Source organism: Durotheca rogersii (genome assembly GCF_024521655.1).
Source record: "Durotheca rogersii strain YMJ 92031201 chromosome Unknown GGS23scaffold_77, whole genome shotgun sequence".
NCBI classification, from domain to species: domain Eukaryota; kingdom Fungi; phylum Ascomycota; class Sordariomycetes; order Xylariales; family Xylariaceae; genus Durotheca; species Durotheca rogersii.
The window spans coordinates 90-70,438 of NW_026251308.1; the positions used below are offsets into that span (position 1 = coordinate 90).

The 70,349-nt window shown below is 42.6% G+C and overlaps 14 protein-coding genes across 14 annotated transcripts; 6 read left to right on the plus strand and 8 right to left on the minus strand.

The window, feature by feature from the left end:
- Nucleotides 1-19,381: 19,381 nt before the first annotated feature.
- On the plus strand, nt 19,382-19,971 carry GGS23DRAFT_608373 (cytochrome b-c1 complex subunit 8; the record flags this gene model as incomplete). The annotated part of the gene is made up of 4 exons (XM_051520196.1): nt 19,382-19,385; nt 19,518-19,577; nt 19,662-19,842; nt 19,917-19,971. 4 exons carry the CDS (start codon nt 19,382-19,384, stop codon nt 19,969-19,971), a joined length of 300 nt encoding a protein of 99 aa, XP_051366963.1.
- Nucleotides 19,972-21,403: 1,432 nt separating this feature from the next.
- On the minus strand, nt 21,404-21,748 carry GGS23DRAFT_601724 (uncharacterized protein; the record flags this gene model as incomplete). The annotated part of the gene is made up of 2 exons (XM_051519230.1): nt 21,404-21,427; nt 21,587-21,748. The coding sequence occupies 2 exons, from the start codon at nt 21,746-21,748 to the stop codon at nt 21,404-21,406; spliced, it is 186 nt and encodes a 61-aa protein (XP_051366964.1).
- Nucleotides 21,749-24,039: 2,291 nt separating this feature from the next.
- On the plus strand, nt 24,040-25,805 carry GGS23DRAFT_608374 (kinase-like protein; the record flags this gene model as incomplete). Its single annotated transcript, XM_051520197.1, has 2 exons — nt 24,040-24,774; nt 24,825-25,805. 2 exons carry the CDS (start codon nt 24,040-24,042, stop codon nt 25,803-25,805), a joined length of 1,716 nt encoding a protein of 571 aa, XP_051366965.1.
- Nucleotides 25,806-28,734: 2,929 nt separating this feature from the next.
- Nucleotides 28,735-29,946, minus strand: GGS23DRAFT_504485 (flavoprotein). Its single transcript, XM_051514499.1, has 3 exons — nt 29,792-29,946; nt 29,596-29,718; nt 28,735-29,476 (listed from the first exon to the last, which is right to left on the minus strand). Exons 2-3 carry the CDS (start codon nt 29,702-29,704, stop codon nt 28,848-28,850), a joined length of 738 nt encoding a protein of 245 aa, XP_051366966.1. The 5' UTR covers nt 29,705-29,718; nt 29,792-29,946; the 3' UTR covers nt 28,735-28,847.
- A 161-nt stretch (nt 29,947-30,107) lies between these two features.
- Nucleotides 30,108-30,452, minus strand: GGS23DRAFT_601726 (uncharacterized protein; the record flags this gene model as incomplete). The annotated part of the gene is made up of 3 exons (XM_051519231.1): nt 30,108-30,158; nt 30,218-30,265; nt 30,333-30,452. The coding sequence occupies 3 exons, from the start codon at nt 30,450-30,452 to the stop codon at nt 30,108-30,110; spliced, it is 219 nt and encodes a 72-aa protein (XP_051366967.1).
- A 187-nt stretch (nt 30,453-30,639) lies between these two features.
- On the plus strand, nt 30,640-32,910 carry GGS23DRAFT_620332 (uncharacterized protein; the record flags this gene model as incomplete). Its single annotated transcript, XM_051521093.1, has 8 exons — nt 30,640-31,230; nt 31,303-31,368; nt 31,419-31,465; nt 31,529-31,713; nt 31,772-32,247; nt 32,311-32,442; nt 32,517-32,648; nt 32,722-32,910. Exons 1-8 carry the CDS (start codon nt 31,126-31,128, stop codon nt 32,908-32,910), a joined length of 1,332 nt encoding a protein of 443 aa, XP_051366968.1. The 5' UTR covers nt 30,640-31,125.
- A 600-nt stretch (nt 32,911-33,510) lies between these two features.
- On the minus strand, nt 33,511-34,491 carry GGS23DRAFT_608377 (putative glutathione S transferase; the record flags this gene model as incomplete). The annotated part of the gene is made up of 3 exons (XM_051520198.1): nt 33,511-33,735; nt 33,816-34,351; nt 34,431-34,491. The coding sequence occupies 3 exons, from the start codon at nt 34,489-34,491 to the stop codon at nt 33,511-33,513; spliced, it is 822 nt and encodes a 273-aa protein (XP_051366969.1).
- A 107-nt stretch (nt 34,492-34,598) lies between these two features.
- GGS23DRAFT_504349 (carbon-nitrogen hydrolase) lies at nt 34,599-36,250 on the minus strand. The gene has a single exon (XM_051514498.1). It carries the CDS (start codon nt 35,827-35,829, stop codon nt 34,819-34,821), a length of 1,011 nt encoding a protein of 336 aa, XP_051366970.1. The 5' UTR covers nt 35,830-36,250; the 3' UTR covers nt 34,599-34,818.
- A 605-nt stretch (nt 36,251-36,855) lies between these two features.
- GGS23DRAFT_504254 (uncharacterized protein) lies at nt 36,856-37,457 on the minus strand. The gene has a single exon (XM_051514497.1). The coding sequence runs from the start codon at nt 37,318-37,320 to the stop codon at nt 36,988-36,990; it is 333 nt and encodes a 110-aa protein (XP_051366971.1). The 5' UTR covers nt 37,321-37,457; the 3' UTR covers nt 36,856-36,987.
- A 2,632-nt stretch (nt 37,458-40,089) lies between these two features.
- Nucleotides 40,090-41,857, plus strand: GGS23DRAFT_601730 (uncharacterized protein; the record flags this gene model as incomplete). The annotated part of the gene is made up of 5 exons (XM_051519232.1): nt 40,090-40,323; nt 40,380-40,596; nt 40,656-41,044; nt 41,133-41,524; nt 41,599-41,857. 5 exons carry the CDS (start codon nt 40,090-40,092, stop codon nt 41,855-41,857), a joined length of 1,491 nt encoding a protein of 496 aa, XP_051366972.1.
- On the minus strand, nt 41,838-44,784 carry GGS23DRAFT_620336 (uncharacterized protein; the record flags this gene model as incomplete). The annotated part of the gene is made up of 2 exons (XM_051521094.1): nt 41,838-42,734; nt 44,703-44,784. 2 exons carry the CDS (start codon nt 44,782-44,784, stop codon nt 42,211-42,213), a joined length of 606 nt encoding a protein of 201 aa, XP_051366973.1. The 3' UTR covers nt 41,838-42,210.
- Nucleotides 44,785-45,122: 338 nt separating this feature from the next.
- GGS23DRAFT_620338 (transferase family-domain-containing protein) lies at nt 45,123-46,496 on the plus strand (the record flags this gene model as incomplete). Its single annotated transcript, XM_051521095.1, has 2 exons — nt 45,123-45,630; nt 45,736-46,496. 2 exons carry the CDS (start codon nt 45,123-45,125, stop codon nt 46,494-46,496), a joined length of 1,269 nt encoding a protein of 422 aa, XP_051366974.1.
- Nucleotides 46,497-47,300: 804 nt separating this feature from the next.
- Nucleotides 47,301-48,260, plus strand: GGS23DRAFT_608381 (uncharacterized protein; the record flags this gene model as incomplete). Its single annotated transcript, XM_051520199.1, has 5 exons — nt 47,301-47,349; nt 47,444-47,652; nt 47,715; nt 47,841-47,977; nt 48,042-48,260. 5 exons carry the CDS (start codon nt 47,301-47,303, stop codon nt 48,258-48,260), a joined length of 615 nt encoding a protein of 204 aa, XP_051366975.1.
- Nucleotides 48,261-49,010: 750 nt separating this feature from the next.
- GGS23DRAFT_601735 (cytochrome P450) lies at nt 49,011-50,303 on the minus strand (the record flags this gene model as incomplete). Its single annotated transcript, XM_051519233.1, has 6 exons — nt 49,011-49,171; nt 49,318-49,597; nt 49,640-49,659; nt 49,711-49,818; nt 49,898-49,953; nt 50,020-50,303. The coding sequence occupies 6 exons, from the start codon at nt 50,301-50,303 to the stop codon at nt 49,011-49,013; spliced, it is 909 nt and encodes a 302-aa protein (XP_051366976.1).
- Between the last annotated feature and the right edge of the window lie 20,046 nt (nt 50,304-70,349).

The following is a 70,349-nucleotide window of genomic DNA, read 5'->3' on the forward strand; positions in this document are numbered from 1 at the left end:
TAATTATATAGGTAAATAAAACCTCGACGCGCTTATACGGAATGTCGTTATACGAATTAATATATAAGCGTAAGGTTATTATTCCGATAGAAACCGTTATCCTAACCTAACGTATTATAAACTAAAAGAATATCCCGGACCGAGAATCGCTTTTAACTATACGCGTACGACTAATCGAGAAACGCTAGGAAGATATATTAACCGTAACTAAGGTTCTAGCGATTAAATATAAGGAAGTTACCCGGTATTAGAACGAAAAGAACGCTTACCGGATATAAAAAGAGCCCCTAAAAGCCGACGACCTCGTATTATTATACGATACGTTACGATATATAAATAAATCGATAGCCGTAAAACTAAAGTACTACTAGAAGGGATCGTACTTAATCGCCGAAGATCTAGGCTATAGTTATTATAAGCTTAAAGAACCGGATAAAGTTACGTTATTATACCCGGTTTTAAGCTATAAATTACGGAAATTCATTTAAGATACTAACGGGTTTTAAGAGCTAGAAAACCCGGAGGAAGACGAATAAACCATACGCCTATTACCGATTAAATATAAGGACTAAGAATCGACGACTACTAACGACTCCTAAACTAAAGGAGGCCTAGAGCCTATGCCCTCGGTAATCGACGACGAAGAAGAAGAATAGTTAGCCCCGAACGATAAGGTACGAATTATAATAAAAATACTAAATAGAAAGCTTAAAGGATACGAAGTTATACCTAACGATAAACCCGGATTAAGAAAATCGACCCGACTTAATAAATAACCCTCCTACTATAATACGATAAGGCTATAATATCCTAAAATAACCTACCTATACCGATCGAAGAATAATAAAGCTTAAGAACTTAACATATAATCGCTCTCCTAAGTAAAGGAGGAAAGAAGTTATCCTTATATGGTTATTAAACCGATAGCCTATATATAAAATTAGTACCCTAAATTATAACACTAATAAATACGCCCTCCCTTATTTCTTACCTTAAAAGGAAGTATATTTCCATAGATTATTAACGCCGGTTAACGCGTTCCTATACTTAGATAAGTTATCCCTTACGTTTATCGTTAGGAATCCGGGATACTAATATCTTAATATTACGTAACCGTTATATTTTAATATAGGTATATTTTAGTATTTAAAGGGAAAGTAAGGAAAGTAATTTATATTAATAAAAGTAAAAAAAAAAGGAAAGAAAAGGAATACGCGTCTAAAAATAAGCCAGAAGTAACGTATACCCGCCGATTAATACCTCTCTTTTCCTCTTTGCCTTTTTACCTTATCCTTTACTTATTAGTTATTAAGAAAACCAAAAACTTACTTACTTCCCGACCCCCGGAAAGTAGCGATCTTTAAGTTTATTATAAATAATAACTTTTCCTTCGTTACCCGTATCATAAGCGGGTATAAGGCCTGGCTTAGATCCTTTATTAAAGGAGGGTTACGATCTATCCTTACCTATAGGTAGGTAAACCGTTCGTTACGAAATTCGTAACGTATCCCGTTAATAGAGAAAAGGTAAACGCCGTAGGAGTACCTGAAGATATAATCGGGAGCTAACGATCGGTAGGAAAAGAAGGGCTATATATTTACGTATTTAGCGGTATCGGAAGAGGCGAGCCGGCGCTCGTAGTACTAGTAGGGTACCTCGTTAAATATCCTATACTATTAAACGAATAAACTAGCGACGTAACGAAGGTCCGTTACTAACCGACGGAAATATTTATTAACCGGGCCTTTATTATTAATCTCTATAAATAACGTCCGGCGGCGAAAGGATTAAACGTAACGAACGAGGGATATAACGTAGCTCTAGAGGTAGGTAACCTCTTAAAAATCCTTATTTATAATTTCCTATACGATATACCGGCCGGCCGCCGGCCTACCTAGAAAATAGAACCGAACGTTACGAATTATCTTATTATTAGTTAATATAGCCTTCGATTAATAGATCTTATTAATATTAAGAGTTATATACTTAGCGTTATTAGTTTATTACCCGAATTCCTTTAATATTCCGGAGTTACCGGCCGATAATTACTTTCGGGCTTTGGTTTAACGGGCGGGAATACGGGGCGTACGGTACCTACCAGGGCTTAGGAATTAGCCGATTAACGTCCCGGAACTCCTCGGTAAAAGGTAAGCGGCGAAAGGATTCGTCGGGCTACTTATTTATTAGGTTTACTAGCGGCGGTATCGACTTAATCCGCTAATACGTTACGGCCTTTTTCTTATTCTTCTTAGCTTTCTTAAACGCCCCGGTAATCTCTTCGTTAGTAATCTCCGTAGCCTTTAATTATTCGAGTAGCTTAAGGACGGTCGCCCGGTTTAGTTTAAGGAATTACTTTTAAATGATAGAATTTATCGTATATATATATATAAGAAAGAAAGAGATAAGGACGACGAAATTATAAATCTAGAATTAAAAAAAATCGAAAAACGAATTAAAACGAAAATAAAGGACCTAGGGAAAGGAAGAAAGGAAGTAAATCGGAACCGTAAAATAGCGAGAAATAAGAGGAAAGGTCGGACGAGAACGAGAAAGTCGAATACGTTACTTAGGTCGTAAGTATTATACTTAGAAGAATCTCGATAGTACCTACCTTAGCCTACGTTTAATTACGAGTCTACGAACGTACGTACTTATTACTTTATTAAGAGTATATAATAGGAAGCTATAAGCTAACGCGTCTCCTATTATAGCTTTATACGTATATAAGGGAACGCGCTTTCTTAAAGCGTTAGCCGTAAAGGTATATCTAATTATATCGTTAATACGTTTTCCTTCCTCCCTTTCTTTTTCCTCTTTAGGTATTTTATTTCGAAACCTCCCTTTCCTATAATTATTATATTCTTATTAATCTCTAGCCTACCTTTCTTATTATTAATTTAAATTCTTATTTTTACCTTTAACTTATTATCTTTTCTTCCCCTTCCTTTAATTCTTTTTTTTTTTTTATTTATTATATCTTTCCCCCGCTCCGCCGGAATCCCCTCCTCCTTCTCCCTTCCTTCCGTCTATAGAAACGTACGTCGTACCGATTTAGCCGACTTAATAGAACTCCTACGGGAGATTTATAGTAATAAAAATAACTAGAGTAATATAAAGGAGTATTAACTTAGTACTTTAGATAACTACGATTCGGGGAAGGGTTCGATCGAGCTAAGATCCGATATAGCCTAAGCCTTCCGGTTATTCGCTAATCGATCCCGAACTATAAACTAATAGTTATAAAAGTAAACGAAGGTAGCCCTAGCTAATTCTTTCGTATACCTCGCTTATTACGACTACCTTACTAACGAAGATATCCGCGCCTTTTATACTATAACTAGTTACGACCTTAAAGGCCGAAAGGCGGCCTTCGAAGTAGACCCGTATTAAACGATAAGCTACCGATCGATAGGATCGTTTAACTTCCTAACCCGCTAGTACCTCCTCGATAACCTTACCTTTACTTTAGTCTTTACGATCTATACGGATTTAATAGATCCCGAACGAGTTATTACCGACCCCTTAAAGTTCTCCTAAGTCTATTTCGCCGTAGTATTATACCTTCCTAAGCCCCTAAGATTATTTAGCTTTAATATAATTAAAAACGGCGCCTTCGATCGGGCGGCGTACGCGCTCGGTTAACTACGGCGAGTATAAGAAGACGGTAATTTCGAGCTTAATATAACCCCTTAATCTACTTATTACGTCGCGTTAATAAATTAATAAGATAGCTTTAGTTACGGTTTTTAAAGCGGTATTTTACCGTATCTTATCTTTAAACGACCGATCGAAGTCGCGCGCTAGGCCTAAGAAAATAAAGGCCTCGATTCCTTTAATACTATAAGAAAATACGCCGAGGTAGTAGAATAATTTTATAACGTTCGGGTTTTAAAGGGGGGGGTTAGTATCGTTAAGCGTTTCCGGTAAGCCGTAAATTACTAGAAGCGAATCGACCTTATTAACGCTATAGCCTCGGCGTAAAATACGTCGATCGGCGAGCCCCTTAGCCGTAAATCCTTTATCCGGTTTATCGCGTAAGCCGAAGTCCGTCGTTTCTTTATAGCCTTAATACCTAATCCCCCTTATTCCTTCGTATTAACGGACGTAAACTTCCGTTATAATAACCTCGTTAAGGTTATAACGCGCCTCCTCCTTTCCTCCGGATTAAAAAGGATTAAGGCTTTTTAATCGGGGGAAACCTCTATACCGTATAGGTAAAAGGAAAATACCTAATTAATCCTTAGGACGCGCCCGCTCTCCTACTATCCCCTTAACTAAGAAGGCTAGGCCGAGATTAAGAAGAAGATAGCCGAAATAAAGAAAGAAAACGCCGATCGGGCTAGATCGGTAAGGATAAACCGGGCTAAGTTAGCCGTAAAGTAATAAAAGGGCCCCCTTATTATATTAAACGAAAAGCTAAAAGCCCGGCCTTAATAATTAAATAATATCCGGTAGAATAGAGTTTCGCGGTAGTTTTTAAAGGGAAATATTAATCGGGACTTACCGTATTACCCTTTTTAATTTAATTATCCTTTACGGTATAATTAAACTAAGGAGGCTATAATAATACGGTAAGACATATCCTTTTAATATATTACGTAATACGTTACGATAGGCCTTATATTTATATAAAGTAACCATAACTCCCGTAAGTACGGGATATACTATACTTATTATTTAGTTTATTACCTAGCTAGATTATTATCTTTATTATTTTTACCTTAATTAAAGATTTATTTTTACCATTAGATTCGTCGTTCTCCGATTAATATATTTATCTTAATTATAAGCGCTTAAGTTACTTCGTCGTACCGCTATAGCCGAATAAATAACTTTTACGTTTTATCCCTTTTCTCCCCTTACCTCTTATACCTTCGGGCTAGCGACTACTACATCTCTACGACTAAGGGGCATAGCCGAGATACGATAACTACATTAGATCCCTTGCCTTTCGATTAATATAATAACATTAGTTTTATTTATCTTGGACCATCGTACGTACTATAGTCTTCGATAGAGTATACTTTCAAGTAAACCTATCCGGGTCTCTAGCATCGCGTACGCTTAGCTCCTCCTTAATACCTTCGTAGAGCGAATACTATAATCTTTCTAAAAGACGGTACTACCGAAGAGCTATAATAAAGGTTAGAACGAACCTATATAACATTAAACGATTACTTTCGATATAATACGGAGCATATAAACGCAAGAGATATCCTATATTAAGACTTCCCGAAATACTTCGTATAAAACCGAGCGAGCCGGAAATAAATAAAGCAAAAGATAAACCGATATATAATTAACCGAATATAGTTTACTTACCTAAGTAAAGGCGAGCGTTTCTTCTTACGATTATTATTAATAAAGATTTCGGGCTTAATATCTTTCGAGGACCTTCGTATATTTTAAGGCGTATAATATACGACTTATAAAAAGGCATATAAAGTTCGCGGGCTTCTTCGAGATAACGAGTACTAGGTTAACTTATTTTAAGAAATACGAGATTATTCCCTAGGTAATTAATTACGAAACCTCTTTATTTTTGTACTAATTAAAGGCGAGGTTATAGATTCGGCGTTTCTTTAAGAGCGTTTCCGTAAGGATATATACGAGGACTTACGGTACCGTTTACTTCGGGATAATGCCGTACTAATAAAGATTAAAAATCCGTATTTAGATTTCGGGCTTTACCTAATCGCTTAAGAGCTTATTATACGGAACCGAGAAGAAGCTATATTTAGCCTTCCTCGGTACGAATATAACTAGGACCGTTATTAAAGGAACGGCTTATTACGAGAGGAGCTTAGTTACGATAACGAGGAGGAAAAGCTCGCCGCCGATAAATCGATTAGCTAATTAAATGCTAGGTAGTAGTTAATATTTAATACGATTTTAAGTACTATCGAACGAATATTAACGGAAGCGTAATTTTACTTATAAGGGATAGTAGGAATAGGAAAGACGTTCCTATATAAGACCTTATGTTATTATTATCGTACGTAAAGAAAAGTTATCCTATATATAGCTTCGTCCGGAATCGCTACGTTATTATTACCCGGCGAACGAACTATATACTCGAGGTTTCGGATTCCGTTAATTATCGAGAAGGACTCGGTATACTTTATACGGCATGAAACGTAATTAATAAACCTCTTATAAGAAACTTCGTTAATTATCTAGGACGAGATTACTATATAATACCGGTACGCCTTCGAAGCTATTTACCGTATATTATATAACCTTCGTAAGAATACGTACTTATTCGGCGGAATCCTTACGTTATTAAGTAGAAACTTCGCTTAGATCCTCCTTATTATACGACGTAGTATTAAAGCGTAAATAATAAACGCGTATCTTTAATCCTCCTTTATTTAGCCGTAGCTAAAACGTTTAAAGCTAACCGAAAACATACGGCTTCGTATAATAAACGCTAAAAACCGGGAATTCGTAAAATAACTTTAGTCGTTATTATACGTTACTTATATAAATAGGTTTATTTCCTTACTTAATATTATTATATAAACGGATTAATTAAACGACTTATATTAAAGAGTCTATCTAAAAGAGGTATTATAAACGGTACCGATTAATTTCGATTATTTCCATTTACGAATTCTTATCTCGCCCCTTAATAATACGGTTAGGAATATTAACGAATAGCTTTTAAATAAGATTCCCGGTCCTTTTAATTAGTATTTATTATCCGACGAGGTTATAAAGGCGGAATAATACGATCTAGATATACTTCCGGCCGAATACTTACGAATATTATAATTAAACGGGATACCTCTAGCTATCTTACGTATAAAAGTAGGCGCTTCTATAATACTTTTACGTAACTTAAACGCGTCCTAAGGGCTTTATAACGGGACTCGATTAATTATTACCGCTATACGATAATATAATATCTATACGCGTATTCTCGGTAGTAGTTTCGACGGCTAGGAACGGGTTATTCCGAGGATTAAATTTAACGTTACGAACGACGATTAGCCGATTCCGTAGTCGAGAACGTAATATCCGTTATCGTTATATTTTATAATAACGATAAATAAAGCCTAAGGTTAGTCGTTTAATATTATAGAACTTAATTTATAAGGGTTTATTTTTACGTATAGGTAGTTTTACGTCGCTATATCGAGGGTTATTAACGTACGGAACGTTACGGTATTAGTTCTAAAGAAACGAAGGAGTACGAAGGTATTAAATGTCGTTTACCTAGAGATTCTTCTCCGGTAAAGTTAGCTCTTAACTACTTTTTCTTATACTAGAAAGGGCATTAACTTTTACGTACGTTATAAGTCTTACGAAGATATACGAAATTATATTAAACGTAATTTTAATTCTTATCTTATCACATAGAGAGCCACTTATACATGGCTCCCTACTCCTTCTCGAGTTACTCGCTTACCTAACATAGCTCCTAGCTCGCTTATATAACATAGCTCGTAGCTCCTTATCGTCTATATATAGGTAGCTCGTATCTCCTTTATTAATCTCCTTCCTTCTTAAATGGTTAATTAATTTACCCTCTTCTTTCTACCTTCCGTTACTCCTAAGAAGCAACCTTAATACCTACGTAGCTCTCTTAATCTACGTATTAATTATAAGCCCGGTAGCCCTTCCAAGGAGCTAAATTAACTAAGGTTTTATTATATAAGCTTCCGAATAATTTTATTATTTATCTTTATTTCTTTAATCTCTTAATTAATCGTTTTTCTCTTAAATATCGCTTTCGTCTTCCTCTCGAGTAATATATTTATAGCAATAACGGATACTAGCGGAAACTTCTCCATTAAGAAGCCACCTATTAATATTAACCTACGTAACTTCGACGAATATTTATGATAGTTTATTACTTTCTAAAACTACGCCGAGTAATTCGATATTTAAAAGGATGTTAATCCTAATGCAAACGATTATAAGCTAAGCTCGGCGATACTCTTATCGCTCGAAGAATTCATTACTTAGGAAAAGAAGCGAACGAGGAAGTAATACTTCTAAGCTCTTTACGAATAAGTCGAGAAAGATCCTAAGACTCGTAAGGAGGAGCCGAAAGCTTTAACCGAAAATCCGCGCTACCTCTTTATCGAAGAATATAAGTAATTATTCGAATAAAGTCGCTCTTAAGAATCTTAAGTTATTATCGCCGGTAAAAGCTACCGAGTTCTTTATTATTAAATCATATCCTCGGTTTCTATTAATTATCTCGAGCTCGTCGGTATATAACTTAAAGCTTAAGGACTTAAGCCGAACGTTTAAAATACCGTAAGATTATTCCGCGATTACCTCGCTCCTACTTTTATTATTACGTAAACGCTCGTTCGTTAGGAATACCGCGAGGTCCTATAGAAGGTAAAGGCGGGTACTTTTTACGGAAAGTAATTCTTTATTACTTAGAATAACGCTTATTACCGAGCTCTCGCTTACGATATTAACAAAATCCGAGGCGTATTCGGAGCGAAGGACTTCCTCGAAGCTATTAAAACTAAGATCGCTTTAAATTAAGCTACTCGCGTAATTATTAAATTAACTACGGCGAACCGGCTTAAACGATAGCTACTTTTCCTTATAAAGTTAGGTAAAGTATTCAGAGCTTTCATTTCCGAAGATAAGAAAATAAATAAATCGGGCCTTTATATTTTAGCTACGTATTAAAGAGCTACTTTAGGATATAAAGCCGGAACGACTAGCGTTAATAACTTTAATAACTCTAGTAGCTCGACCGATAACGCTAGAGCTAATAAGTATCTATATAATAAATAATACCGTTAGGTTCCGGAGGCATACGCTAACCTTTAATTCGCTATTACCGGTAAAACGCTACGATAAATCTTATATATACCCGACGACGTAAAACTAATTATTAAATAACGGTATAACTTAAGCGACTTTACCTTATTCCGAGCCCTTATTAAAAGCGATAAATAAAAGGTTACCGCTCTTAATTAAAGTAATTCTTTCGGAATTAACCTACCTCGGAATAAGCGTAATAAAAATAATAAATAATCCGGTAATATTAACGTAACGATAATCGACCTACGCATTATTTATATAACCTCTAGCGTAGGAGTATTTTTTACTATGGATTTAATACGATATCCCCTCTCCGAGAGTATTATTTTCGATAATTACGGAGCTATTTACCTTATTAATAACTAGGATTTATTAATCGAAAGCTCCTTCGCTCCCGCTAAAAACGAGTAGACTATCGAAGCTAGTACTACGAGCTTTCTTATTACCGGTACTAATATACGCGTTATTAAAAACTACCTTTAGGATAAGTCGGGTAAGCTTACGATCGACCTTACGCTTAAAGACGTTATTCTCGTTAAAGATTTCTATATTAATATTATTTCCGAAGTAAAGCTTCTTATTATTAATATCTAGTACTATAATCTTAATTATTCTCTTCGCCGGGGGTCGATTAAAAACGGGTTTATTATAAGAAAGCTCGAACGTTATTATAACCTAATATTCTTTAAATTTAAATAGTTTTCCGTTTATTCGTAAGTTCTTCTTATAATACCGCTACGTACGCTTATAATAATACTATATAACGTAGCATCGCTCGTTATTATTCCGACGATTAAGGGAAGAGAAACCCGATAAAGAAAATCGAAAGATTAAATAAAACCGAGAAAAGGCTCCGAATAATTTTAATACCTTAAAGCTAGGTACCTAGGCCCAGAGGCGCTTAGAGTACTCGTAAAGCATGCCTAGAATATCGAAATTAACGGTATACCTACGCTTAAGTACGAATATTATAAGCTTACGATAAATAAAAGAGTAATCTTACGCCGATTATTATTATATCGCTCGCTACGCCTTTTTTAATGTATATATTAGGATCTATTTAACTTTCCGGAAGAATATAACGGCTTTAAATAAATACTCGTCATTAAAGATAAATATAGCGGAATACTTTAGGTAAAGACCCTTAAGAATAAATAAGGTTACTTAGTTACGAAAATTATTCGATTCTTTAAAAGATAGGTACGACGATAATTCCGCCTCTCGATCTATAAGTTCCGATACGATAACGAACGAATAATAATCGGAATTAAAGGCCTAACCGGATATAAAATCTAGGCTCGGGAAGAAGGCATTAATTTCGAGCTATTACCGGCGAATATTAAAGAGCTAACTAGTAGGGGTAAGAGAGCTAGATAGTTTATTATCGTTAAATCGATTAAAATAAAGATAAGAGTAGGGCTTTTAGAAAAGCTATAGCCTAAATACGTAAAGGCTACGGTATACCTAATAAATATAAGCCCGAGTTATATATATTATCTTCGCTTACCTTATAAATTACTTAATACCTAGTTTACCGTTTACTTTAAATAGTATATACCTACGCTTATAAGGGAGTTAACGAGCAACCTAAGGCTAAACTAATACGGAATTTATACGTACGGGTATCGCGCGTACCCTTTATTAGGAAAACGCGCTTAAGATCTCGATAGAAAAGGGTTTAAAGTTAAACCGAGAGCTTACGTCGGTTATTTAATTAGATATTATATATCTAATCTATACCGAATATAGGTTCTTAAACTAGGGAAAGTAATATTAACTAAAGACGTCGTTTTTAATAAAGAAATATTTTACGATAAATCCGAAGAGCTATAAACCGAAGAGCTCGCTTAAGAGGAGCTAAACTAAATCGACCTTACGAGTAAAGTTATTAATAATATAACGGAAGCTATTATCGAAGCTTTAAATATCTAGGATTCGTAAGCTTCCTTTATTATAAAGTTTATTAACGAATTACCTTAACTTAAGAATAACGAGCTTACTCCGAGCGATAGTTTAAATATAACTTAGTTTATTAACCCGAACTCGGGAATAGGTAAACCTAAACCGAAAAAAGCTCCGGAAGAAGGAGAATCCGTTACTTTAATCCAAAAGAAAGTTAGATTTATAAACGATTAACCTTTAAACGATCGACCGTAAACGCCTTTAAACGCTCCGATTTAATCTATAGAAGAATCCCTAGAACAATTCGATTAAGAAAAAGAGATATAAGAATAATTAAAGGCGGAATCCTAAGCTTTAAAGCTAACGGAGCGGGGGAGTAAGGAGAAATCGGATTAACCTAATAAGCTCTTAAGTCTTAAGTTAATACTAGAGTCTCCTTCGGGACCGTCTAAAGGCCAAAGGGCTCCTACGGGGAGTCCTTCGCGACTAAAGCGAGGTATCGTAACGAAGAATCGCGTAAAAACTAATACCGATCGGATAATATATTATCCTAACGAAGCGACGATTAATAAAAAGCTTAGTATCCCTCGGAATCGAAAGTAATCCGCTTAATCCGAGCTTAACGAATTAATAAATCCATTCTTATTATCTAAAAAAGAACGGAGGAAATATAACCGCAAAGTATATCTCCTAACTACGCGCTATAGCCGGAAGAAGCGAGGAAAAAGTCCCGAAGGAAAGGGCTTAAATAAAGGATAAGCTAATACCGGCGCCTTTATATCGAATATAACTTCGAATAAGTTAATTAACCTATCGAACGACCGTAACTAATACGAATTTACTTTTATATTTTTACCTAATTAATTCGACGGAACGTAAGACGATTAATCTTTTATTACGCTATATTTAATTATTATAACTACCTTTAAATAAGTATAAGCCGAGCGATTAAGCGTAACGCCCGGTAAGATAATAATCTATCGCGATAAACTAACTAAGCTCCTAAAAACGTAAAAGGAGCTTAATAATTATTCCTTAAGAGATCGTTTTAAGGAAAACGCTAGGTCGGAAATAAATACTTTCCTAAGCGTTAGGATTTAAAAAATTATTAATCGCGATTAAGCTTAGATTAAACTAATACCGTTAAAATAAGTTTTCGATTATAAATTCGATAAAGATAACTATCTCGATAAATATAAATCGCGCTTAATTACGCGAGGAGATCTCCTTCCGAAGGGGTTATTCGAATTAACGTATATAGTAATACTCGTAATAAAATCTTTCCGAATAATAATAATAATCGCGGCTTATTTTAATCTTAAGGTAAATTAATTCGATATTAAGAACGCTTTTCTTAACGTAGCTCGACCGGAAGACGACCTAATACTAATCGAGCTATTAAACGAATTTAAATAAAAGGAAAAGTACGCGCTCGCTATAAAAGTAATATACGGATTCCGAAACTTACCTCTACTTTAGTTTAAGGAACTCGAGAGTATCCTTACCCGTTTAAGACTTTAGAGCTCTCCGGAAAAGCTATATATATTTTATATATTAATAAGGGAAGTATTCGTACTAATATACGTCGACGACCTATTACTTATATACGATAAGAGTAACGATTTTATGGCTTAGAAGATAACTTAAGGGTTAAAAACTCCCTATATAATAAAAGAGCTAAGGCTAGTAAGTTAGTATTTAGGAATTCGGGTAATACGTAATCGCAAAAACCGGACGATAACCTTAATATACGACGCCTACGTCGAAAAGATCGTAGGTCGCTTTAACTTAACGGATAATAATTAATTCCCTATAATACTACTACCGATTATCGAGCTTATAAAATTTATAAGCGTTGCGTCGAAGTAATAAATTAAGGAATATTAGGAAAAAGTAGGGTCGTTATTTTATAACGTAATTATAATCCGCCCGGACGTAGCTTTTACTACGTTATAACTCTCCTACTTCCTTATTAATCCGGGACCTTAGTATATAAAAGCCGTTAACTAAGCGATTAGATACCTTTATACTACGCGTTACCTTAGTATTAGGTATAAGAATAAGAATAATAATATATAAACGCTATTAATCGTTAGCGACGCTTCTTTCGTAAACGATCTAAAAATTAAAAAATCGTTATAAGGCTATATTATATCGCTCTTTAAAGGCCCGATAATATAAAAGGCAGCTCGCTAAGCTATAGTTTCGACGTCGACGACCGAAGCTAAGCTCCTAGGATTAGAATATATAACTAAGGAAACGATAGCTCTTAAACGCTTCTTTAAGGACATTACCTTAAATCTAGGAGAGCCATAGATAATCTATAGCGATAACTAATAAATCATTAAACTAATCGTAAAAGATAAGGAAAGAATTAATATAAGGCTTCGCTATATAAATATATAATACTTATAGTTCCGATAAAAGCGATAAAAGGGCTCCTTCGAGGTACTTTATTTACCTATAAAGTAGATACCGGCGGATAAACTAATTAAAGCTCTTCCTCGTTAATTATTCGAATATTTTAAATCGTTACTTAACCTTTAAGATATAAAAGGAAAGATAACGATATTAAAGCTCTTAAATAATACGAAAGTAACGTAGGATTTTAATTTAATTATAAAAAGAACTAACTTAGAATAATATACTTTATTCGAAGAGCGACGTAAGGGTATTAATCTAAAAAGAATCTACGCGTAATAAGACTTCTCCCTTTAACGAAAGAACTAACTTATATAATAAAGCTAATATAATACTTTTAAAGCTTCCGAAAACCTAACGACCTTTAAAGCTACCGGCTCTAGTACTTAGTTTAAGGTTATATTTATTTTTTAGATTACTTAACTTAACCGGAGCTAAGGTATTATTAGTTTTATTATTATTAAACCGCATATAATTATTCGAAGCTTAATCTAATAATATCCGGATTAATAATAACGGGGATAAAGCTTTAAGCGAAAGTAGCTCTTCGTTTAATATTAATCTATATACTTTAATAGAAACGAACGGACCGGCGAGGAGTACGGATAACGCGTTATCGGCTAACCTTACTACGGACGCGACTACCGCGAGTACGAGAGCTACGAAAAGAACGGATCGGAGTTAAGACTTATTTACGTTTAATAAAAGAGCTATCGTCTTAGGCGAAAGCATCCGTAATCGCCTATCCGCGTAACGATTCGGTAGTAAGCGGTAATATAAGCTAACGCTATTACTCGGGATAATACTAACGAAGTAATTCCTTTATTTCTTCGCGGAAAACGATAGTTTAAAATAATATAATTAAAAGAATAATCTACGATAAAGGAAGCTCGGAATTTATTACCTTAGAATTAGGGTCGGTTATTTAAGCGGCGATAAGCCGTTAAGTAGGACGTATAACGTAAGGGTAACTATAATTAATTAGCTTTCGACGAAACCTTATATAGCTTTAAAGGATATTTATAAAGCTACGTAAGAATAGCTACGCGAATAACGTAAGTAACGATTAATAAAAGCTAAAGATTAGAAATACTTTCCCGTCGAGCGATGCTATATAGCGCTACTAATATACCGATAATAAGGAATATCGTTACGTAAGCCGTATTCCTCGGTAATAACAAGGAATAGCGAGGCTATATTATTATTAGCTCGGGTAGCTCGACCGACTTTTTTAAACGTAGGCGATAGTTCGGTAACTCCTTAGGAATTAAATCGTATTAAAAGCTTTCGAGGAACGTAAGTAATAAGAATAAAGCTTAGCTCGGTTAATTAACGGGTAATAATAGGAGTAACGATAGGAGCCGTTTCGAATTTAAAAGAGTTACCTTTATTAAAAGCTTACTTTTTAAGCGCGAATATAAAAAAAGAAACCGAGTTAAAAATAAAAATAAAAACGGCGGTAGCGCTAGCGCGATAGCGCTCCCCTAGACTCGGTATAATATCGTTAACGATAAACGAACGATTATTAGGCTATCCGTAATTTAAAAAAAAAAGAGGCCGCCGGCTTTCGTTAAGCGAATAAGCGTCGGCGCGACGGCGGTAATAATAATAAGGGAATTATCCTTCCCGTCCCGAGCTTCCGTAAAAATACCTAATATATATAACGACGGCTTAATAAATACTCGGTATTCGCCGATAATCTCCTTAAGAGTTATTAATACGGCGGCGGCTTAAGCTTTCGAAATAAAAGCGATTATTAGTTCTTATTCGGTTATAATAATAAGCGCCTAACGGAATCCCGGGATAGCTTAAATAACTACCTTTAAATCGCTCCCGGAGTCGCTTTTTATAAAGCTATCCGTAATTTCTACGTCCCGAGATATAAACTCGGAAATATTATTATTATTATCTAGCTTTATAGTCCCGTACTTACGAATAACGCGACGGACCTCTTTTCGCTTTAGATCTTTATATACTTATTCCCGTTTAATATAACGGATTCGTTATTTACGGGCCTTACCTCTAAAGCTACTCTCCTTACGAGCCCGCTTACGAGATACGGCCTTAGGCTTTAGTATAACGGAAAGGGCTCTAAGGAACGAAGGAATACGGCGGATTATACGACGCTCGAGAAAGCGTAATTCTATAATATTCTATACTATAATTAAACCTCGGTCGGAAATCTAAAGTAAATAATTAATTAAAGGCTTATAACTTATAATAATTATAATATAAGAGCTAACTTATATATCGGTAGATAAATTACTTTTCCTTATCGCGGTATATAAAGAGATTATTAATACCGGTATTAAAAGAAAAGCTATCTATAATAACTACCGAGATATATATATTAACCGCGATATCGCGGGTAAAGCCGTTTAAGCGATCGATAACGACGTCGAAGAATATATTACGTCGCTTTTCGGCGGCGCTAGAAGTAATAACTAAAGTAGTTTTAGCGGCCGCGGAAGTATCTAGGATAACGGTAGCTCCCTTTATTACGGTAGATTAAGTAACTAGCTTTATATATTTAACCGGACCTTAATTAAATATAGCGGGATCCTAAGCTCGCTCCTCGACGAATATTTAAGCGTAGTTACGGAATTAATTTATTCCATCGCTTAATATCTTAACCGCGTTATCGATATTAATAAGGATTTCGTAAGAATTAAAACGGTCGGATATTCTATCGAATTATTAGCTTTTAATTACTTATACCCGTATTAATATTACTAAAGCGTAAGCTTATCTTACTTCTCGCGCTTATTATATTAACATATAGCTTACGTTAATATATTATTATAAGCTCGCTACGATAGTAAGCGATAATAAGGGAGTACCGTAATTAAGAAATAACTTACTTAAATAAAATACGCGCGAATAAAGTAATATATAGGTTATATACGTAACCGAGAGCGATAGAGAATAGAAAAGAAGCGTATCGGATTAGCTCTAAATATACTTCTATAGAAGAAAAGAGGAAAGGAAAAGAGCTACTACGAAAGAATAAGAGATTTTTCTCTTATAATATAAGAGCTTAAGTATAGGAAGAAGCGTTACCGGGTATTAACTTAATAAAGCTACGAGAGGATTTACGTACGATAATAATAATATAAAGCGAAGTAATGGAAGCCTTCGCGAACGTATAACGAATACGGTAAATATACTTAATTAAGAGCTACGATATATCTCTTTTATTAAGATATTAAAAAGAACTAATATAATAACTAATTAAGAGGATACTTTAAGCTATTAAAAGTATTAAATAAAGGCGTAAATAACTAAAGCGACGAATATATTACCCCGGAAAGCTAATAAAGCGAGTAAGGCTTAAGCTAACCTAGGACTTTAATTAAGAGGATAGCTAAGCTAATTATCGCGAGCCCTTCGGCTAAGTTATTATTATTATTTAGCTAAGCTCGCTATCGCGAGCCTAGCTAGGGGGTATATTATATAAAGAGCTACTTATATATAGCTCCTTACTCCTTTTCGAGTTACTCGCTTACCTAATATAGCTCCTAGTTCGCTTATATAACATAACTCGTAGCTTCCTATCGTTTATATATAGGTAGCTCGTATCTCCTTTATTAATCTCCTTCCTTCTTAGATGGTTAGTTAATTTACCTTCTTCTTCCTACCTTCCGTTACTCCTAAGAAGCAACCTCAGTACCTACGTAGCTCTCCCAATCTACGTATCATATCTATATATACTTAAGAGTATTTTAAGCTATAACTATACGGATACGTATATAATTTATCCTAAATATACGGAATTATATTAAATCTACTACCTTCGTATGAATTATTACTTTTACTTATATAATTTATGCTTAGCTTCTTTTATAGCATATATCGTTATACGGAGATATTAATCTTTATATAGTAATATACGGATCCGTACGATATATATTAATAACTTATTACTAACGAAACGAAATTATACGATATATATTTTTATAGTTATCCTTAGTAACTATATCTTCGTCGTCGTTTTATTTCGCTCGTTTATTAACGCGGCCCGGACTAGTATTACTTATTTCGTAACTATTAATACGGATCCGTATGGTATATATTATATTAAACTTACTACTACCGCTTATCTTTTCCTCCTCCTTTTTCCGGAAGGAATACCCGGACGCGTTACTACCGTAGTAATAGCTAATATACGTACCCTTACTAATACCGTTTATTATTACGCATTTTAAGAAACCTTCGTTAAACTTCGTATAATCCCGGTAGGAAGCGGCCGAAAACGTATTAAACATATATCCGATAGCGGCTTCGACATTCTATGGACGGGATAGGTCTAGTTCGTATAAGAACTACCGGCCTTTAATTTACTTCGTACGAAGCTCGAAATTACGTTCGGGGAAAAGCTTTTAAACATATAAATTAACATACGTTCGTTATTCGTAGTACGGATACGTACGGAAACGCGCGTTAGGAGGCGCTATACCGAATTATTTTACGTTAGGAAAGCGGCTTTAACGAAAACCTAGCCGTTTAAAGCGGGATCCTCCGACGGCTACTCGGCCTCGCCCGAAACCGTACGGTCGATAGCGATATCGTCGCTTATTATACTATCGCTTTCTATTTCGTTATTTATCGTATAAGAAAACCTTACTTTATACGAAACTAAACGGAAGTATATAAAACTATAAAGGATTATTTAAATCTATATAAGAACGTTAGCGCGTACGGGTAAAGGCGGCTACGTACGAAACCGTACGAGAAGGAGCGGGAGGTATAAGCTTTAAAAAACTATATTAATTTCGTAAATTAAAAAACTATTTCGTATTAGCGCTATATTTTCCCGTATATATATATAAGATTAATATATAGGATATATCCTTTCTAATCTTAGAATTTAATTTCGTACGAATCCGAAATTATATATCCGAGATAATATAAATATACCTTATTATATAAGAAAAGGATAAGGAAAGGAGCTAAATTTATAGTTATTAGTAAGCCTAGGAGAAAAAAGGAAAAAGGAGAAAAGGTTTAGTATAGGTAAAGGTATAAGACCTTATGGAAAAAAAAAATATTACTTACTAAGGATTACTAAGCTAAGCGAAATATAACCCTATTATTACGAAAAGGTAAAATTCTAATTAATTATAGAAAAATTTAAACATACCGAATATAATATTTTTTTTTCATTTAATTAAAGGGAATAGTTAAAATAATTAATTGTTTTAATTCGTTAAAAACAGGGCTAAGTTATATAGTACCGCTATATATAACCTTATTTTACGAAAAAGGTAATCTTATTATTAATTAGAGAAAAATTCGTACATATTAAATATGGTATTTTTAATAATAATTACGAAAAGAAACGGTTAAAAATTTTAATAGTAAGATTAGGATAAAGCCTTGCATCCACGCCTCCCGAAGGGAGGCCCTGGCATGCTCGTAGCTAAGGTGCCTGCGTAGGTAGCAATATACGAATTACTATTCGATCCTTTCCGTGGAAGGCTTCCTGCCAGCTTATCCCGGCGTCTGGAGATTGGTTAATATTCCTTCTCGGCGTACACGGGCTGGCCACGGGGCAGGTCACAGGTGTCCGGTTATGATAGATGAGAACGGGATGGCACGCAGAGCAGAGGAGCGAGTCCCGCTGCCGCACCTTGCCTATGATAACCTTCCACGACCAGGCCACCCGAAAAGTCTCCCTCTATTAGTGCGGCAGGCCGTGGCATGAGATCGCCATGGCATTGATTTACCCTTGCAGCCGTGTCTGCCGGGCTCTGCCAATTCCATTACGGGTTTGATTTAGGCTTAGAGCCGGCGCAGCTCGTCCTCAGGTGTTCCACTGCTCCACTCATTCCTTCGGGTTTGTCTCCAAGTCCTCGATAATCCCGATGGCATCGCAACGGCTAATACTCCGAGGGATAGGAAAATGCACCTTTCATCGTTCCATTCTGGAGCTGCATCCATGGATTCTTTGGGGCCTAAATGCTACGTACATACGGGCTGGCGATTCAGGATTCCGATGGTATGGGATCCGGCGCACCGTTGGTGAATCCGGAATCCCGTCACCCTGTCGCCCCTTTCTTCACCTTCACTCCCTCGACAACTGACGGCCCGCGGCCATTTTCACGCACCATTCTGTCCAGTTCTCCTCGCCTGCTCGTCCTATTTCCAGAGTTCGCCGCCGGATTTGAGAGCCTAGTTTAGATGAATTCGTGGCCACCCCAACGCTCGATCATCTCGGTCGGGATAGAATGGGTGCTGATTGTGATCGAACCCCGCCTCCAAGATGCGTCCGTCGCAGATTCTCGGGAGCTCTGGGATTCCGATTGGGAAATATGGCCAATAAGTTGGGCGTGTCCCGAGATGAGCGTCATTCGGATTTGGCTGTCGCGTTATCAGCGACCCGTCCACGATTATTGTAGACCAGTGTGACCTAACTTCCCACTCCAGCCATCTCAATAAGGACACCTGGGGCAACCTCGGTGGGTGAATTCTCGACGAAGAATCGGCACGAAGCTGCGTTGGCTGCCGTGGCTGGTTCGGTAGATACGGATCCCGTCTGCTAGGCTGCGTCTGCCCCCAGAGAGGCATAATCACCTACACGATCAGTCCCAACCGCCAGAACCCTCTGGCTGGTGCTGCGCACGACGCGATATTTAATACTTGGCGCCGGTTCCGCATGCAGGTCTTGTACTGGGCACCACCCCTCATTGCTGCCTACTATGCCATGGACTGGGCTACTAAACGGTACGTATCGTGCAAGAGGGAGACACAAGGCTAGCCTGCAGGCAAGAATTGCTGATCAGCCGATTTGCACGTAGGAACAAGTATCTTAATAGCAAGGACGGCAGGGCAGAGACCGCCAACCAGGAATAAGTGTTGTCTCTACCACGCGGGTCGACATGCAGTTCCCAGACTGGTAATTAACTCGAGATATTTTAAGGGGAAAGGGGCGGTTAGCTTGTTGCGATTTACCCGTGGACTTGATGGAAATTTCTCGTCGCTGGGTTGTCTGGGAATGACTCTCCGAGACCCCTCCCACCTTAGTTTATATAGTGGCCATATAAACTCTTTGAATTCTTCTGCTTCTTTTTCATTACCCCCTTCGTTCTATGGAAACTTCGTTAGAAACCGGTACCTCCATGTACCCTTTCTCCTGTTTGTACGTTATCGAGGGTCCCAAGGATCCTAAGCAATAGTGCTTGCTCTAGGTTGAAGCAGGGCTATACCATGGCTTATTAAGTCCCCGGTATCTGACCTAGTTTAGGGGCAATTAAAAACGGTTGCTCCATAAACTGCTCAACTAATTAAGTCGTATACCCTTGCGGAGTTATATACAGCGTGAGTTTCCTGCATCTTGTTGTGTTGAAACAACCATATATACGCTACCACATAGCCATGTGTAAGTGCAGGCAGGTGTCTATTTTCATGTCAGTTACCTCTGTCAAGAGGGTAGGTATGTCGCAGAGCAACTAACTGAGTGACCCCCTTCGTTGAGAATATATATTGGTGTCAAACGGTCACTTCGATGACTTTATGAACAATATATGTCATGCTAACTCGTCGGCTCGTGTTTATGTTATACTGCCACATCTCGCTGGCCATATTGTATTTCCGCATCCCTAGTACTTAGGTTTGGCGCGAGCCGGCCAACGACGTTCCGAGGCGGCGCGGAAAGGGGGCAGGTGCCTTATTTCGACTAAGCATATTGTCTATCACCCGGGTGGAGGGAGTCGGGCTGTTTCTCCGGGTGCTTTCTGAGAAGTTGCATTTCTCGGCCAAGTATTGACGGCTGTCCTCCTCAACATACCCGGTTACACGTTTAATGTCGATAATTGTGAAGGGGTGAGAGCGACTCCGCCTCTACCGCGACACTATATATTAATTCAATAGCAACGGCTTCGCCTTAATGAATGGGCACTTCGAAAGTAAACGGTCTTGCTTATCGATAATTGGTTTAGAGTAAGACATAGGTATGATTATAAATAGAAAGCATCACCTCCTCGGAGATACGGCACGCCCAAAAATAATATTGAAACCATCAGAAGAGGAGAGCTATGTATACATATGTGTGGCGGGTGGCAGAGATTGCCATGCCGCCACTCAAGATGGAATGTGAGGCTCAGGGTCACGATACAGGGCTACCTCCTGTGGTAGGTCTAAATAGGTGGCTGACCATTTCTTGGCAACGAAAAACTGGCTGCGCAAAAAATTCTAGGACTTTTTTTGTTCCAGTAAGCTCGCTACGAAATTTTCAAATATGTAGTAATGCGGAGGGGTGTCGTCCTACAACGCAGGGTCGGGCGCTTTATCGAAACATCTCAAACTCGTTCTGGCCGATTAGCGACGGTTAGCCAGAGATAGGATACTATTAGACCCTTACTCGCGTCAGTGGTCTGGGTATCGATATCGAGTACTGATCATTCCTCAACTTCGCTCCACATTAGTTACTCTGGTAGGGACGACGGGCATGGAGGGGGGACTAAATCACCTTGACCATATAATCATCGTTGAAAATGGCCTGCAACGTCCTGACCAGAATTTCTGGGCTTATGAGGTATCCCGGGATCTTGTATTCTTTGGAATACGCCGTACGAATGTCCTTAGGGGGGCAGCTCTGGTTGGGATTGTATAAACTGTTCTTTATCGACATCTTGTGCGGGTTTTGACAAGAGGGCAGCAAGATTTTTAAGACAACGAGAAGGAGGGAATAGAAGTGAAAGAGTAGAAACTGTCCTGGATCATGTTGTTTTGGATGGTCGCTTATATACCCACACATTCCATGCCCAGCCAGCCAAATACGGCACAGAGAGTGGCAGCGGCTCTCACTGAGACAGTCTTAGCGATTTGCCGCCCAATCTAAACAAAATAGGGTTGCGCATATTCGTTCGAGGTTATCGTGAGCACAGCATAACTACGCGTATGATAAGGCTCCCCAGAAGATTTGTCGAAATTACCAAAAATCACAGGCAGATTCAGTCCTATTGATCTCCACAAGGAGGCGAGAAGCTGGATGCCCGCTTTCTATAGGTACTTCTGCACTCCTCTGCTGTTTACAGGCCCTACTAGTGGCCAATTTGATCGCCCAATGGAAGAAGCCCTGGAGCCATAAAACCAATAGGTATGTCTAGGTGCATTTGCCATGCGCTGATATCTGGAGCAGCACTGAGTCACCATCCGAGCCTTACCTAGAATGCTTCATGCCTGACCTTCTACTAACGCGGTAGAATCACTATTAGGGAAGCAAAAGTGAGAACTCGAGTACATAGTAACTCCAAATGCAATGCACAGACACCAAATACTTCCTCTGTAGTTAGTTATGCACTCCTTTTAAGTAAGGAGAAAACAAGAAAACAAGAAAACAAGTACCATGCGTTGGGTTGCAGCGGGGCTTGGACTTCCATGTATTCTAGCACTGCATGCCCTCATTTGAGGGCAGAATCATGAGCAGGTGGAGCTCGGAACTGGCCACGTATCCGCGCCATTTGCTTGACAGCAGCACCTGAATTCAGGGCCAAAGGCATGTGGTGGGCTTGGGGTGGGTGGCTGGGAGGGGGGCTGGAATCTGTGCTAAAGTGCTAAAGTGCTAAAGTCCTACATGTCCACACCTCGGCTCGGCTGGTGGCTTTATTACTGTTGGGTTATGGCCGATGCAGGCTGAGAAATGGTAGGTAGGTGAAAAAGAAAAACCGAGAGAGAAAACACCCTCCTCATAATCCCATCCCATTCGCAAGTACGCCTTACCGATCTGGCCGATGAGGGAGAAAGGTCAAGAGTTAGCAATGGAGGTTTAGGTCAACAAGTTGAGGAGGCTGTGTGTGAGGGGCATCGGTGTCCGGAGAAATAGACAGAGAGATAGGCAGAAACAGGCAGGTGGTAATAATACCGAGTTGGCAGCCTTGCTCCACGAGGCAGATTTGAGCAATCTGCGCTTTTGCCTGTTTGCCCGCAGCCTACAGAAGGTGTGACATATCAAGCCAGGAGGATGACTGTGTCTGACCTCGGGATGGTTGTTATCAAGAAATATTTCACTTCTTGGAGCTGTGTGCTCTGTGTTGGTGTCCTGATGGCGTGGTAGTCACAATAATCCCTGCTCAAATGCACAGGCTTGTGACGCCTTGCCTTGCTCCCAATTGTGCGCCCTGGTTCGCATGTCCTTGTTGAGACATCCTGGCGTAGGAACGGTTTACCGTAGGCATGGCTCCAACCACTGTTACTGTACTGTATTCATCTACAGAAAACAGCAAGAGCTCTCTCTTACAAGTGCTGTCTTGGAGTTTTCTGAGTTATAGGGATGGATTTCTATGCAAAATACCTAATAATCAACCCAACTCTTGCTAACGTAACAACGGAAGGAAGCCTAGAAAAGGTAGGGGGGGGCCAATGTACCAGGAATAATTGATGAATTAGACCAGAATGGTTAGCAATATTTGCAACGAGGCTGGATTCTAGCTTAGGAGCTTCATTTTGTGCATTTAGGGTCACGTAGCTAGGACTAAAAGACTGATCGGCTGCCTCTCTTTAATGCTGTATGTATGGGTGCCTATTTTACTTGCCTGTGGTGACTCACTGTTTCAAAAAAATGCACTTTTCGTACTATAAAAAAGGCTCCTAGGAATTGATCTGGTTTGACAGTCTGCCCCTTGGGTCCAGACATCTCCATGAGATACTCAGAATTACATCCACTAGGACGGCCTTGAATCCCCTCTGTTCAACCATTTCTCTACCTGCAACATAGAAAGCAGAGCAAACACTTGTATCTATAACCTCTAGTCTGCTAAAGAACATTTACCATACTATCAATACAAAAGCACAGCTCGGATGGCACCATCTTTCAGTCAGGAATACGTCCAATCCGAAGGCGGGAATATCCACCTTCTAGATGGATTCAAAGCTGATCATCCTTACTGTCATGATCGCGGTCATAGTTTCCGACTAGTTCACATGCGAGAGGTTCCCTCGGACGCCATACAACGAAATGAGCCACTGCTTGGGGAACAAAGAGATCTATTTGATATCTTGTGGGATGCTATAGAAGCTATGGATACTATGGGTATCTGTTTCATCCCTTTGGATAAGCTGGAAATGGCCAGGAACCCTGCACTAGTCGAACGGGCCCTCCGGGGCAAAGATGGAGTCACCCAGGACAAGATCCCCGAAGTCCTCGACACGATCTGCCCCAAGACCTCTACAAAAAGCTCACCTTCGTTTTTCAGAATACTTTCTATCTTGGTCCTCTGCCAAAGAACCGGATATATCCAAAAGTTTATCGACCTAGGCGTTAACGACTCCTTTCTTCCCTTCCCAGAGTTGAGGCGAAGGGTTAGGACGACCCACTCTGACAATACGGAGCGGCAGAGCGTCGAAGAGGTCAACAACAGGAAGCTGAAGGAGATATTTCGAGATAAAAGTCATTGGGGCCGCAATGAACTCGAGACTTTTGAGACGCACCAGTGGCGGGCTATCTCACCCTTCCTTTACCGGAAAAGAAACTCGATCCCTCATTTTGTCCTGAACAGCAAAGACGTGCTGCCTTTTACCAGAACTGGACCAGGCGATCTAGCTGGTAACAAAACCGAGGTTCTAGATGAGAATGATAATATCCTTCTATCTGGCGGTTTTGGCGATGTGGATCTGGTGGAGATACACCCATCGCATCACGACTTCAGCGCCAAATGGGTAGGTGCGCCGTACAGCGATTTCCTAACTAGCACTAACATAAGAAACAGCAAGGCCGCGGTTCATCCAAGGACTCATTTGCACTGAAGCGTCTCAGATCCATAAACGAGAATGATTTCAAGATGGAGGTGAAAGCTTTTCGGAAGTACGACTTTAACATTCACCAACACTTCATCCCCTTGCTGGCCACCATCGAGATTGTTCGTGAGGGCGCAATTGACAATCGTGGGTGGAAATATGCTCTGCTCTTCCCCAAGGCTCAAGGGAACCTGACAAATCTCTGGGAACGAAACTTCAACAACAATTCTCTAAGTTCGGCATTACCCTGGATGGCCAAGCAATGCTTCGGCTTAGCGGGAGCTGTCTCGCGACTTCATAGAGAACAAGATACTTACAAAGAGGAGGACCATCCCATCTATGGTCGTCATGGCGACATCAAAGCCGCCAACATCCTCTGGTTCCTAGATCCCGAGGTCGAGGGTCCTTATCCATGGCATCTGGTGATCGCCGATTTCGGCTTGACAGAATTCCACAGAAACGTATCAATCTCTCTTCAAACCGCAAATCGGGTAAAGAAGACAGTATCATACCAAGCCCCGGAGTTTGATGTCAGAGGCGCGAGGATCTCCCGCCGCTCAGATATCTGGGCACTTGGATGCACGTTTCTGGAATTCGTTACTTGTTACATCGAAGGATTTCAAGCAGTTTCAGAGGAATTTCCTAGTTGCCGTGGCGAAAGGGACTCGCGGATTATGAATTTCTACGAGGACAAGTTTTATCGCATTATCAACGATGGCCAAGAAGCAATAATCAAGCCTGGCGTGAAGGATTGGATCTCAAGGCTCCGCGACCACCCTAGATGCACGCCTTTTCTCGAGAGCTTTATCGATTTCATCGAGGAACATATGTTCCAAATCGTACCAAAGAGTCGTCCGACGGCGGACGAAGTCGTCAAAAAGCTGGAAGAGTTTGTCAAGCACGGCTTAAGGGACAGAAGCTTTATGGAAGGGAACCAACGAACGGACTCATGAGAAGTCTCGTGTAGGTTCATCCCGGGGCATTCCACCGATAAATCGACAGGATCCGGCACCGACATCAGTGATTTTGTATAGAGCGTGTTATAAAAGACGAATCCCGGCATTGCGCCCCTGCAGGGACGCGCGTGATTTCGGATTACCTTTGTGGAGATTGTACCGGCGCTACACACCCTGACACATCTACTAAGCACCCTGCACCGGCACCAACCGAGAGAAGACGTCTACAAGCGGCATCGACAGCAAGATCTTGGGAAATATTATAGGGGAAGACAACCCTTTAAACCGACAGACTACTTCAAGAGGGAAGATAGTTCGTCATGCCCGCGTCAATTAACATTTGCTTGATTTCAGTTTAGCAAATTCCCTAAGTGTGATCTTTTTGACCGTATATTTTTTGATAGTGGTTCTGTCACGTAGGCATACACCTACAGTGGAGAGCTGCCTTACTTACTTAAGCCTGCCCTCTAATTCTATATAGGTCCATAGCTCGCTCCTCCATCTGGAGTAGCTCTTTTCTTTTCTAGTCAGTCAACATACACATTCTCACCCGCATTCCATCGCTCTCCGTGCACAACCTATTGTACCAGCCGTAGCTCTACACCGAGCTACGTAATAGGTTCTAAAACTAAGCAGGGGTCTGGGGAGGAGCAGCAGCAGCTATGTCCGAAATTGTCCGGCTGTATTTGGTGGAAGTTGCAAGTACAACTTCTCCATCAGAGCGGCAAACGGCAATTTCTGTCGGAATGCACTTTACCGCCTGTCCTTCTATGACGACCAGCTTAGACAGGTATAGGGATTTGAAGTCGATAAAGAATGTTTGACCGCATAATTTGTGATGTTCGACCTTTCGTGCGAGATTAACAATAATGGGCGGCACAGGTACAACTGAGAGATGGGATTCCATCTCGTCCGGGTTGTCAATGTTTTTTTCGCCCCAGCCTGACTGCGGATGGGCAGCGAGACTCTTCTTGATCCTTTGACGGTTGTGGACCTGTGTTTTTCGTAGCCACACTTCGACATGTGCTTCGCACAATGGCATGGTTGTCCAGCCAAATGAAACCACTCCCTTGTTAGGACATGGACCTGAATCGCAACGCAATCCTTTTTGGCCTTTTCTTTCAGCCTCTGGAGATGCCGGGCTTGTCTCTGTGAGTCTAAGGGTCGAGTGAGTTTGGCCGCTTTAACCCTATTGTGCGTAACATTGCAATGGTGCCTCTAAGTGTCTAGGCTCGCGAAAGTGGGCTGGTCTGTACTGCAGGCGTCGATTTCGCAATAGTACCTGACTTTGACGTGTTGGGAGTCGAGATGCAGCCTTAAGCCTGTCGCCCTGGAATACTGTCTGTTGCAATCCGCGTAGGGGCATTTGAAGCTCTGTCGCTCCGGCTCCCACCCAATATGCTGCAGTACATGGGCCTCAAAACTTGACTTGCAGGACAAAGCATACTCCTCGTTATAATGAGGGTAGATGAGCCGTTTGCCTTCATGATCATTCCGAACATGTCGATCCCTTACGGACTTGTCTGTGAGTTCTTGATCGCGGCCTTCTTCAGTGCATACGAATGTCTCTCCATCAGCATTGTGTGCCTTGACGTGGCGTTCGTATTGTTTTTTTTTCTCTCGCTAAAACGAAGACCACACACCTCACACTGCTAGAAGCTATAGTAATAGTGTGGATATTTGGTCCTGTTTCTTTCCAAGTCGAGGAAATCATTACCGCAGCAATCACAGCATTTGAGCACGCTTCCTCCAGTTCGAGGCCCGGTCCAAAGCGAGCTGATACCTGCTCGCCCAGGCGCCAGGATTGGTTGATTGAGATGCTCGAAGTTGATGTGTCTCCCCAAATCTTGTGTATTTCTGATCCTCTTGTCGCAACCCGAGTTGTTCCAATTACATATGGGAGTTCTGGCGTTGGGATGAGCAGCACTTTGATGCTTGTCTCGTACTAAAATTGAGGTGAAGTACCCGAAATAGTGCTGAATTCGCCCACTTCCAGTCGATTGAGTAATATTTCGTTTTCCTTCTGGGTCTTGGTGAGCTGCGCGATGGTTTCATAAAGCCGGCGCTGTAGCTTCTCTTGCTCGCGAGCTATGTCTTGGACTAATTTGTGCGCTTCTCTGCATTCATGCTTTTTCGCCTTGAAGTTTTCCTTCAACAGATCATTCTCTCTTCTCAGGCGAATCAGACTGTCCTCTTAAACCCACGGGCTGTTCTTGAAGGCTCGCTGCTCAGGGCTGAGTCTTAGGGGTTGCGCAGGAGGAAGAAACAGATGACACCCAGAAATCCTCCAAGACGAGTTGCCCAGGAGGATTCTTTTGCGAAGCCATGCTCAGGCCGTTTAGTTGATGTCCCTCGGTGAACTCGGAAGATGGAAGTCGGGGTAGGAGCTACAACTGACGCTCTCATTTGTCGGCTATCTTCCTCTCAGACGTTACTTGGCATGGTCTGAAGGTGGGAGTTAGCCTGATTTGTCATTATGGAACCATTGGCTCACCATTTAAGTGGCGTTCGACCTACTGCTGTCGGAAGGTAGTTGTCTTGTGTCTTTTCGGTCCAGGAGGCTTTGTGGGTGCCACAGAGGCCGGAGTGGCTATGTGTTCGATGATCTCAATGACTTCTTCCTGCTTCTAGGCAGAGGGCGTGCAACGCTTGCAGTGGCCCCGTGACCGCGGGGAAGCATGAAACTGCCACGGCCTCTCTCTAGTACAGCAGCACGAGACAGTAGGAGAGCCAGGATACCGATATTCCTGTGCGAGAAGCCGTCAATTAAGGGGTGCTGCCACAAGCAACTATGTAGGTATAGGTACGTACATAGACTGGTGATATAGGCGCCTGAGTAACGGATCGCTTTCTTAATTAGGTAAGCCGCCGGAGATGGGACTTGGCGGGCGATTTCCTCCGCCTCCGTAATTGTCATCGGAAAAGGAGAAACAGGCTGCCTCGTCTTGGAAGAGCTTGCCGATTTGAGTTATGAGGCATTGCTACTTGTGCTCGGGGACCAAGTCGAGATTAATGGACAGTAGGTGCTCGACAGGGCGGTTAATTCTCCTCTCCTGTCAACCCCTCTCCATTGACAGTCTCCGCTACGGAACTGTCGTAGCTTGTTAGGTTGCCTAGCCGTTTGTCTATCACGGCGGCAACCTCCTTCCAATCCCGCATTGCTCCCTGTCCGACATCACCGCATGCTAATGCTTTTACCTGTGGTGATAATATTTCAAACCATTCCCATTCCTCAAGTATGGCCAATTGTCTTGTGGTGATGGGATGTTCCCACATTAACGTGTTCATCGCTGGCGCTGCAATAATTGTACGTTTTGTGTTCCATGCCCGGGTGACACAGGTAAGAATGTCATCGCAGAGACCCCCTGTGATCTTTGCCAATAGATTCGCCGACATCGGGACAATTGCGAGGAGATGGGCCCAACGGCGGAGTTCTATGTGTAGTATCTTCGAATGTCTCGTCCATGGATGGTTCCATTCATCGTCATTGAGATAAATGCCATCCACATTGGTGAGTAAAGCCAAGGAAGAGATCGTCGGTTGCTCTAGAGATTGACCATCAAGGAAATGGGTTGCCGATTCGGTCAGGATGATTCGAATCGAGAGGTTCTTGTGATTTTCAAACGAGGAAATAATCATGGGTAATTTGATAGTGGCAACAGAGCCAGCTGTCACGGAAGGGAGGAGAAAATCCGTTAGTTTTCTTTTATGTTCTAGAGGTATTTGATTTGATTTGGACATACGTTTTGGGAGGGTTATATGGTAGGAATGGAAAAGTAGTACTTACAAGCGGCCAAAAGCAGATGTCTTTTACCATCGTTGATTGCGGCTGAAACGGCTACTGCTGCCGGAACTCGATGTATCTCTTGAATGTCTGTTTCGTGTTTAGTTGCCATGGCTGGCCATGTTACTGTGACTTTTTCAGTAGTGGAGGTGCGGATGGGAACTTTTTCATATCAATGTGGGCTCCGGATAATACTTACTCCGTTCCAAGACTTAGGACGGCATCGTGTCAGTGCACGGGCCACAGGGCTTGACAGCAATGTCGATGGCCTATGGAAGAATACTGCGCTTTCACAATAAAGGGACAGAGAGGGTTGCAGCGAGCAGGAATGCTTTGGATCGCCTCTTGCTCGCGTTCGACCTGTGTGTACGGAGCTGGCGAGGCACAATCTCGGATCACCCCATCGGTTTTCTATCTATCTTCGTTTGTCAAACTTGTTTTCGACATCTCGCTAATCTGTACATCCTAGAGGTCTTAATTACAGCGGTGTTCCGGTTCGAATACCTCGAGGTCGCTCATGACGAGTGATGTATATGCGCGACCGTGTCAAGCAGCCGTTTTTCATCCTTTAATAGATTATTAGCAACAGTTGGCTAGGGTAGTGCTCTCAGATAAACCAGCCTACATCGGTCAGTTTCCTCTCGGCCCATATGATCCAGCGATCATTGCGGTGCTGAGAAAAAGTCGGTCAGCTACTTTCTGCGCCAATGATGCGTCCCGCCACCACGGAATGTACCAACTTTAAGGATGAATTTGTCCCCGAACAGCTTTTTCAGGCCTTCTACGATGTCTTCGCCATCGTTGTACTTGTATCTCAGGATCGAGTTGACCCAGCCAGGGGGGATCTGGGGTTTCTCCATGTTAGATCGGGTCTGTTGGGGATCGTTCACTTCGCCTCGTAAGGATGGTAAGGCAGATGTCGAGGTTGACTTTTCCTTCCCCTCCTCAACCCCCCTCATCCCCCCCCCCCCCAAACATATCTATACGGTTTGAGGCTGAAAAGACCCCGGCTATTCCTGGGTTATCGTGGATCAGTGATAATGCAGCACGTCAGCACTCGCTTCAGTACGCTTGCATAAGCCATCGCACATCTCTGCGTATTAACGCGGTAACAACCGAGGTGTGGGCTGGTGGGTGTGTACTCTACTGGGCAGAGGACCGGGTGCGCCATTTTCTCTATTCGATGAGGAGAAACAGCAGGCTGGATATGTGACATAATACTCCAAATGCATGGACAGACCGGCACAACATAACTGGCTGCTTAATGTAGCATCTATGCACTGCTGCCCAAGAGATGAAACAATCGTTAGATGTGAGGCTCTATGGGCAATGGCGGCTAGTGTCCCATTTTGTTGCAAAAATGGAGAGGTGACCAAGACTTTAGGACTTGAGCCCAGGAGACAAAGGTTGCACGATGATGTGCATTTCCCTGCCTCATTATTGTTTTCTACTACCAGCACACCCATGGTTTTCATAGTAGGGGCCAGGAAGTGCTAATATTAGCCCCCAAATCACACCCAGTGATAACCGGAAATGGACTGGCCTCGTGCAGAGGGGCCATTCAACGATAATGATTTCAGGAACTTCAAGTACACAGAAAGAGGATTTAAGATCATCTGGAAACAGCTATCAGACAGGGTATCTATTCCTTTACATGCGGCTTGGACCTGACACAGAGCGATCGAGGATGATACTGACCGCCCATATCAGAACCAGAAACCTGTAATATGTTGGGACATCAAGTCCTCTCAGCATCTTAAGGGATGGATTGCGGAGGTCTGTTATCAATTGGCATCTTTTTATAATAATCGGCTGATAGTTCATAGAATAGGGACTTCATAAATGGGGACTGCAAAGATGGAATATTTGCTGTGTGAGTTCTCTTCGAGCGTGAGAGCCGGGGCCATGACTAATTCCAGGCAACCAGCGTCTTTAGCCGAGCCGCAGATGGAGAGGTTTACCGTTCTCATCCGTCGTATCTCCCGGTCTTGGTAGAAGCATTCGGCCAGTTGATCGAGCTGTTCCACATCAGCCCTATGATTGTTCGAGCAATTCGTCGAGAAATCGCGAACTTTTCTCGGAAGTCCGTTCGCTCCGCAGATCCCCCCGGGAATAGAATAGGTATGCGATGGCAGCCTCTGGTATCTGGGCCTCGAATTAGACGAATAATCCTTTCAAGTGTATACCGCTAGAATGAGTTCGACATGGCCAAACGATATCGCCATGTCGTCGACGTATATCGTCCACAAGAAGCTGAGCATGTCTGTCTTCTACGGCTGTACTGATAAACAGTCAGAAGGTATCAGAGATATGCTGGCCAATGCAGGGCCGTTCGCCTGTCACCCTATGCTAGCGGCGGGAATATTAGCTGAACTCGACTTCAGACGCCTTTCAGAGCAGGCAGATACCAATACCGATGATTTTGTCTCAAGCAAGGAAGGGCTTGGCGGTGCGCCCAGAGACCCAGGGACGCTATTGAACCGGGATGGCGAGGAATATCAGCAGCTCATGGACCTCTATGACAGTGGCAGGACGCTAATTAGGGGCATTCGGGTGGTCAAACAGCAGATCTCGAAAATGATTCAACACACCCACGAGCTTGAGAAGGTACATGCGAAAATCAAGGCCAAGAAGATAACCTCGACAAAACTGGCCGTAGGACCCAAGGAGAAGTCTGGGTTGGAGAAGGCTAGGTTAGAGAAATCTAGGTTAGTGAAGCCTAGGTTTGATGTGCATTCGAATATGGAACTACAGATCCGCGAGCGGCTCCTCGAAATGCTGGCCGAGTACGACCAGAAGATGGACCAGTGCGATCAGACGTTGGATATGCTGAACTTCAGCACACAAGTGGTACCGTAGACCTTCTGCCTATACCTCGTTTCGCCTTCTCCCTGTACCCCCAGCTAATACCCGAGAACGAACAGGTGTCGGGCCACGTCGCGAGGCACCAGACGGCTGCGAGCGAGCGCATAGCGATGGAGACGAAGAGGGATAACAAGCAGATGAAGTCGATCGCACTCATGACTATGGTGTTCCTCCCCCTAACGACCGTTGCGGTGAGCAGAGTCTCAAAGAAGAAATAAGAAAACAACTGGCCCCCTTCTGGCCGGTAGCTGACAATCTTTCTAGGCCGTCTTTTCTATGGACGTGTTCGACTGGCGGGCGACGGGGTTCAACAACGTGGTGACCCCCTATTTCTGGGTGTACTTGGGCATCGCGGGCATCCTCACCGTCACAATTGTCGGCATATGGTGGGCGCTGACCCGGGACCCTCGCAGGCGTCGCTCTCTGAAACTCGATCTGGAGAAAGCCGAATAAAGGCCGAATAGACCGACGGCGGGTCTGAGAGCGGAATAGGGGGAATAGGGGGCGGAGGGCGCTCGAGCCCACACGCCTTTGCGTCCGCGAGATCAGACGACAACGTCTCCGCACATCTAAATCGTTCGGCATCAGTAAATCAACCTTCGCTTTGCACATATTTTCAGCGTGTTGCATTTATGAATCATTAACCCACAAAAAAACGCGGCAGCATATCTACCACCCAGGCCTTATGATCATGATAGACGAGTTCAGCAGATAGGCATATAGCGGTCGGGAGGTGTTACCATCATGTACTATGAGATGAAGTCTCCGACGGGGGAGACTCAAGACTGAGAACACGCCGTAAATACAAATTAACCAAGTACCACGTCTAATGGTTGAGAGTATCACTTATCCATATTTTGGGGTTGAAATCTAGGGGAGGGAGGGCAAGTGAACGCGGCTATCATCAAGAAGTTCAGACTTCACACCCGCTGTGCCCGTGTGACCACCAGTTCCTCGAACATCTTCAGGCTATGCGCGATAACCAGACGGGACGCACACCCGAAATCCAGGCACAAAAGTAGCACCAACGCAAAGAATATGCCATGCCCCCCGTCACGCGGCCGGAAACGTCCAGTCCTCGGCGAACCGGTCGTACTGGATATCGGAGTTGCCAGCGAAGACGTCGTCGTACTTGGCGACGCGCGACAGCGGCTCGGCCAGCTGGCGGAAGTAGCCGGCGGCCTCGCGCCGCACCGCCGTATCGCTCCACATCCTGGCCATCCACGCGCGGCCGTCAGCGGTGATGCCGTCCAGGGGCAGCCCGTACGAGCGGAAGCGCTGCCGTGAACGTCAGCCCATCGCGCCGCTGCGTCAGGGGGGGGGGGGGTGAGGAAGAAAGAGACTTAGACCACACGCACCCACAGGACCGGCCAGAAGAACGCGTCGGCGATGCTGAAGCCGCCGAACAGGAAGCCGTCGTCGGCGGCGCCGAGGCGCTGCAGCCTCTCGCGCGTCTGCGCGCGGGCGCGGCTCCACAGCGTGACTAGCTGGCGCGCCTCGCGCGCCGCGGCGGGCCCGACGGCGGCCGCGATGCCGGCGCCCGTGTAGCGGCCGACGAAGTCGGTGGCGCAGGCATCGCGCAGCGCGGAGAAGCCGGCGTGCATCTGGGCGGCGGCGGCGCGCGCGCGCGCCCGCAGCTCGCCGTCCGCCGGCCACAGTCCCCTCCCCGGGTACCGCTCCGCGAGGAACTCGCAGATCGCGAGCGAGTCGCCCACGAGCAGGTCTTCGGCACCGGGGCTGGACGACAGCGTCTGCAGGACCGGGAGGAGCGACCCCCCGAGGTGCGCCGGAGGGCCCGCGGCGGCGGATGCCACCGCCGGCGCGAACGGGTACATCTTGACCGTGCACGGGATGTCGAAGTACGAGATCACGAGGGTTACACGGGCTCCCCAGCCTAGAGGAGGAGGAGAGGAGGGGCATTAGAGCTACAGATGCGTAGAGCTAGACATGGGATGAGACGGATATAGACCTACTCGAGTACCGCGTGTAATACACGTGCAGGGTGTGGTCTGGGCTAGACTCCTTATCCGCCATTATGTTCGCTTTGCCAGTTGGACAGAGCATTGATGAGAGGACTAGCGACAGAAAAATGACATTGCGGGAAACCGTTCATCGTAGTAGGAATTTATTTATTCCCCTTCGGTGCTGTGTCGCGAGAGACCCGCATCCGGGTTACGTCCGGGATTTGCTCCGAATTCATTCACCAGCCGATTACGGAAAGGCAGTCGGCCTCCCCCCAATCGAGTTGGAAGTAGACCCACTACCGGCTATTGCATGACAGGACGCCCTTTACGATGGCGAGTCGGGGAATGAAAAACACAACATCGCATTATCCAGCGTCGTCTCTCTAACTACGCGCAATCACGGCTCGCCTAGTCCCTCAGAACACCACGAGATAGGGCCGACAATGTCCGGCTCGTCCTTCCACCTCTGGGTCATGTCAACGTGCGAACTGAAGACCTCAGGCCGCTTGTAATGACCCACACCATCGACGTACGCCTTCACGAGGTCTAACTGGGACAGGTCAATCTCAGAAACGACGAGCTTGTCCTGGCTGGTTGTGTGGGGCCCAGCAACAATGGAGCAGAAGGGGTGGACGATGGCCGTCCAGCCCCCGCCGGCCCTCACCTTGTCCTGGGGACCTAGCTTCTCGGTCATCCACCGCAGGCACGTCTCATCGACGTAGCTGCTCGCGCATAGCACGAACACCTGCGCGGTCAGGGCGTGCGTCTTCATGAGGGCCTCGATCTGCGCGCACGCCACCTTCTCGAAGCCCTTGAGCACGTCGAGAGCCGGCCAGCAGCCGACGTGAACGTGCTGGCCCTGGTCGATGAGCGCCTGCCGGGCGCCGTTGATGACATGCTCCCAGCACGCGAGCCCGCCGATTCGGTAGCCGCCACCACCGTCATCCATCGTCCGCAGCTCGTATGTGCGTAGCGTGTAGCCGGAGCCCTGGCCCCACACGAGGCGCTCTGCCCACGTCGGCTGCACCTTGCGGTGAACGCCGAGGATGGTGCCGTCGGCGTCGACGGTCACGATGCTGTTGAACAGCGAGTTCCCGCCGCGCATACGCTCCGAGATGCCCAGCACGACGACAATATTAAATTTTGCGCACGCGGCCTGGACGTCCTCTAGATCGTCGGGCACGACGACGCTCTGGGCGGCGTAGAGGGCGACGGTGGCAGCGTTAGGCGCGTAAGCGTACGCGAAATAAGGGAATCCCGGGACGAAAACCTCGGGGAAGGCGAGAAGCTCGACCGATTTGCGCGCCGCCTGGTTGATGAGGGCGAGGACCTTGCGCAGGCTGGCCGCCTTGTCCATGTACACAGGCGCCGCGTGCACGGCCGCAGCCTTGACCTTCTTGTTCAGCATCGCAGTCGGAGGGATGTCGGCTACCAGTTGATGGCATTCGTATAAGACGGCGGCACGGGAAGGCCAAGCACCCCCCGAATTGCTGGCGTAACTACTGCGGTGATATATTGCTCGGGAAGGACAATGCTCAACGTGGGCATCCTCAGAGGGGGGGTGTCGACATGATAGGCCGTTCGCTGCTGCATCGACGTTCGTGTCTGTGATCTGTTGGGTGAATTCCGGGGATGGACCTGGGGGTTACCGCTTGTCAGACATCGGCACGGTCAGCGATTAGACCTGACCGGCGCGTGTGATCTGACAAGGGGTATACTGAACCGCAAATATGGATGATGGCAGTCCTGCGATCTCCCGGATGGCCAATCTGGGGTTGCTTGGCTAGCATTGGAGGCGGTTAAGGGGGCGGGGGGGGAGAGGAGCAAGGGAGAGTTGCGGATAGCACCCCAACATCGAAGATACACCTCCTTATGGAAGCACTACAACCACGACTTTAGCGTCGCCGAGGCACCTGACGTAGGCCACCGAGACGACTAACAACAGGTACCTAGGTACCTAGCCTAGGTACCTCCTCTAGACCCGGGTGGTAGTCGCGCCTGTCTCGGAAGAGGAAAATGGCGTGCACTCGCGACAGGGATCGATGGAATAGGGGAAGGGGGACAGGGCTGGCCAATGGGACTACAGGGCCGTCGCGCAAATACGGGTACATGCGTATACTCTTATTTAAGTACCCAGTACCTTCATGGTACACCCGGTGTAGTGCCCAAATACCACGCCGGGCTCTTATCTGCTCCACCTGTGACGCCCGCTACGCTGCTTGAACTCCTCCCTCTGCTCGCCCGTGTCGCCGCTTCGTTGGTGAGCTCCCGCGTGGCCGATCAATCACGTACCTGGGGCTAGAGGTACCCTGGGCCACTTAGGTACTCGTTACCGACCTCTTAGGAGGTACAGGCGCGTATGCTGGGTGCCTAGGGGCAACCCGTGCCCGTGAGATCGGGCCTAGTCGCCTCGTCCTCGCAGTCTCGCTCTGCTAGTCTACGAACCACGGTGCCTTTGCCAGTTCTGTAGGATGGCCTATCGGGCCGACTGCGAGCATCTGGCTTCTAAGGATACCTACGTCCCTGTCTGTCTCTACCGGCGGCCAAATATCCTCCAGCAGCCTACTCATAGACCGCGCCCCTTCGTCGAGGACGTCTTTCGGCTCGACCAGCAGCGCCGCGTGTGGCCTGCCATCTCCCACCGCCGACGCTCCCTTGACCAACGGGTATCGATCTCGAGTGGCGTAGCATTGAACCGCTCGCTGTCAGACAATACTACGATGTCGTCTCTGCGACCGTAGTATTTGAACAACTGCGGCTTCTCCGGGTACTGTTGGGAGAGGTCCCCGGTGCGGTATTCGGTGGTGTTGGGTAGGTCATGGTAGACGGCGCACACCTCTACGTCATCGGCCTGCATAACCAGCTCGAACGGTCCTTCGTCGGCGTCGTGGAGCAGCATCTCGCGTTTGAAATGGGGGTTAAACTCGTACCGCGCCCAATCCTCGCGACCGACCGCCAATCCTGGCACCGAGAAAATCTCTGTCGAGCCGAAGGGCGAGATCAGGTCAACACCTGCCTCTAGCGAGAGGTGGTCTCCAGCTCAAGGGCGGAGAAGGGCGTCGACATAGCTAGCCGATCCAATCCAGGTTCTTGAATAGGTCGATGTCGTTGGGCCCCTGGTGGACGAGTTGCTCGATCACGGTGGGCACGAGGAACACTGCCCGCACTTTCTGATGTTGCATGATCGTCTTCAGGAGGGGGCCGTCCACAGCCAAGTGCGGAGGCCCCAGCCAGCACCGGTGAAGCTTTTCTCACGATTGGAAAGACCGGAGCTACCCGCCAGTTGCATCGAAGATTATAGATCCATGTTCGCGTCTCTCACCAGTAAAGGCGAGGAGCCCGAAAAGCTACGTTCGAGTCAGTCTAGGCCCCAGAAAGGTGTGGCACCTGGATCCTCTCGCATGGAAGAAGGGAAATATCGTAAACACCCTTGCGTCACCTCCAAAATCCCACCTTATGGAATCTATTTTGCCGTGACTGGGAGGGGACGATAGTTCCCTTTCGTTGCCAAATCTCGCAAAGGAACTGTAGGTCATCGTGATCGGCTTCCGTCGCCCTGTTGCATGTTAACTCTTCTCACCTCGACTGCGTAACCGAGTTAGCCCCTACCGGTAGTCTCCGCAGCATCCAAGATTAATAGGGAATCACCTCTCGCTTTGTCATATCCCGAAGTAGCTGATAGTTTCAAAAGCTATCGCTTCGGCCAAAGTTCTCCTCGATCCACTTGGCCGTAAAGTTGACACATCTAGCGATACGCACTAATACTGTGACGTCCTGAAGCTCGCCTATAGCGTCTGCTGACTTAGGTATGGCGGGATAGACCATGCGCGGATTTATCTTCACAAGCTTGTCGAGGGCCGGCGGCGGTAGCCTTCGTCCGTAGGTTTGTGCTCCTATCCTTCCGGAGACGACTTTCACAAAAAATAGTGCTTGGCGCTCTTCTACGCAACTGGCAACACTCCCCAGGATGAAATACGAAGGCGAGTACAAATAAATACGACTAACTATCAACAGAACACCTCTCAACTGGAGAGATGGCAGAGCGGCCATAGCTAAGGTTCGGCACGCGTCTTTCACTTTTGTTCATGCCGATAGAATCGAGAGACGTATTTTGCATCAACCGTCACGGGGTCACTCCATCACCCAGGCTCTCTTACGTGTCCATTCTACAGACGGGCAACGGACCATAGATAAGATACTACGTAAATTGTATGCTAATTTGGGATGGCAATGAAGCATAAAGCTCTCCATTCCCTATCATCCCAGAATTCGATCCTATCGTCATTCGGGACGATTATTATACCCTGCTTACCGATATTCACATTGTACCGGGCAAGGATTATCAAAGCCGATGACTAGATTATAGGAGACATCTTAAAAGAAGGAATAATTCCAATAACTACGTCGAGCCCCTATGAGGTTCGGTGCTAGAACTAGAATTATGCCAGATAGTTTCTTAACGGACGCCTTACGTAATCACACAACCTCATATTTAGCTAATCAAACATCTCGACTCCCGCTAAATGACGTAAGTGTGCATGTATTGGTGTGATTAGTAATCGCTATTTGTGAACGAGAGAAATCACCAAAATTACGACCCTTTCTCTACACCCATCCCAATAGCACGTCGCCTGCCTCCTACATCTCCACATCCGCACATTCAAGTTTTCTCACCTTTGAGTATAGGATGTTTCGTGAGTACTCTCATGGCGCCATTCTACTTCTTGCTGGGGATCCTGTGTCCTCGTGGCTCTTCGAAACCGAAGAACACGTTGTCAAGCCATCAAGTGAAGGCGTCCTGATATTAGATGAGGCAACATTTTTTCTCTTTTTATTGATAGAATTGAGTATAGTCATATCGGATATTATTTTACTCCGGTTCATCATCATTTATTGCTTACCGCCTCTTCCACTCCGGCGGTATCTCATCGAGAGGTAGAAGACGCAATACCTAATTCCGCCTAGAGACGAAACGAAACTTGGTGATCCGAGAGCATGGTTCGGCCTAGGCTATCATGCGAACGTGTACCGTATCGTGTCTGGCGGTAGGCCAGAACAGTGCCCCCATTTGCGTTTTACCGCTATCCAACGTGTCACAGGTGGCGTTCCGTAATGGCGGAATCGCATCATGCAATATTTGGAACTCCAGGGCGAACGCGGAGTCCTACCCCAGCACGTCAAGACGACCCCTAATTGCCAAAGCTCCTCGAGGCTATTAAACTAACCAAATAGATGGAGTATCGAACGAAGCAGAATCTCGGTAACTCCGGAGCCTCTATTTCCCATGAGAGACGAGGTGCTTCTCTAGCCTTCAGCTCCGCTAAGTATAACGTGAGGCCCGGACAGTTAACTTTTACAGAGATAATGTAGGTCCTCATTTCCACAGTGGCGGTTTATCGATTGTCGATACCTGAACTCCGGCCGGCTGAACAGGAGCGTGATTACGTTAGCCTATCTTGCGGCGCAATCCTCAGGCTCCCTAGTCAGCGCAGTGTTACCCCTATCTGAATAGGGGCCTGTTGGCTACGACTAGAATTAACATGCGGCATATAATTAGGGGTTTTGTCAACTGGATTGGTTCTAGCATATAAAGCGTCTAATAACCTTCCATCGTGCCTCTCTGGAATTCGCTTTTCGTGCGCGGGATCTCGTGCTACGCCTTGGCAAGATGCATTACGTATCATTTGCGTTGTTGGCCTTGCCATTCGCTATCGGCTTGTCAATAGGCAAGAGGTTCGACAAGCTGATTGACTGTTTGGAACGGTCACTGTCACCCCACGAATCCATCGTGCTTCCTGGTGACCTAGGATTTTCTAACGACACCGTTCGATTTTCGACACTAAACGCCCCTACGTTCAGGGCTGTCTCGAGGGTTTCCAACGAGCATGATATCAGAGTCTCGGTACGTAAGATCTGTCTCCTAGAGTTTGTTCTCTGAGTCACGCTGACACATTATAGATTAATTGCGCGAGGCTGACCGCGACACACTTCCTGGTTACCGGTACCGGCCATGGAACATATTCGGGCTTTGGTGAATTGCAAAACGGGCTCGAGATCTACATCGGTAACCTCGATGGCATAAAGGTCGACCCGAAAGCGAATGTCATGACTATCGGGAGTGCTACTCTGTTCAAGGACGTAATCAGCTCTCTCTACAATGTGGGGAAAAATGTCCGTAAGTAGAAGTGCCCTTGGCTTCCCAATTACTTCCTAGCTAACATGAAGCCTCTTAAGCTACCGGGAGTAGCCCCTGTGTTGGAATGGTAGGCGCCACCTTAGGAGCTGGAATTGGACGGCTCCAAGGTCTGTATGGCCTTATTTTAGACAGTCTACTCTCTGTGCGTATCATGCTACCCAACACGACGGTCGTTGAAGTCTCCCACCATTCCAATCCGGAGCTTTTCTGGGGTATTCGTGGAGCCGGGTTCAACTTTGGCGTTATTCTGAGCGCAACCTACCGCATATATGATGAAGTGCCCAACGGTCTGCATTTCAGTGCCGATTACGAGTTTCCCATCTCCAGCGCAAAGCCTTTCTACCAGGCACTCAAAGATGAAGCCGCGAACATGCCTGCCCCGCTATGTATCACCACCTCTCTGACTTGGAATTCATCTCACAACGCGGTACGTATCATTGGCAACTCGAATTCGGTCGTCATATCTGTATAATGCTTTGTGTGGAGGCTAATAATCATACCTCTTCCGGTAATAGCCGACACTCAAAGTCAACGCGGCGTACGCGGGGCCAGAGTCTGAAGGCCGCGTTGCGGTGCAATTCCTTGACAACATCGGACCTACGCTCCGCCGGAACTATACCACAGTACCATGGGACCAACTACTATCCTACACACTATTCTCGGGTGGGGATGAGTCTGTTTTAGAGTGTAGAGTATCCTCTGGCAAGCGGGAAGTCTTGAGCGCTGCATTCAACGAGGTTGACGTGGATGCACATGTCAGCATGACAGAACAGTTCAACGACATGGTCACCAGATATCCACAGATGAGGGCGAGCGACAACGGTTTATATTTCTGCGCTACGCAAGTCGTCAGGCGATATCCTAAAAAGTCTACGGCTTACCCATGGAGACAGGCCATTGGGCACTAGTAAGTCTTCCCCCCGCTAGACTCTCTGTATTCTTGACAAGTCCAAAGTTTTACCCGCTGACACGACTCACCAGCACTTGGGGCATTGTCTACGATGATGACAGCAGTACGGATGCCACCATCGATAACCTCCCAAAAAGGATGCGTGCGACGATTTCCCGAACCGCAGGCACGGACGGTTTGAACACGTATGTCGGGTTCTCGAACGGGGATGAGCCGCTTCGGGCGTTGTTCTCACAAGAGAACCTGTCTCGGCTGGCTGCCCTGAAGAAGGTCTATGATCCGCGAGGTCTCTTTAACGCCTACCATCCACTTCCAACATTCTACCCTTGAGAGCTCCCCAACGTGAAATAGAAATGACTAGGGCGCATATTTACGGATACTTTGTTCAACACCAAGATGTGAGGAGTTTGGTTCTTACTGGCGGCTAACAAAACCACTACTGCTCTGCAAGGAGCTTGGTGGTTGGGACGCTTTGCAACACCGCCGGTCTCGGTGTAGTTATTCGCCGGTTGCGCGGGGTATTTTCATGGGGACTGGATTGTAACTTCGTTTAACCTTTACCCAAGGTACAGCCATATGAACTTCTTATTCATGTGTCGCGTAAAACGTAGACGCCTACATTTACGCTTTGCGGTATATAGGCATATAAGGGCTAGTTTGATTGCCACGTAACATATAATTTTCTAGAATTCTTCGAGGTCGCTGGCCCCTGCCACTTGACACGCCATACCAACAATGGCGATGTCGTTGTCAAGCCCCTCCCTCTGACCTTGGTGGCTTGAAGCTGCAGACGGGTCGAGAGCGCTGTCACATAGTCGTGGTACAGCTTGATCCAGGTCGGATACCTGAACTAGGCGCGGGCCGAGATTGCGCATCAGCCAAGGTGGGACGCCGCGATCAGGGCCAAAGGAGGCTACTATCGAGTCCTTGGAGTTTAATCGCGAGGCATGAACGAAAGCGAAGGTTTTATACCACCTCGACTGCTCTACGAGAATCATGCGTAGAACGATGTGGTGAAGCTTCAATCCTTGTTCCATCTTCCCCGTGTCGTCCAGGTGTATAGGAAGCGTGAGACCAGGGGTATCTGGGAATTGGAAAGCAGGATTGGAATCGCAAAACCTCACGACCGCGTCAAGACTGTCTCGATGGCCTTTGACAGTGAAATCGACCGCGAAGTCCCACCTCAGAAGCGGTAACGCGGACTTGCCTTAGTTGCTGAAGTAGTAAAGGAGCAGTACCTTCTGAAGTTATCAAGGTCGCGCGCCTTTCATCGTACAGGGCCGATATATACGCCCATGGCACCATATTAATGACACGCCATATCATCCTTGCATAGTCTAGAATTACCTCTGGGAATCCGTCAAGTACTCTAACCAACTCCCGCGCCATGTCTGAAGAGGTCCATGCTGCAGCGAATGACTTAGAGCGGCCATGTAGGCGGTCGGAGGCGTCGTGCGCGTCAACAATAGAGCCAACGAGCATGGCCAGACGCACGGAGACCGCGCCATACTTTCGAAATGATGCCTGTCATACGAGCCGGAGACGGCAGAGGCGCTCAGTAAACTAGTGCAAAATCCCACCGTCGCCGCGTTACGTTTAGCGAAAGCGGCATGAAAATCTGGAACTCTGTCTAAGCTATTAGGCAAGCTTAGGGGAGGTATTGAGAGAACTGCGTAGGTTAGGTAAGGACAACGAGGGGTATAAGGAGGATGTTCGGGAGTTGCGGAGGCACTTGATCAAAAATTCCTGTCTTGAGCCAACTGCCTAAACTCTTCAACAGCTTTTCTCCTGGGATTGCCTGAAGCTCGGGGAGTTTCATAACCAGGGTACTCCAGAGAGTTGGTAGTTCCGATACTATATCTAGCTCCACCTATAGTCCTCTGATTCTGTCAGAGCTTGCCTTAAAGCTTTTAAAGAATCCTCTCGGTAGGAGAGAGCTTGAGGGCCGAATAGGAGGACGGTAGTTCATGAGTCTCGACTCAGGGGTGGAGTGGAAGTCATGATCTTTAGGGTGCAATTGTCTTTAAACAAGGATAGAATTTGTCGAGTCTGAAAGAATCTAGGGGTTAAGGCCGTAGAAGAGAAATCCAAAGGACTTCATCGGCCATTCGAATGAATAGGGACGTTGTTGAAGAAGGAGCTCACAGTTTCGATGGTGCAGTCGAACACGCAGCGGGGCCTAGCCTCGAAATGTATATCACAACCCTTCTTCCTCTTTAGCAGAGCATGTGAGCCCGCACGTCGTTGTGATACCAGCCTCTTATCTTTTATTTATGCATGATCGGTGGGCCATTATAACTACGATGGATGTTTACAAAACCCGGCGGAAGAATCGTCTCAGGCACCTAACTTTTTAGAAACTGCAGGTTTTAGATGGCGACGGAAGAGGATAACTTCAAAAACTCAGGCATACACAGATCGGTAGAAATTCCCGAGGGCGTCCGGTTTTCGGGGGGCGGCATATACCTCATAACTCAGCTCATCATGTCGGTATCAGAAAACGACCAGACTTCCATTCCCGAAGCGGTCTGTGTATCTAGAACGTGACATTCGTCTTGAATTTTGCCGGTAACGTCTGGTCTCGGAGATCATAAAGAGGTCGGCGCTTTTATGTCAATCAATAAATTTCGGCCAATATTTATTTTAATGCGGTCGTTAGCTGATTTCGATCGACCCCATATAGCTGACAACACCTCATGGGTATAACTCATGTAATATCAAAAGAAGAGTGCCTACGCGGTTAATCCTACGTACCTATTATTGTGAATTAACCAGGTCACTGGCCAGTGCTATCATGAAAATGTGTAAATTCCCCGACAAACCTCTTTTGGGACGGGTTTGGCCCTGCGGCTGTAGAAACAGGAACTCGGCACGGTCCCATAACACTGTCTACTAGGACCTGGTGATTAACGAAGATAACTGCAGGCGGATTTTCGCATGCTTGGTATCATGAGTACATAAAGTTCAAGGGTACAATTCCATCTTCATGCTTCTCATTTGCTTCTCGTGGTTGGCAGATGTTGGGGTGCCTGCGCCGGCGGAGGGCAGGGTCAGCTGGCGTGCGGATGTAGGATGTGAGAAATAACTAACTCCGAAAGCGTTCCACTCATAACTATCTCTATATAAGTATTTACCAGTGAAAAGTGGATATACTCTACTAAATCTCTATGCGAACATGAGCCCTCGTATCGTTCGGAAGATGTAGGTCGGCCCTGAAATCCCGGGTCCCGATCTTTCTCAAACACCGAAGTTGCCATCATGGCCACCCCGATACATGGCCTTAGGAGCACTGGGCCCGAATCGGGCCAACAGTATAGAGATTTCACGGTGATAACGTCACTCTGTACAGGCGGTGACTGAAATACCTCCGCCGGTGGATTAGAGGGCGGTTTTCCTGTTGGTGGAAGGATTCGCTGGTCGCCAACACTGCAGATTTTGTGTTGAACTTATGTTAGGTCCGTTCCGAGCCAGCTCTCAATAAATAGTCACATTGTAAAACTTGTTGCAACTCTCTACCTCCCCGGAGAAGGCCTTAAACAGAAGATTATCCTGATGCTATTCTATCTCCTTAGTCGAAGGTTATCTAGTGAAGAAAATGGGCGACTTTGCGCATCTAAGAGACGTCGTGGGACAACTCCCCTTCCTGAAGACCTACAGCCACATTCTCTTGGCCTTCGAGCTTAAGGGCTACGAAGAGTCGAAGGATGAGACTACTAAGTGCTTGCAAACAGCTTCTCTCAAGCTTACGGAGGCATTTCCATGGCTCGCCACAAAGGTGGTTAATCGATGTAGTGGGCCAGGTAACTCTGGACTCTTCGAGCTAGAGCCCTGTGCTCTGTGGTCGCCACCTAACACGGTTCTTCGAGTAAAAGACTGTTCGAGTCTCTGTCCCCCTTGCGAGGATATCGTCAGAAGGCGTGGACCATGTACAATGCTTGACGGCGGCATACTCGGTCCTCGCAAGGCATTCCCAGAGAGCTACGAAGAGACCGAAGATGACCCAACACCCGTGCTGGCCTTCCAGGCCAATTTCATCAGGGGCGGCTTGCTCTTGGACTGCGCAGCACAGCACAATTTCATCGACATGAATGGCATCGAGCAATGTTGAGATCTCTTGGCAACTGCAATGAACGGCGAGCCTTTCTCGACAGATATCATTGCACAAGGGAACATGGATTGACGAAACCTGGTGCCACTTCTTCGGCCAGGCGAATCTACGAAGGACCACAGCCAGTTCAAGAGGCCGGCTGCATCTGAGAAACCCCCGCTACTGCTCCGGCCAAACTCCCCTTTCTTCTGGCGGTATTTCCGTTTCTCGGCACATAAGTTAAAGGAACTGAAGGCCCGCGCGATGCCATCTGAGGGCTGCGACCCCTCAGTCTCTTACATCTCCACCAACGACGCGTTGACAGCTTTCTGCTGGCAGCGTGTGACTACCGTCCGTCTACGTCGACATCAGACGCCTCACGCGACGGCAAAGTTTTGCCGCGCAGTAGACGCATGGAATACGATGGGGGTTCCCCCGGGGTACATGGGCGATCTCGTCACGATCGCCACGTCTAGGATGACATTCAAAGATCTTGTAGACGCGCCGCTTTCAGTCATCGCCGGCGTGCTCCGTAGAGATCTCAATGCCGTCGATACGCCTGATTACATTCGAAGCTTTGCCACGCACATCGCTAACACCCCGGATAAATCTACGATCGTGTACGGCGGCAAGCTCAACCCCGACACGGACATCGGTTCTTCGCCGTGGGCTCGGATTCAGTTATGCCGAGTCACCTTTGGTCCATTAGGCAAGCCGGCGTTGATACGGCGGCCGAACTTTGGGCCGATCAGAAGTGACATCTACTTCATATCGCAGTTGAAATCTGGAGACATTGATGCGCTACTCTGCTTCAACGAAGAGGACATGGACGAGCTCATCGAAGAGGAGGAGTGGAGTGCATATGCAGACTATATCGGGTGATTCTTCAGTATTAGTATATTATGATTAATATCTCGCCATCTCACACACTCTCGCGCCCTTGTAAAAGAGGCCGTACTTGTAATTCTTCCATTCATCCACATGAGGATAGTCGGCGCCGGGAGAGTATCGTGCGTGCAATACCCGACGTGTGACATTCAGAAGCCAGCCGGCTGCATCCGCATCGGGTCAGCGCATTGCCCACAGTAGGCATGCATCCGCCCATGAAACTGCGAAGGCCGACGCTATTCGGGAATAGCAACGATCCCCGTTCCGCCCCGGTGAATTTCGGAAAGACACCCGGGGTTGCCCCGGTAGGCGATGAGGCCCCATGCCGTCGCCAACTCCGACAGATCAGCGGCCCAGTCCAAGACACGACCAATCGGAAGACCGCGTACGTAATAATGGATCGTACCCCTTCCGAAAGGGACAGGTTTAGTAGGCGAAGACTGGGAACACTGTCAGGACTTTGCAGGTCGAAACGAAATCGGGGGTTCAACACACTGGGATGGGGACGATCCAAAATGAAAGTCACTCAGGAGACCTCGGACATGCCACGGAGCCATCGGTGGTCACCCCCATCCCATACCATAGTTGGCTGTACCGTCAAAAGGCGTCAGCTCTGCGCACACCAGCTTGAACATCTCGGCCAGGTCAATGCGTAGGTACACGGCGATCCAGGGCCAGTTAACGATCATACAGGTACAACGCATTAGCTGTACGTTACCAGCTGCCTATTCCACAGCGTCTTCATCGCCGCTTGGCCGACCAAATCTCACGCAACTGAGGTGAACGTTCACAGCCGCCATGACCGCCATCACGAAACCCACAGTCCTCATCACAGGCTGTAGTGAGGGTAGTCTGGGCGCGTCTCTCGCCCTCTCCTTTGCTTGACGGAATTTCCACGTCTTCGTGACGCTTCGCAACCCGTCTAAAGCTGCCCACACTAGAGTCCCACGACGATGTTGAGATCCTACCGCTAGATGTGACCAGTGCCTCGTCGATTACGTCGTGCGTCGACGCGGTAGAGAAGAGAACGGGTGGCCGGCTCGACGTGCTCGTCAACAACGCCGGCGCCATGTTTTCCATGCCGCTGCTGGACACGGACATCGACCAGAGCAAGAAGCTGTTCGAAGTCAATGTTTGGGGCGTTTTGGCTGTCACCTAGGCCTTCGCACCTTTGTTGACCCGATCTGGGGGAACGATCCTGAACATCTCCAGCGTTGCGGGTGAGATAAGGTTGGCTTGGCAAGGCTCGCCCGTTGCTTTTCTTCATCGTTCATCCTTATCTAGCGCTGTCGTAAAGTAGCCCCAGTTCCTGTTAGCAGTAATCTCACATCGGCACAGGTGTATACAACACATCGAAAGCTGCCACGCGCTGGCTCTCAGAGACGTTGCGGATCGGGATGAAAGGGCTGGGCGTGCGGGTGGTCACGGCGATGATCGGCGAGGTGAACACGAAGATTTACGCCAACGGCCTCGCGGTTGCGCCACCTTCACTGCCTGCGACGTCCTACTACATCGCGATCAAGGATGATATTCCAACAGGGTACAGGCGTCATGCAGAGGGAAGCTGAGGAGCCCGACGTCACGGCCGAGAACCTTGTGCGCGACGTGCTGAGCGGACGGGACGGCCATGTCTGGCACGGCGGCGTCGTCGCGGGACGTGCGAAGTACTTCCACTGGACGCTCCCCGAGCGCTTCTTCGAGTGGATGTTGCTTGCAACAAGGGGGGTCTACCAGATCAAGCCTCCGCAGCAACCTTAGTCATAGTTGCGGGCATCACGAGCTAGTATATAATAGCTAGAGGAGGAATTGGGATGTCGAGGAACAGCACATGAGAGAGGGACCTTGCTAAGTAGCATTCGATAATACTTTTCAAATTAGGATAGCCTGTATGCTATGTATTAGCTTTCATGGTTGAACTGGATAATAGGGGAGAATCATGCGTGTCCTGTTGTAGCCGATTAAATAGGGGTATTGCACTCGCTCACATCATTATAACCAAGTTCATGTGGAAATATTATACACGAATTTCGCAACATATACCTCCACATAGAGTCTTTCTCTTATGCTGCCAACGATTCATCATCGTGTCTCAAATTTCAAATACACTTGGACAAGTCGATTGATTCAGTGAACATCCCCTTCCTGCACATTACGCAACTATAAGAGAGAACGCAAAGAGTGCTGAGAGAAGTCCGACGTGATTAATAATGTGTACAACATCACCGGGACGTCTCTGTGCCGTAATAGCAGTCTCTACATCCGTCGCGTAAAACGTAGACGCCTACGATACGCTTTGCGGTATGTAGGCATATAAGGGCTGGTTCAATTGCCACGTGACAACATCATAATGCTATCCCTTTTTATAATAGATGAGGCATTCAATACCAATCAGTGTCGTCATGAAAGCCGTCTGCTAACTACTCATAAGACCATGCGTATACCCAATTCCACTACCCCCAAGCGCAGTGCGGTGTGCTGGATAGCCTGGCGAACGGAATGTATGTGCCCTCACACACGAAGGACGGGTCTGATGTACGTGATTTGCGGCCCCCGATTGACAATCTCCGCTGCCCTGAAGCTTGCGTAGGCGTCCGAGATCAGTTTGAATTCGAAGCTGAGGACCAGCATGACTATCATGATGCGCAGCTCCATGCGCGCCAATCTCTGCCCTATACGTGTTGCCATATCAGCATTCCATCACTGCATAATTCCGTGCTCTTCGATACGCATCAACGATTATTGGAATCGTGGGTTTCTTGGCCGTCAATGGGCGATAGAAGCAAGGGGAGAGAGAGGGGCGGGGTTTGTCTCGTACCAAAGCAGCCCCGCGGACCAGCTCCAAAGGGTATCATGGGGCCTGCGTAGCCATTATAATTGCCTTGGGTGTCGATCCAGTGCTCGGGCTGGTAGAGACCCTTGGTACCACGGCGCCAGGGACCCGTCTCGCGCTGCTTCGAGGTCGGCGACTGGAGCGCGGGGTCGATGACGAAGTCGTCCATGTCCTCGTAGCTCTGGATGCTGGGGGCGCTGAAGACGTCGACGCCGGCGGGGATGCGGTGACCGAGCACGACGACGTCCTGCGTCGTGCGGCGCGTCTACAACGGTGCCGTCAGCGCGATCCGGATCAGCTCCTGGACGCTCGCGTCGAGGTACGGGTCTTCCGCCGCGATGATCTATTAGTATGACGGCAGTTTGGTCGAGCTCGCACCCGGGAAGAGCTTTAGCAGCGTATCGCGCAGCTTGCTCTGCTTGCCCTGGTTCGCTGTGAGGTACTTCATGCTCCATTTCGTGGTTTTCTGTGTCGTCTCATGCCCACCTGTGGTAAGGAGGAGAGCAAACGTTAGTTGACAATGGGTGCTCGTTATCCGTATCGGGACATTGCTGTGTTTACGTACCGGCAATGTATGTGAAGGTCTCGTCGACCATCTCGCGGTGGCTCGACGACATTCTCCTTTTCGACCCGAGCAATGCACTGCGCTTAAATACTTCATCCATGGCGGATTAAGCCTCACCATACCTACTCTGAGAGCTCTCAACAAGCGTCAGGATAGCTTCCTCCTTGATGGCCCAGGCTCGCTTCCACGACGGCGTCATCCAGACCCGCAGCCTGGTTGCCGCCAGCCATATTGATCCGCGAATGCTCTTCAGATGTTCGATCAAAATCTCGCATGCCTCCATAATCTCAGGCAAGTCCGTAGGGTTACGAAATCGAACGGCCTCGTCCTGGCCCCCTCGGTCTAATATCTTGCCTGTCGAAGCGGCTTCAATGCGGCGGGTGATTAAGCCCAGGTCGTCACCCATAGCTGCTGTCCAAATGTCACACGGGGATGGAACCCTGCACCAATAATCAGGTTATACGGGTTAGGAGGACAATATCGGGTAGTAAGGCCGTTACCTCGGCGACCTATTAAGGAAGGTCCTAGATAAGCCCCGGATAGCTTCGGTATTAGGGTACCTAGGTACTAAGGTACGGAGGTACCCCTGGAATATATTAGGACGAAATAAAGACCGGGAAACCTAAGAAGGGATAAGGACTTAAGAGATCCCCTATAAAATTATTAATTAAATTAAATCTATTTTAAGTATATCCCTTTATTATAAATAATTCTATATTATTCTTACCTTTATAACCTTATTATAAGCTAGTAATAAGAGAAGCTTACGCCTAAGCTTACGTCGTACGCCGTAGCCGCCGCCTTAGTATTATTATTACCGGATTAATCCCGACCTTTTATTAAAGATCCGGAGCTATAGGCGTTCTTATTTCCGCGACCGGCTACCTCGGGGCTAGCGTCGATCTTTATAACGGAGGTAGCTTAGATAATAATTACGATTAATAAACTAAAGGCCGCGATAGCCGAGTTAAAAGTAAAAAACGCTAAACGATAGCGAACCTTTCCGACGCCTTAGCTAGAAGTAACCCCCGAACCGACCGATAAATTCCTCGTAATATATTAACCTTAAATATACGAAGTAATTATAGCTAATGCTCCGGAAATCACGAACTTAGGAGTAGTTATACGAGATCTTCCGTAGTAGATCGTAAACTTATACGAGTAAATGGGATAAGCATACTAAAGCCTGGCGATATTAGCTAACTAAGTCGATATAGGATATCGATAAAATACGATCCTAAAGGAATAATACGAATAATTACGATAGCTTTACTAGACCGCTACGGTTATATAGGTTATTAGTATAAGGACTACGAAGATATAGATCTATAAGTTCTAGAAGTAGGTCGTAGAATAAAATACTTATTTCGCTTAGAACGTATAGAAAATAATAATTAAGTTTGCCCGATAGAATAAAGTACGGACCGCTACCGTAAATTAATTCCGAAACGCCGCCCTTTAGAATTAATAAGCCTTAGTTTAATTACACGAAAAATATAATAAATTAGTAACGGACGTTAGCTTATAGGCTACGTAGAAGGATAAATAGATTAGTAAGATCCTTAGTAAGGAATACCTTACTCCCGGGGTTATAAAAGAAAAGACTTAATTAATTAAAGATAATCTTAAGGCTTACGTAATTAATCTAATTAAGGAATATTAATAACGACGATTAAATAATAAGCTAACGAATATCGAATTTATTATCGCTAGAGCTAGCTAAAGGATTAGGACCCTTACTCCCGTATTAATTATTCGCTTTACGACGGCGTTAACGGAAAGATATATTAATAACGAGGCTAAAATAAGGGAGATTATTTCTAACGGCGTATTATAGGATACCGCGGTTAAACGTACCGCTATACGCGCGCGGGCCCGTTTTTAAAACGTAGCTATAGGTACCTTTATATTAAGAGGGGCCGGATTAAGACTACTACTACCGCTAAAGATCCCGCGAAATACCTTAAGAGATTTAAGGAATTCCGATAACTCGGACGGCTTAGAGTCCGGGGACTTATAAAGGCTACGACGTTTTCCAGGTACTCCTAAAGAACCTTAAGAGCCCCTTAACCTAGCCGAAGAACGTATAGTTCGGGCCTAAACTAAAGTTATAAATAATCGGCGAAGTATTACGGTAACGATTAATCCGGTATATCTTATTAAACCTACGGCTTATAATAATAAGGACCTAGCTAAGTTCCGCCTTTAATAAATTAAAGTTAAATCTTATTTCGAAACTTATAAAGAAAGCTTTACCCGGGACGTCTAGAAAATTAATTAAATAAAATCGATATTTACCGAAAAGGTCTAGCTCTAATATTAATAAAGGTTAACCTAGGTAAAAAGGTTAATAGTCGTCGATATTTAGGTAGGATATTCCTAAGCCCTCTAGGAACGATTTAAGGATCCCGTCGAACGATATCGTAATTCTAAAAAAATATAGGAACTAAAGTATTAGGGAGATATCTCCTAATACCTTACCGAACTTATAGATCTTAACGACGTCGTCTAATAATCGGGAACTACCTTTTAAAACTATATTATCCGTACCTTACCTAATAAAATAACTAAGTTAGTTTATTTACGACTAAGTAATATCCCCGAAAGCGATAAAGCCTTCCTTGGAGTAATTAAAAAAGCCGGTTAAATCTATGAAAATATAATAACTAACCTAGGAATTTCAGGAAAAGGAGGGTCCGCTTCGTAGAAGGAGTATACGAAAGCGGACTAGTAATAAAAGTAACCCGTAAAAAAAACTCGCTCCCGCTTAAGTTAACCGGTAAACGAACGTAAAAGTAAGAATAATAAGAAACCCGTACCGGTTAAGGACTTACGGTAGATAAGTAATAAAGAAGCTTTAACCAGAATTAACTAAGCCGTAATCGATTAACGAAAGAAGGATAAGAAAGCTTATTAGCGATATAGAAGGGATAATTATTAAACCTTAGCTTACTTCGTTAAAAAGGACTTAAAAGGACGGAACTTATCCGCGTTACCTAAGAAAGTCTCGTTAGGAAAAAGAGGAAGGGAGGAACCCGAACCGTTACTTAATAAAAGAATTAGAATCGATACTATTATACGATAGAAGGAAATCCTTTCTTATATTATAGAATTATTCGATTCCGACGAGGAACGGGATTTTTAAATGCTTTCCCGTAAGCGTTAACGGGAGGAAGGAGCGGTAAAGATAACGTAAAGATTATAGCTATAAAGCGGCCTAAAACGCCGGAAGTAACGAAAGTAATACTAACAGCGAAAAAACCACGAGTCCCCTAGCGTAACTTAAGCGAACCGAGATCGGGTAAACGACCTATCTATATAATATAAATAAAACATTAAAGAAAGGAATATCCCTTGCGAGTTCTTTTAGATACCGGTAGCGAGGTATTCCTAATTAACGCCGCTAAAGTTAAGTAATTACGCCTTCCTATTAACTAACGCTTAAAGTTAAGAACCCTAATAGGATTCGATAGCTTTAAAATCTCGTTAGGAGGACTTTAATATTGTAGTGGTGCGGTAAGACATGCCCTCTTGATGCATTACGTGACATGCTACGATAGGCCTTATGCCTATATAGAATAACCATAGCTCCCGTAAGTACGGGATATGCTATGCTTATCATCTAGTTCATTACATAGCTAGATTACTATCTTTGCTATTTTTACCTTAATTAAAGATTCGTTTTTACCATTAGATTCGCCGTTTTCCGATTAATATATTTATTTTAGTTATAAGCGCTTAAGTTACTTCGTCGTACCGTTATAACCGAATAGGTAACTTTTACGTTTTACTTCTTTTCTTTCCTTACCTCTTATACCTTCGGGCTAGCAACTACTATATCTCTACGACCAAGGGACATAGCTAAGATACGATAACTATATTAAATTCCTTGCCTTTCGATTAGTATAGCGACACTAGATTTATTCATCCTGGACCATCGTACGTACTATAGTCTTCGATAGAGTATACTTTCGAGTAAACCTATCCGGGTCTCTAGTATCGCGTACGCTCTGCTCCTCCTTAATATACGAACGAAATGGAGCTCCGTAGTAAGGAGGAGTAGAGCGTACGCGATACTAGAGACCCGGATAGGTTTACTCGAAAGTATACTCTATCGAAGACTATAGTACGTACGATAGTCCAGGATAAATAAAATTAATGTCGCTATATTAATCGAGAGATAAGGAATCTAATATAGTTATCGTATCTTAACTATACCCCTTAGTCGTAGAGATATAATAGTCGCTAACCCGAAGGTATAAGAGGTAAGGAAAGAAAAGAGGTAAAACGTAAAAGTTACTTATTCGGCTATAACGGTACGACGAAGTAACTTAAGCGCCTATAATTAAAATAGATATATTAATCGGAGAACGACGAATCTAATGGTAAAAACGAATCTTTAATTAAAGTAAAAATAATAAAGATAATAATCTAGCTAAGTAATAAACTAAATAATAAATATAGTGACACGTAGATTAGGAGAGCTACGTAGGTACTGAGGTTGCTTCTTAGGAGTAACGGAAGGTAGGAAGAAGAAGGTAAATTAACTAACTATCTAAGAAGGAAGGAGATTAATAAAGGAGATACGAGCTACCTATATATAAACGATAGGGAGCTACGAGCTATGTTATATAAGCGAGCTAGGAGCTATGTTAGGTAAGCGAGTAACTCGAGAAAGAATAAGGAGCTATATATAAGTAGCTCTTTATATAATATACCCCTTAGCTAGGCTCGCGATAGCGAGCTTAGCTAAATAATAATAATAACTTAGCCGAAGGGCTCGCGATAGTTAGCTTAGCTATCCTTTTAATTAAAGTCTTAGGTTAGCTCGAGCTTTATTCGCTTTATTAGTTTTCTGGGGTAATATATTCGTCGCTTTGGTTACTTACGTCTCCATTTAATACTTTTAATAGCTTAAAGTATCCCCTTAATTAATTATTATATTAGCTTTTTTTAATATCCTAATAAAAGAGATATATCGTAGCTCTTAATTAAGTATATTTACCGTATTCGTTATGCGCTTACGAGGGCTTCCATTACTTCGTTTTATATTATTATTATCGTACGCGAACCTTCTCGTAGCTTTACTAGGTTAGTACCCGGTAACGCTCCTCCCTATACTTAAGCTCTTATACTATAAGAGAAAAATCTCCTATTCTTTCGTAGTAGCTCTCTCCTTCTTCTCTTTTCTTCTATAGAGGTATATTTAGAGCTAATCCGATACGCTTCTTTTTAATTCCCTATCGCTCTCGGTTTTATATATAACCTATATATTACTTTATCCGCGCGTATTTTATTTAAGTAAGTTATTTTTTAATTACGGTACTCCCTTACTATCGCTCGCTATCGTAGCGAGCTTATAGTAGTATATTAACGTAAGTTATATATTAATATAGTAAGCGCGAGGAGTAAAATAAGCTTACGCTTTAGTAATATTAATACGGATATAAGTAATTAAAAGCTAATAGTTCGATAAAATATCCGACCGTTTTAATTCTTACGAGATTCTTATTAGTATCGATAGCGCGGCTAAGATATTAAGCGATAAAATAAATTAATTCCGTAATTACGCTTAAATATTCGTCGAGGAGCGAGCTTAAGACTCCGTTATACCCGACTAAGGTCCGGCCGAATACGTAAAGCTAGTTACTTAATCTACCGTAATAAAGGAAGCTATCGTTATCTTAGGTATTCCCGCGGCCGTTAAGATTACTTTAGTTACTACTTTTAACGCCGCCGAGAAACGACGTAATATATTCCTCGACGTTACTATCGATCGCTTAAATAGCTTTACTCGCGATATCGCGATTAATATATATATCTCGGTAGTTATTATAGGTAGCTTTTCTTTTAATACCGGTATTAATAATTTCTTTATATACCGCGATAAGGGAGAGTAATTTATCTACCGATATATAAGTTAGTTCTTATATTATAATTACTATAAGTTATAAGCCTTTAATTAATTATTTACTTTAGATTTCCGACCGAGGTTTAGTTATAATATAGAATATTATAGAACTACGTTTCCTCGAGCGTCGTATAATTCGCCGTATTCCTTCGCTCCTTAAAGCCTTTCCCGTTATACTAAAGCCTAAGGCCGTATCTCGTAAGCGGGTTCGTAAGGATAATAGTTTTAGGGGTAAGGCCTATAAATAACGAGCCCGTTATATTAAACGGGAATAAGTACGTAAAAATCTAAAGCGAAAAAGGATCTGTCGCGTTATTCGCGAATACGGGGCTATAAAGTTAAATAATAATAGTAATACTTCCGAGTTTATATCTCGGGACGTAGAGATTACGGATAACTTTATAGAAGGCGATTCCGGGAGCGATTTAAAGGTAGTTATTTAAGCTATCCCGGAATTCCGTTAGGCGCTTATTATTATAACCGAATAAGAGCTAGTAATCGCTTTTATTTCGAGAGCCTAGGCCGCCGCTATATTAATAGCTCCTAAGGAAACTATCGGCAAGTACCGAATATTTATTAAGCCGTCGTTATATATATTAGGTATTTTTACGGAAGCTCGGGGCGGGAAGGATAATTCCTTTGTTATTATTACCGCCGTTACGCTAACGCTTATTCGTTTAACGAAAACCGGCGGCTCCCTTTTTCTTTTAAGCTACGAATAGCCTAGTAATCGTTCGTTTATCGTTAACGATATTATACCGAATCTAAGGAAGCGCTATCGCGTTAGCGTTACTACCGTTTTTATTCTTATTCCTAGCTCGGTTCCTTTTTTTATATTCGCGCCTAAAGAGTAAGTTTTTAATAAAGGTAGCTTTTTTAAATTCGAAACGGCTCTTATCGTTACTCTTATTATTATCCGTTAGTTAGCCGAGCTAAGCTTTATTCTTATTACTCGCGCTTTTCGAAATCTTCTAATACGATTTAGTTCCTAAGGAGCTACCGAACTATCGCTTACGTTTAAAGGAGTCGGTCGAGTTACCCGAACTAATAATAATATAGCCTCGCTATTTCCCGCTATTACCGAAAAGTACGGCCTACGTAACGACATTTCTTATTATCGGTATATTAATAACGCTATATAGTATCGCTCGACGGGAAAGTATTTTTAATCTTTAGCTTTTATTAATCGTTACTTACGTTATTCGCGTAATTACTCTTACGTAGCTCTATAAGTATCCCTTAAAGCTATATAAGGTTTCGTCGAAAGCTAATTAATTATAATTACCCTCGCGTTATACGTCTTACTTAACGGTTTATCGCCGCTTAAATAACCGACCCTAATTTTAAGGTAATAAGTTCCGAGCTTCCTTTATCGTAGATTACTTTTTTAACTATATTACTCTAAACTACCGCTCTTCGCGAAGAAATAAAGAAGCTACTTCGTCGGTATTATCCCGAGTAATAACGTTAACCTATATTACCGCTTATTACCGAATCGTTACGCGGATAAGCGATTACGGATACTTTCGCCTAGGACGATAGCTCTCTTACTAAACGTAAATAGGTTTTAATTCCGATCCGTTTCCCTCGTAGTTCTCGTATTTACGGTAGTCGCGTCCGTAGTAAGGTTAGCCGATAGCGCGTTATCCGTACTTCTCGCCGGTTTATTCGTTTCCGTTAAAGTATATAAGTTAATATTAAACGAAGAGTTACTTCCGCCTAAAGCTTTATTCCCGTTACTATTAACCCGGATATTATTAGATTAAGCTTCGAATAATTATATACGGTTTAATAATAATAAAACTAATAATATCTTAGTTCCGGCTAAGTTAAGTAATCTAAAAAATAAATGTAACCTTAGTTTAGATATTAAAGCCGGTAGCTCTAAAGGTCGTTAAATTTTCGGGAGCTTTAAAAATATTATACTAGCTTTATTATATAAGTTAACTCTTTCGTTAAAGGGAGAAGTCTTATTACGCGTGGATTCTTTTTAGATTAATACCCCTACGTCGCTCTTCGAGTAAAGTATACTATCCTAAGTTAGTTCTTCTTATAATTAAATTAAAATCCTACGTTACTTTCGTATTATTTAAGAGCTTTAATATCGTTATCTTTCCTCTTATATCTTAAAGGTTAAGTAACGATTTAAAATATTCGAATGATTAACGAGGAAGAGCTTTAGTTAGTTTATCCGCCGGTATCTACCTTATAGGTAAATAAAGTACCTCGAAGGAGCCCTTTTATCGCTTTTATCGGAGCTATAAGTATTATATATCTATATAACGAAGCCTTATATTAACTCTTTCCTTATCTTTTACGATTAATTTAATGGTTTATTAATTATCGCTATAGATTATCTATAGCTCTTTTAAATCTAAGGTAATGTCCTTAAAGAAGCGTTTAAAAGCTATCGTTTCCTTAACTATATACTCTAATCCTAGGAGCTTAGCTTCGGTCGTCGACGTCGAAACTATAGCTTAACGAGTTACCTTCTATATTATCGGGCCTTTAAAGAGCGATATAATATAACCTTATAACGATTTTCCAGTTTCTAAATCGTTTACGAAAGAAGCGTCGCTAGCGATTAATAGCGCTTATATATTATTACTCTTATCCTTATACTTAATACTAAGGTAACGCGTAATATAAAGGTATTTAATCGCTTAGTTAACGGCTTTTATATACTAAGGTTCCGGATTAGTAAGGAAATAAAAGAGTTATAACGTAATAAAAGCTACGTCCGGGCGGATTATAATTACGCTATAGAGTAACGACCCTACTTTTTCTTAATATTCTTTAATTTATTACTTCGACGCGACGCTTATAAATTTCATAAGCTCGATAATCGGTAGTAGTATTATAGGGAATTAGTTATTATCCGTTAAGTTAAAGCGACCTACGATCTTCTCGACGTAGGCGTCGTATATTAAGGTTATCGTCCGGTTTTCGCGATTACGTATTACCCGAATTCCTAAATACTAGCTTACTAGCCTTAGCTCTTTTACTATATAGGTAGTTTTTAATCCTTAAGCTACTTTTTAAGCCATGGAATCGTTACTTTTATCGTATATAAGTAGTAAGTCGTCGACGTATATTAGTACGAATACTTCCCTTATTAATATATAAAATATATATAGCTCTTCCGGAAAGCTCTGGAGTCTTAAACGGGTAAGGGTACTTTCGAATTCCTTAAACTAAAGTAAAGGTAAGTTTCGGAATCCGTATATTACTCTTATAGCGAACGCGTACTTTCCCTTTTATTTAAATCCGTTTAATAGCTCGATTAATATTAGGTCGTCTTCCGGTCGAGTTACGTTAAGAAAAGCGTTCTTAATATCGAATTAATCTACCTTAAGATTAAAATAAGCCGCGACTATTATTATTATTCGGAAAGATTTTATTACGAGTATTACTATATACGTTAATTCAAGTAACCCCTTCGGAAGGAGATCTCCTTACGTAATTAAACGCGATTTACATTTATCGAAATAGTTATCTTTATCGAATTTATAATCGAAAACTTACTTTAACGATATTAGTTTAATTTAAGCTTAGTCGCGATTAATAACTTTCTAAACCTTAGCGCTTAGGAAAGCATTTATTTCCGACCTAGCGTTTTCCTTAAAACGATCCCTTAAGGGGTAGCTATTAAGCTTTTTTTACGTTTTTAGGAGCTTAATTAATTTATCGCGATGGATTATTATCTTACCGGGCGTTACGCTTAGTCGCTCGGCTTATACTTATTTAAAGGTAGCTATAATAACTAAATGTAGCGTAATAAAAGATTAATCGTCTTACGTTCCGTCGAATTAATTAGGTAAGAATATGGAAGTAAATTCGTATTAGTTACGGTCGCTCGATAGGTTAATTAGCTTATTCGAAGCTATATCCGATATAAAGGCGCCGGTACTAGCTTATCCTTTATTTAAGCCTTCCCTTTCGGAACTTTCTTCTCGCTTCCTCTAGCTATAGCGCGTAGTTAGGGAATATATTTTACGGTTATATTTCCTCCGTTCTTTTCTAGATAATAAAGATAGACTTATTAGCTCGTTAAGTTCGGATTAAGCGGATTACTTTCGATTCCGAGGGGTATTAAGTTCTTTATTAGTCGTCGCTTCGTTAGGATAATGTATTACTTAATCGGTATTAGTTTTTACGCGATTCTTTATTACGATACCTCGTTCTAGTCGCGAAGGACTTCCCGTAGGAGCCCTTTAGCCTTTAAACGGTCCCGAAGAAGACTTTAATATTAACCTAAGACTTAAGAGCCTACTAGGTTAATCCGATTTCTCCTTACTTCCCCGCTTCGTTAGCTCTAGAGCTTAGGATTCCGCCTCTAGTTATTCTTATATCTCTTTTTCTTAATCGAATAGTTCTAGGGATTTCTTTATAGATTAAATCGAAGCGTCTAAAAGCGTTTACGGTCGATCGTTTAATAGTTAATCGTTTATAAATCTAACTTTCTTTTAGATTAAAGTAACGGATTCTCCTTCTTCCGGAGCTTTTTCCGGTTTAGGTTTACCTACCCCCGAGTTCGGGTTAATAAATTAAGTTATATCTAAACTATCGCTCGGAATAAGCTCGTTATTCCTAAGTTAAGGTAACTCGTTAATAGACTTTATAATAAAGGAAGCTTACGAATCCTAGATATCTAGAGCTTCGATAATAGCTTCCGTTATATTATTAGTAACTTTACCCGTAAGGTCGATTCGGTCTAGCTCCTCTTAAGCGAGCTCTTTAATTTATAGTTCTTCGGACTTATCGTAAAATGTTTCTTTATTAAAAACGACGTCTTTAGTTAGTATTACTCTCCTTAATCTAGGAACCTATACTCGGTATAGGTTAAATATATAATATCTAACTAGATAACCGACGTAAGCTCTCGGTTTAACTTTAAATCCTCTTTTATCGAGATCTTAAGCGCGTTCTCTTAATAAAGGATACGCGCGATACCCGTACGTATAGATTCCGTACTAGTTTAGCCTTAGGTCGTTCGTTAGTTTCCTTATAAGCGTAGGTATATACTATCTAAAGTAAACGGTAAACTAGGTATTAAGTAATTCATAAGACGAGCGAAAATAATATATATAGCTCGGGCTTATATTTATTAGGTATGCCGTAGCCTTTACGTATTTAGGCCATAGCTTCTTTAAGAGCCCTGTTCCTATCCTTATTTTAATCGATTTAACGATAATAAACTATCTAGTTCTTTTACTCCTATTAATTAGCTCTTTAATATTCGCCGGTAGTAATTCGAAATTAATACCTTTTTCCCGAGCCTAGATTTTATATCCGGTTAGGCCTTTAATTCCGATTATTATTCGTTCGTTATCGTATCGAAGCTTATAAATCGAGAGGCGGAATTATCGTCGTACCTATCTTTTAAAGAATCGAATGGTTTTCGTAATTAAGTAACCTTATTTATTTTTAAGGGTCTTTACCTAAAGCATTCCGTTATATTTATCTCTAATAACGAGTATTTATTTAAAGCCGTCGTATTCTTCCGGAAAGTTAAATAGATCTTAGTATATACGCTAAAAAGGGCGTAACGAGCGATATAATAATAATCGGCGTAAGATTACTCTCTTGCCTATCGTAAGCCTATAATACTCGTATTTAAACGTAGGTATATCGTTAATCTCGATATTCTAGGCATGCTTTACGAGTATTCTAAGCGCTTCCGGGCTTAGGTACCTAGCTCTAAGGTATTAGAATTACTCGGAGCCTTTTCTCGGTTTTATTTAATCTCTTGATTTTCTTTATCGGGTTTCTCTTTCCTTAGTCGTCGGAATAATAACGAGCGATATTACGTTATATGGTATTATTATAAGCGTACGTATCGGTATTATAGGAAGAACTTACGAGTAAACGGAAAACTACTTAAATTTAAAGAATACTAGGTTATAACGACGTTCGAGCTTTCTTATAATAAACCCGTTCTTAATCGACCTCCGGCGAAGAAAGTAATTAAGATTATAGTACTAGATATTAATAGTAAGAAGCTTTACTTCGGAAATAATATTAACATAAAAATCTTTAACGAGAATAACGTCTTTAAGCGTAAGGTCGATCGTAAGTTTACCCGATTTATTCTAAAGGTAGTTCTTAATAACGTATATACTAGTACCGGTAATAGGAAAACTCGTAATATTAGCTTTAATGGTTTATCCGTTTCTAGCGGAAGCGAAAAAGCCTTCGACTAATAGATCCCGGTTATTAATAAGGTAAATAGCTCTGTAGTTATCGAAGATAGTACTTTCGGAAAGGGGGTATCGTATTAAATCCATAGTAGAAAATATTCCTACGCTAAAGGTTATATAGATAATGCGTAGGTCGATTACCGTTACGTTAATATTACCGGATTACTTGCTATTTTTATTACGCTTATTCCGAGGTAGGTTAATTCCGGAAGAGCTTCCTTAATTAAGAGCTATAACCTTTTATTCGTCGCTTTTAATAAGGATTCGGAATAAGGTAAAGTCGCTTAAGTTATACCGCTATTTAATAGTTAGTTTTACGTCGTCGGATATATATAAGATTTATCGTAGCGTTTTACCGGTAATAGCGAATTAAAGGTTAGCGTATACCTCCGGAGCCTAACGGTATTATTTATTATATGGATACTTATTAGCTCTAGCGTTATCGGTCGAGTTACTAAAGTTACTAAAGCTACTAACGTTAGTCGTTCCGGCTTTATATTCTAAAGTAGCTTTTTAATGCGTAACTAAAATATAAAGGCCCGATTTATTTATCTTCTTATCCTCGGAAATAAAAGCTCCGAATATTTTACCTAGCTTTATAAGGAAAAGTAGCTATCGTTTAAGCCGGTCCGCCGTAGTTAGTTTAATAATTACGCGAATAACTTAATCTAAAGCGATTTTAATTCTAATAGCTTCGAAGAAGTCCTTCGCTCCGAATACGCTTCGGATTTCGTTAATATCGTAAGCGAGAGTTCGGTAATAAACGTTATTTTAAATAATAAAGAATTACTTTCCGTAAAAAGTACCCGCCTTTACCTTCTATAGGATCTCGCGGTACTCCTAGCGAACGAACGTTTACGTAGTAATAAAGATAGGAGCGAGGTAGTCGCGAAATAGTCTTACGGTATTTTAAACGTTCGGCTTAAGTTCCTAAGCTTTAAGTTATATACCGACGAACTCGAGATAATTAGTAAAAACCGAGGATATAATCTAATAATAAAAAGCTCGGTAGTTTTTACCGGCGATAATAACTTAAGATTTATAAGAGCGACTTTATTCGAGTAATTACTTATATTCTTCGATAAAAAGGTAGCGCGGGTTTTCGGTTAAAGCTTTCGGCTTTTCCTTACGAGTCTTAGAATCTTTCTCGACCTATTCGTAGAAAGCTTAAAGGTATTACTTCCTCGCTCGCTTCTTTTCCTAAGTAATAAATTCTTCGAGCGATAGGAATATCGCCGAGCTTAACTTATAGTCGTTTATATTAGGATTAATATCTTTTTAAATATCGAATTACTCGGTGTAGTTCTAAAAAGTAATAAACCATCGTAAATATTCGTCGAAGTTACGTAGGTTAATATTAATAAGTAGCTTCTTAATAAAGAAAACTCCGCTAGTACCCGTTATTACTATAGATATATTACTCGAGAGGAAAACGAAAGCGATATTTAAAAGAAAAACGATTAATCGAAAGATCAAAGAAATAAAAATAAATAATAAAATTACTCGGAAGCTTATATAATAAGACCTTAGTTAACTTAGCTCCTTAGAAAGGCTACCGGGCTTATAACTAATACGTAGATTAGGAGAGCTACGTAGGTACTAAGGTTACTTCTTAGGAGTAACGGAAGATAGGAAGAAGAAGGTAAATTAACTAACTATCTAAAAAGGAAGAAGATTAACAAAGGAGATGCGAGCTACCTATATATAAACGATAGAGAGCTACGAACTATATTATATAAACGAGCTAGGAGCTATATTAGGTAAGCGAGCAACTCGAGAAGGAGTAGGGAGCCATATATAAGTGGCTCTCTATGTAACATATAGTATATCCTATACTTATAGGAGCTATGGTTACTTTATATAGGTATAAGGCCTATCGTAGCGTATTACGTAATATATTAAGAGGATATATCCTACCGTATTATTATAGCCTCCTTAGTTTAATTATACCGTAAGGAATAATTAAACTAAAAAGGATAGTACGGTATATCCCGATTAATATCTCCCTTTAAAAACTACCGCGAAACTTTATTCTACCGGCTATTATTTAATTACTACCGTCGTATCTTTAGCTTTTCGTTTAATATTATAAGGAGGCTTTTTTATTATTTTACGGCTAACTTAGCCCGGTTTACCCTCGCCGATCTAACCCGATCGGCGTTCTCCTTCTTTATTTCGGCTACCTTTTTCTTAGTTTCGTCCTAGCCCTCCTAATTAGGGGGATAGTAGGGGAGCGGGCGTATCCCGAGGGTTAACTAAGTATCTTTCCTCTACCTATACGGTATAAAGGTCTCTTCCGATTAAAAAGCCTTAATTCTTTTTAGTTCGGAGGAAGGAAGGAAACGCGTTATAACCTTAACGAGGTTATCGTAGCGGAGGTTTACGTCCGTTAATACGAAGAAATAAGGGAGATTAAGTACTAAGGCTATAAAGAAACGGCGGACTTCGGCTTATGCGATAAACCGAATAAAGGATTTACGGCTAGGGGACTTACCGATCGGCGTACTTTAAATAGATATTATAGCGTTAATAAGGTTAATTCGCTTTTAATAATCTACGGCTTACCGAAGACGTTTAACGATACCTACCCCTTCCTTTAAAACTTAAACGCTATAAAATTACTTTACTACCTCGGCGTATTCTCTTATAGTATTAAGGAAGTTAAGCCCTTTATTTTCTTAGGCTTAGTAAGCGACTTCGATCGGTCGTTTAAAGATAAAATACGGTAGAATACCGCTTTAAAACCCGTAACTAAAGCTATCTTATTAATCTATTAACGCGACGTAGTAAGTAAATTAGGAGGTTATATTAGGCTTAAGATTACCGTCTTTCTATACTCGCCGTAGTTAGCCGAACGCGTACGCCGCCCGATCGAAGGCGCCGTTTTTAACTATATTAAAGCTAAATAATTTCCGGAGCTTAAGAAGGTATAGTATTACGGCGAAGTAGGCTTAAGAGAACTTTAAGGGGTCGGTAATAATTCGTTCGGGATTTATTAAATCCGTATGGATCGTAAAGACTAAAATAAAGGCAAGGTTATCGAGAAGATATTAACGGGTTAAGAAGTTAAACGATCCTACCGATCGGTAGCCTATCGTCTAATACGGATCTACTTCGAAGGCCGCCTTTCGGCCTTCGAGGTCGTAATTAATTATAGTATAAAAGGCGCGGATATCTTCGTTAATAAAGTAATCGTAATAAGCGAAGCATACGAAAGAGTTAACTAGGGCTACCTTCGTTTATTCCTATAGCTATTAATTTATAATTCGGGATCGATTAACGGATAGCCGGAAGGCCTAGGCTATATCGGATTTTAATTCGATCGGACCCTTCCCCGAATCGTAATTATCTAAAGTACTAAGCTAATATTTCTCTATATTACTTTAATTATCTTTATTACCGTAAATCTCCCGTAGGAGTTTAATTAAGTCGGCTAGATCGGCGCGACGTACGTCTTTATAAACGGAGGAAAGGGAAAAGGAAAGGAGGATTCCGGCGGAGCGGAGGGAAGACATCGTAAAAATAAATAAAAAGAATTAAAGGAAAGGAGGAAAAAGATAATAAATTAAAGGTAAAAGTAAGAATTTAAATTAATAATAAGAAAGGTAGGCTAAAGATTAGTAAGAATATAATAATTATAAGGGGAGGATTTCGAAATAGAATGCCTAAAGAGGAAAAAGAGAGGGAGGAAGGGAGACGTATTAACGATATAGTTAGATATACCTTTACGACTAACGCTTTAGGAAAGCGCGTTCCCTTATATACGTATAAAGCTATAATAAAAGACGCGTTAGCTTATAGCTTCTTATTATATACTCTTAATAAAGTAATAAGTACGTATATTCGTAGATTCGTAATTAAACGTAAACTAAGGTAGGTATTATCGAGACTTTCCTAAGTACGGTACTTACGACTTAGGTAACGTATTCGACTCTCTCGTTTTCGTCCGACCTTCCTTCTTATTTCTCGCTATTCCACGGTCCTAATCTACTTCCTTTCTTCTATTCCTTAAGTCCTTTATCTTCGTTTTAATTCGTTTTTCGATTTTTCTTAATTCTAGATTTATAATTTCGTCGTTCCTATCTCTTTCTTTCTTATATATATATATAATGAATCCTATTATTTAGAAGTAACTCCTTAAACTAAACCGGGCGACCGTTCTTAAGCTATTCGAGTAGCTAAAGGCTACGGGAATTACCGACGAAGAGATTACCGGGGCGTTTAAGAAAGCTAAGGAAGATAAGAAAAAGGCCGTAACGTATTAACGGGTTAAATCGATACCGCCGCCGGTAAATCTAATAAATAAATAACCCGACGAATCCTTCCGCCGCTTACCTTCTACCGAGGAATTCCGGGACGTTAATCGACTAATTCCTAAGCCTTGGTAGGTATCGTACGTCCCGTATTTCCGTCCGTTAAACTAAAGCCCGAAAGTAATTATCGGCCGGTAGTTCCGAGATATCGAAAGGATTCGGGTAATAAATTAATAACGCTAAGTATATAGCTCTTAATATTAATAGGATTTATTAATCGAAGGTTATATTAATTAATAATAAGATAATTTATAACGTCCGGTTTTATTTTCTAGGTAGGCCGATAGCCGGCCGGTATATCGTATAGGAAATTATAAGTAAGGACTTTTAAGAGGTTACCTACCTTTAAAGCCATATTATATTCCTCGTTCGTTACGTTTAATCCTTTCGCCGCCGGACGTTATTTATAAAAATTAATAATAAGGGCCCGGTTAACGAGTATTTTCGTCGGCTAGCGACGGATCCTCGTTACGTCGTTAGTTTATTCGTTTAATAATATAAGGTACCTAACGAGGTATCCTATTAGTATTACGAGCGTCGGCTCGCCTCTTCTAATACCGCTAAGTACGCGGGTATATAGCCCTTTTTTTCCTATCGATCCTTAGCCTCCGATCGTATCTTTAGGTACTCTTACGGTATCTATTTCTTTTTTATTAACGGAATACGTTATGAATTTCGGGACGAGCGGTTTACCTACTTATAGGCGAGGATAGATCGTAATCCCCTTCTAATAAAGGATTTAAGCTAAGCCGTATACCCGCTTATGATACGGATAACGAAGGAGGAGTTATTATTTATAATAAACTTAAAGATCGCTACTTTCCGGGGGTCGGAAAGCAAGTAATGTAGTGGTGCGGTAAGACATGCCCTCTTGATGCATTACGTAACACGCTACGATAGGCCTTATACCTATATAGAGTAACTATAGCTCCCGTAAGTACGGGACATGCTATGCTTATTATTTAGTTTATTACCTAGTTAGATTACTATCTCTATTATTTTTACCTTAATTAAAGATTCGTTTTTATTATTAGATTTATCGTTTTCCGATTAGTATATCTATCTTAGTTATAGGCGCTTAAGTTACTTCGTCGTACCGCTATAGCCGAATAAGTAACTTTTGCGTTTTACCTCTTTTCTCCCTTTATCTCTTATACCTTCGGGCTAGCGACTATTATATCTTTACGACTAAAAGGTATAACTAAGATACGATAATTACATTAGATTCCTTGCCTCTCGATTAATATAGCGATATTAGTTTTATTTATCTTAGATTATCGTACGTATTATAGTCTTCGATAGAATATACTTTCGAGTAAACCTATCCGGGTTTTTAATAGCGCGTACGCTTTATTTTTCCTTAGTAGCGACTACCTTATAACTTTTTCGATCCCTTAACCTTTAGTTTACGGAGTTTTTATTACGCTACTAGGATTTAAAGGATACCGATCGCCGTCGGCGCCGCCGTTTAACCCGCGAAATAGTCCGCGTTTTACGTTAAATAAAGTATCCCGCCTTATGGTTATTTATTTACTATAGGAAGGTACGTATAAGCCCGGGAACCTTTACTACGATACTACTGCTACTAAGATAATACTTAACCCTTAATACTTATAACGCTATTAAGCTATTAATACCGCGATATAATACGACGATTAAACCGCGTTTATATCGATTAAGATATCCTTCGTATCGTTATTTACCTACCTATACGGAGGAACCCGTAAAACCCGGGAGAACTTTCGTCGTAATACTACCGCTACTAGGGATAATACTTAGCCTTCGATACTAACCGCTTCCTCGAACCGTTAATAATATAATATATCTCGTGCGAGTAAATAAAGCTTATAGCGATTAGGGTAGCCCCCTTATAATTATCTATTTATTATATAGATTAAACGTACGAACGCCCTAATATAAATTACGATAACCTATACGATCCGTTACTTCCTTATTAATACTAAGGGCGGATAAAGGCTAATAATAATTATGCCTTAACCGACCTTACGATAGCTTCTTTTTCCTTCTGAACTTATTAATCGATATAAATTAAATATATAAATACTAATAACTTATTATGCTAGAGGTATTTTAAGATACCTAAGCGTAGCGACTCGACGATATAGTATACGATATAATATAGATATTTATATTAATAATATAGATAGAATTAATAAACTAATAGCTACTAGTAACCGATAGTTTTAAAGAGAATTAGGAATTAATATTAATAAAACTACGTAAATATAGAGGATTAAGGAAACGGAACTAGAGTCGAATTAATAGGTATACCTATATATAAGCTAGCCCTATATTACTAACTAATAGCTAGTATAGCGAGAAGTACTAATATAGGCGTAAAACGGCGCCTAGCGGTAATACCGCTAATACTATTAAATAGCCCCCGTTAGATCGAAACCGGCCTATAGTTATAACCGATATCGTATCTAGCGCGATCCTTTACTCGGGATTTATTCCTTATACGTATTACCTTAATAAAGGTTATACGTTAGGAGTTCTAGACCTTAATAAAAGGAATTATCGTCGACTTATTTATAATAATTAAACTATTAATTTAAGGAATACGTATCGTACTTTAATTAGGCGTTAGCCGACTAAAGAAGCTCGTATAATACCTAGACCCTATCGATCGGGATAATATAATAAATAATAATATATCTATACTAAAGGAAAAGTATTAGGATATAAATAATAACTATTATACCTTTATCTCTATATTAAATAATAAGACCTTTACTACCTCCCTTTTTACTTTATACCTCGTACCGATAAACTAAACGGAATCCGTAACTAGGAAACGAAATAAATCGCCGTTAGGACCCGAAGTAATAAAGACTAAACTATTAATAAAGACCTTAAGAATCGATACTAGCTTTCCGCCTTTATATCCGCCCGAAGAAGAAAAGGATAGCGATAAAACTCCTACTTAGCTATCCCTTACCCGCGGCTCTATACTTATTCCGCTAATCCTTATAGCATTATCTTAAAATAATAATAACGAGGCTTTTAGTAGCTAGAATATACCGGTAGCTACCCCGACTATCGTAATACTAGCCATTAGGTTCCCTAATCCTACCGATTACCCTAAGCTTAAGTTTAATAAATATAATATAACCTAGTAACTAGAAAAGGTAAATCGATTATTTAACCGCTACCGTATAAACGACGACGATAAGATTAAGGAAATCGGTAAATAAATTACGACTAAGACTATTAAGGAGCGTATTAACGACGTTACGAAGGATTAAACGATTTAAAGAATTATCGTTATAGCCTTAAAGTACCGTTTTAGGATTACCGATAAACTAAGCTAAGCTAACGTTAAACGTAAACTCGTATAGCTAGAACGAAGTAACGTAATTAACGATCCTAAGGCGATCTTTACGTATCTTATAAATTATAAACGCCTTTTCAAGCTCGTAAACGATAACGAAAAGCTTCTTTAGAAAGTAAAATACCTAACCGATAAATTCCGGATATCCCTAATTATAAAGTTCTATAAAACGGGAGATTATAACTATAATAAAATCGGAAATATCGATTACCGGATTCTTTATACTTAGCTTTATAAGTAAGCGGAACGTCGTATAGTAATATAAATTACCGATAAGGCCTAAGCCGAAGAACGACGATAGTAAAAAACGGTAACTTTCGAAGAACCCGAGAAGCCTATGATATAAATAATTTAACGATTAGCGATTCCTAGCCTTTAAATGCCTTTACTACCGCCTTCCTCGTAGCCTAGACCTTCTTACGGCTACCTAAATATTAGTTAAGAAGTTAGTATATAAGCCCTTTACGATCGATTTAACGCTCTAAAAATAAAGATAACTTCGTAGAACTACCGTTAAGATAATAACTCTTATAGCCCTAGGGGTACGTACGGCGCCGATTAATAATATTAATAAGAAAACCCGTTCCTAGTAAACGCGGTTCGGAACCTAAGTCTTTATAACCTATAAATTAATAGAAGAACCCTAATAAGCTCTAAACGTAATACTATACTA

Coding starts and splice junctions, on each gene's coding strand:
- GGS23DRAFT_504485 (XM_051514499.1), bottom strand. CDS start 29,704: ATGGCAACTAAACACGAAACAGACATTCAAGAGATACATCGAGTTCCG. Junction 29,477..29,595: donor ACATCTGCTTTTGGCCGCTT/GTAAGTACTACT, acceptor CTTCCGTGACAG/CTGGCTCTGTTGCCACTATC.
- GGS23DRAFT_504349 (XM_051514498.1), bottom strand. CDS start 35,829: ATGCTGAACAAGAAGGTCAAGGCTGCGGCCGTGCACGCGGCGCCTGTG.
- GGS23DRAFT_504254 (XM_051514497.1), bottom strand. CDS start 37,320: ATGCTGCTCCACGACGCCGACGAAGGACCGTTCGAGCTGGTTATGCAG.